The 60948-nt window shown below is 35.5% G+C and overlaps 6 protein-coding genes and 1 pseudogene across 9 annotated transcripts in view; 5 read left to right on the plus strand and 2 right to left on the minus strand.

Annotated features, from left to right (window-relative positions):
• The window catches only part of LOC137743287 (COP1-interacting protein 7-like), a 7121-nt gene extending 6220 nt beyond the window's left edge, over positions 1–901 (plus strand). For 2 of the 4 annotated variants that reach the window (XR_015953128.1, XR_011069449.2), the window contains exon 10: positions 175–901. The gene's annotated coding sequence lies outside the window, so the exon portion shown is untranslated. The other 2 variants (XM_088679259.1, XM_068483155.2) reach the window with 1 other exon arrangement.
• Positions 902–4708: 3807 nt separating this feature from the next.
• On the plus strand, positions 4709–7029 carry LOC137743533 (uncharacterized). Its single transcript, XM_068483447.2, has 3 exons — positions 4709–4965; positions 6116–6321; positions 6526–7029. Exons 1-3 carry the CDS (start codon positions 4876–4878, stop codon positions 6782–6784), a joined length of 555 nt encoding a protein of 184 aa, XP_068339548.2. The 5' UTR covers positions 4709–4875; the 3' UTR covers positions 6785–7029.
• Positions 7030–29138: 22109 nt separating this feature from the next.
• On the plus strand, positions 29139–35971 carry LOC137742099 (uncharacterized). The gene is made up of 7 exons (XM_068481846.2): positions 29139–31176; positions 33271–33361; positions 33826–33983; positions 34068–34119; positions 34226–34308; positions 34495–34588; positions 35014–35971. Exons 1-7 carry the CDS (start codon positions 29608–29610, stop codon positions 35589–35591), a joined length of 2625 nt encoding a protein of 874 aa, XP_068337947.2. The 5' UTR covers positions 29139–29607; the 3' UTR covers positions 35592–35971.
• A 3439-nt stretch (positions 35972–39410) lies between these two features.
• LOC137741620 (protochlorophyllide reductase, chloroplastic) lies at positions 39411–41584 on the plus strand. Its single transcript, XM_068481315.2, has 5 exons — positions 39411–39672; positions 39802–39900; positions 40214–40733; positions 40819–41177; positions 41265–41584. The coding sequence occupies exons 1-5, from the start codon at positions 39619–39621 to the stop codon at positions 41418–41420; spliced, it is 1188 nt and encodes a 395-aa protein (XP_068337416.2). The 5' UTR covers positions 39411–39618; the 3' UTR covers positions 41421–41584.
• LOC137742835 (lanC-like protein GCR2 pseudogene) lies at positions 41571–43521 on the minus strand (annotated as a pseudogene).
• Positions 43343–47029, plus strand: LOC137741610 (Ribosomal RNA processing Brix domain protein). The gene is made up of 9 exons (XM_068481308.2): positions 43343–43480; positions 43586–43794; positions 44170–44311; positions 44626–44704; positions 44817–44941; positions 45092–45193; positions 46179–46247; positions 46329–46427; positions 46722–47029. Exons 2-9 carry the CDS (start codon positions 43595–43597, stop codon positions 46851–46853), a joined length of 948 nt encoding a protein of 315 aa, XP_068337409.2. The 5' UTR covers positions 43343–43480; positions 43586–43594; the 3' UTR covers positions 46854–47029.
• Positions 47030–48250: 1221 nt separating this feature from the next.
• Positions 48251–50415, minus strand: LOC137741611 (aluminum induced protein with YGL and LRDR motifs). Its single transcript, XM_068481309.2, has 4 exons — positions 50011–50415; positions 49575–49815; positions 49208–49328; positions 48251–48613 (listed from the first exon to the last, which is right to left on the minus strand). Exons 1-4 carry the CDS (start codon positions 50223–50225, stop codon positions 48423–48425), a joined length of 768 nt encoding a protein of 255 aa, XP_068337410.2. The 5' UTR covers positions 50226–50415; the 3' UTR covers positions 48251–48422.
• Positions 50416–60948: the final 10533 nt, after the last annotated feature.

A 60948-nucleotide genomic window follows, 5' to 3' on the forward strand; every position in this document is an offset into this window, starting at 1 on the left:
CCATTTGTTTATCCGATATAGCTTGTGAATTTGAATTGATAGACAATACGAGTTATATTCTGCATCTCCTGTAATATTATTTCATGTCATCTGTTTGTTTGTGTAAGAACAGACATCTTTGCACCTTTGTTAATTAGCAAGTATATAATGTTTGTATGTCACTGATCCACACAGGCTCAACTTGCCGATCTACTAGTTCAAAATGGCCCGTCAATTGGTCTTGGAATAAGAATTCGTAAGATGTATCTGCAGTGACATGATTCAACATCGTAGATATGGTCGGATTTCTCTTCTTTTTTGGTTAGATTTGTCATGGAGGCCTTGACAGTTCTGACCCATTTGTTGAAACTAAACCAATTAGAATTCTCCTGTCTGTAGAAGTAAAATGTGCATAGAAGAATGAGTAGTTGGAATCCTAAGAGTTTAAGCAAGAATCATTCCCCTTAAACAAATCATAAACCCCATTGCTGCATCCTCCTCAAATCGTCGGAAAACTGAAAAGTTATTACGATGCCTATACTCTGCCGTGAGCCAGGAGACGTTCCCTGCGGCATTTTATGTCCATCAACCGAACCAGCGAAAGAATGGCAACTCTTCACCAGCATCTTGGAGCGATCTTTGTTCACAGCATCCCCGTTTGTACATTTTCTAGGTAAAGTAGTCATGGCAGGTGTCCTAGGGTTTGTATTTCTATCCTATGAGTCAATATCTTGAACTGCATGTATCTTGGTTTTTGGTTGAGCCAACCGAACCAGCAGTGCTATTTGAGCCATTTTGAGAATGCGTTGGCGTGGCCAGTGACAGCTTACCGTTCGACAGCAAACAACGTATCCCAGGACTCTTCTTCTCTGTCTCCGAATTTCTGAATTTGTTATTGAATCCCATCAGCTTTCTGCTCATACTTGATATCTTTGTCTGCAAAGCTATCATTCTGTGCCATGCATCAGGAAAAGCACTTTTAGGAAGTTCATCAAATTTACATTACATTAGGTTCAAACCACAAGTAGGGCTCAATTTTATTGTGCAAGGTTTAAACTTCTGATGTGAGGTTCTGTTAACAATGTCGTCAATAATGTGATCAGTAAATGTAAATGTGAGACAAATAGCATCAGCGTGCACTTGGCGTGTTGTGCCTTGGCTATCCTGAAGCGCCAGCTGAACATTAGTATCTTCATTATATCACCTATGAAATCTTGTTTCACATTAGTGTGCCATGGCTACCCTGATGCATAGTTTCTCCATCAACTGAAAATTCACACGATTCCCAGGACGTAGACGCCGATAATGTCGAGTTCCCGTCCGCATTGCTCTTTGAACAGGCCACCCAGCAGAATTAGCTCTGGCAGTTCATATCTTGAGGCAGCAAATATCAAACTTGCAACTGCTTCTCCAACAGCAGTAGGCAAGTCCTGCACTGTCCCGCAGAATTTAACGGTTTGTTAAATTTTTATATTTGTATAAGCGATACGGGGAGCGAGGAATTGAATTCGGAACTTTTTAAGTACTGAATGTTTTAACCAACTTAACTACAAAGCCCTCCTACTTACCTATTACGTAATGCAGTTGCAGAAATGATTAATTTGATCATATGCAGCTAATAGGCATTGGTCCTTGTGGAGTTTCTCTCAAAGCAGGAGTTTTCATTTCGAGAGACTTCAAATCAAATTTAAAAGTTTTTTTTTTTTTTAATTTCTACAGTGTAACCAGGAATATATCGCTTTGTATTTAGATTTATCGATGGAAATACCAAATGATATATCCCAGTTTGTACACAAGGATTCTCCTATTCTGATGATCAAAAACCAAGTGGCCAAAATTGGTTTAGTACATGGGTAGATGGGAATTTCGAGGGTTTCTCGTTGCTCATTTCGTAATTCAGTTGTTGAATCTATTTCTTACTTTTTTTTTTTTTTAGGAATGTTCTTGGACTGTGGGTCTTTGACTCTTTGATCTTGGTTGTTGGAGTTTTTTCATACAATTTTTTTTTTTTTTTTTTGAAACTTTTCTTACAACTTTTTATGGTTCTACTCAAAAACTTTGAATTATAGTGGCTTGTACTTTTATATTGGGCTTTCGCAATCAAATTTGGTTTGAGGGCAATTTTGGTTTCCTAGATTATGTGAAGTGCTGACTAGCAGCTCGGTTTTGTGACTCGACTCTAGAGTGTTTTTCGAGTGGTAGCTCCTCTTCAATATTGCCTATTTTCTCAATCTTGGGTATCTCGTCACTTTCTATTGTGGCTCCATCTTTTATTCCATTCATATAAAGGTTGTCAATGGCCAAGTGGCTCAAGGTTAACATTGATAGGTCTTGTGCCAATGAACGTGCTAGATTTGCCGGGTTTTGTTGCTCATCGGAGGGTGGGCCACTTGGTGCTTATGCATCAAACACAAAATTTGTAAGTTCAGTTGCTGCAGAAATTCTTGCTTTCATTGAGGTCGTGCTAATAGCTTGGGTTGGGTATTGAAAATATTTATGGACTGAAACAGACTCCATGTTGGTTATTCACTATCTTTTTAATTAAGGCTCCTAATGAGGTCCTGTGGTTCTGATGGTGGAATGGAAGAATTGTCTCTGATGACTTAGTTAAATGCAATTTATGTTTACACATATCTATAGAAGGAAACCAGGTTGCTGATGTTTTAGCTTCATTTGGGACATATAGTTATGTTTATTATTGATGGTCTACAATTCCAAATTTTGTAGCATCTGCTCGTGCTTGTGACATTTCGTTGTCTTTACTATTGTTTTCGTTGATAGATTTGTCTTTGTGGATCTTGGCATAGTCCCTCCGCATGTATCTTTTTCGTTTACTTTCATTTATTATCAATAAATTTGGTGGAGAAGGGATCAGCAAGGGTTTCTAGGTGTAATGGTCTCGACTCTTTTGGGGAAGAGTAGGTGCCTCGCAAACGACCATTGCCAAAAAACTAATCTCGCCTAATCTTTCTCCATTTGAGATTAAAAGAAGATGGTTTGTAAAGCTTCATTATTCTCTACAAACTATGATTCCTTTCTACTGCATCCTACCACTTGTGTTAAGGTTTGCAAATTTTTTGTTAGTTCTCTCTCTAATGGGTTTAATAATTCTTCTTATACTATAGATGATACCATGCAACAGTTACAAAATATAAAAACTCGTTGAGGATAATTATGGTTATTGTGAATGGATCATATTATTGAAGCAGATGTTAATCTTAAGTTTTGATTACATTGGAATTTGGATATATGTTATGATGTTTTGAGTTGGTAATTTTATAAATAGTTCTGCATTGATAAGAGGCCTCTCTTCACACGAACTCTTGACTCCGCCGTTGTCGATTATTTAACGCCCAATCTCACCATGTTCGTGTTTCTTGTTAACCACCAAATCTATCGAACCGGATAAGGTGAGGACACAGTGAATAAAGCACAGGTTGTAGAGTAGGGTGTAAGTCCAGAAAGGAGACGGTGAAAGACGAGCAAACACTGAAAGCGAGGTTCTAATCTTCTTTCTTTCGTGCACTTCACGCGTCCCAAAAATACCGCAACATCAGCCGTTGGATCTGATCTATCTTGCAGATGAAAAAGCCTGCTGGCCTTTATACGCTTAAGAAGCATCCATTGATTCTCTTTCTCTCTCTCTCCTCCCCTCTTTTTATATATTTTTCAATATGATCGGTACACTGAATGGTATATTACATGTTACTATAAAAATAGTAAGATATATGTGCTAAAACGTTAATAACTTAAAAAATAAAATTTTTCACTTTTATTAAAACATATAATGTATCACTTATATTCCTATCACAATTAAAATTTTCTCTTCTCTCTCCCTGTCAACAACTACTACACAAAGAACCCCTCACCGACAATATTGATTACATCATTATTTATATGAGACGCTTTCTGGTGTGGTATGGATCCTTTAAATCCATCGTATGCCAAATGTACCCCTCCACCAATAAAAGGCCAAGCTTTTCTTGGCTTCTTTGAGACATAATTAAGAAAAATATGTTAAATATAAAAAGTGATTATTTGGGATGTCCAACTGTGACATGAAAGTCTTGTTGCATGTGCACATTGTGTTTATATATCATTTTCCAGCATTAATTGATGATGGAGCCTTTTTTATTGAAAACTGGTAAGTAACGTGAGGAATTCGAATTAACATACTGTCATTGAGATTCAAATGACAACCATCGTTTTAATTTATTCATTTAAAAAAAAATCAATTATCCAAAATTACTGGCATTCTAGCTTTTCACTTTACATGTGATAAAAACTCTACAAAATTTATAGAGTGAGAAAATGGATGGCAGAATTTCAAATTAAAACCAATAGCTAATTGATTATATAAATTAAACCTTGAAGTCGTTTTTTGTTAGACAACACTAATATGCTATTCAGTATGAGCTCAAACAACATGTTTTCATTTTGTTTGTATCCTCCACTACTTTCATCGAACACACATAACTTTATTAGTTTTTTTTAACACAATATCAATAAGAAGTATGCAGCTTAAATGATTAAGTTTGAAATCCTAAATCTGATTCTGTCTTTCACCGTTTTTCCTGATATAAAATAGAATACATAAGAGAAATTTAACTCCCAATATTCCCTTGACCAACAATGGCTATTTTGGTAATTTAACCAGGTGATAAACCCATTTTCATGTCACTCAACTGGTGGCATATAGCTTTCTGATGGTAATAAATCTATTCACTATTTTATTATTTCCTTTTCTTTTTTTTTTCCTAAATATTTCTTCACTTATTCAATACATTTCAGAGTTGGATTTTGTATTTAGAGGAAGAAACAGATAGACAAAGGGTACAAAGTGTGGACTAGAGAGAGAGAGAGATCTGGGAAGTAAGTGAGTGAGTTCTTGAAGCCATGGCATCCAAGCTGTTACTGATTACGGTCTGCATCCTCAATGTCATTGCTTTTGGGCTTGCTGTTGCAGCTGAGCAGAGAAGAAGCTCTGTAAGTTCTCTCTTTCCCCTTTTTCTTAAGCTATGAAAATTGTCTTTTAATGGATCTGTTTGTAGACAATTGAATTTTGATTCTGGGTTTGTGCAATATCTGTCCTTTTGCTGATATATTATGTTTGGTTGCTGAGAAAATGCAAGAAAATGCTGGAAACTCGATGCATTCTGTTTTAATTCTTGGGGATTAAAGAAAATAAAAGCAACCCATTTGGTATTTGATTGGCCTAATACTTTTAGATTTTAATTTTGTTATTCTGATCACATCGGGCCCCAAAAATATGGGTTCAATCAGAAATGCGATAGGCAATAAAATTGTGTTCTTGCTGATACAAATAATTTGACTCCATGGCCAGATCTACTGATATTGATTGTTTTCTTGTAGTGTTGTTCTTCTGTTCATGTATATGATTTTCTTGGAGAATTTGTTGGAGCAAATTGTAATGATTGCTGAAACATATTCAGGCAAATGTAATTGAATAAATTGGTGTTCTTGAATGAAAAAACTTATTTTGGGAGATTTTCGAGCCAAATAAGAGAGTTTATTTACAAAGAACTTCAAAAGTCGCCCTCTTTCGTTCAGAATTGTTGGTTGAGCATGAGAGTTGTGATTAATTGCAATGGGGTTTGTAGGTCGGTTGGTTAAGAGCATGCACCCTAGCAACCGAGGTTCTTAGTTCAATTCCCCGTCCCCCCAGTATTGCTTGTATCACACACAAAAAATAAAAGAGCTGTGATTAATTTTGTATCCGAAAAACTTCCTTCTTATAATTTGTTGTTGATTTAGCCCCGTACCTCAGTCAGCATAGGAAGTAAGATTCCACAGAGCTTTCCCTTCCCCACCATAAATTGAATAACTGAAATCTTGACATGAGCCAAATAATACAGTACGTAATACATATTTACTTCTCTCAAAAGTTAATGTTTGTTTGCTATTGTCATAGCTTCGCACTACGCAATTATATATTTTACTCAACCCCTTGAGTAATCGAACCGAGACCTTAAAGTAAACCGGTTTTACATTCATCATATTCACATCTAAACTGGTTTATTCATCCTCAACATAATAGCATAAAAGAAGTGCATTCGTATCTGATGTACGAGGTAGTCCTTGCTAACTAACAGTCTATCTGTGTTGTTACTGGCAGGCAAAGGTCGTTCAAGATACTGAGGTGAATTACAACTACTGTGTCTATGAGTCAGACATAGCAACTGGCTACGGGGTTGGTGCATTTTTGTTCTTCTTGGTAGGTCAGGTCATTATAATGGTGGCAAGCCGATGCTTCTGTTGCGGGAAGCCATTGAGGCCTGGAGGGTCAAGAGCCTGGGCAGTTATCCTTTTCATAATCTGCTGGTAAGATTTATAGCATACTGAAAAAACTGTTGCCAAATGGATTGAGTATAATTTGTCGATTTAAGTAGATCAACACATTTGTTTCTTATAAATGCATACTAAGTTTAGATTTTAAGTTTGACACCAAAATTTAAGGTTCACATCTTGCAATGGATTGTCATATAGATATGATGTACTTACACTTCTTGATGTTACTCTTACCAGGGTATTTTTCGTAATCGCTGAGGTGTGCTTGTTGGCGGGTTCGGTGAGGAATGCATACCACACCAAGTACAGGACCATTTTCAGCGAAAGCCCTCCGGATTGCCAGCAACTAAGAAGGGGAGTTTTCGGTGCAGGGGCAGCCTTCATTTTCCTCACCACAATTGTTTCTGAGTTCTACTATGTTTGCTATTCCAGAGCCAGGGAAAGCTTCCAGCCATACGGGGGAGAGGCTGCTGTTGGTCTCGGAACCTTCAAATGATTTCATCGTCATCAGAATCAACGCAATAGATGGACATAATCGTCATTATATTGTATTAGATCATTTGACCATGTCTGGACTCCCACATTTCATGTTTTTAGTTTCAAAATGATGTATTGAAGGGTTTGGTTCAGTTGAGTTTGTATTTAGTGTGTATTAATACTTTATATTTTTTACACTACCGTTGAATTTTTTTCTCTGGTTGTCAAATATGGTATTAATAATAGAAAAATCATTGCTTGTAATCTGATGAGAGTGTGAATCGGGGAATTAAGGGACGTTGAGTGTGCTTATAAGACGTTGGCTACTTCTTATTTTGCCAATTGAATTTATGATAAAACTTAAAAGGACTTTCTTTCAAGAAAGTTCATGTTTTGTCCATATGGCATCCTGGTATGTCAGAAACAAAAGTGAACTTAAACTCTATTGAACTTAAAGATTGGTGCAATGTAATTAACCCGTACATATATATTTCTTAACTATTACACGGTAATCTTTGCCTACAAATAGCAAAATCTCACTTTTGAGCAAAACTACTAACAGTTTGTACCACGAGGGTTTTAATTTTAATTCTTTTGTTACAAGACTATCTTCCGTTTACTCTATCACTGCATGGACCATTTGTGGAATATGATATTTGATTCATGTAATTTTATTGTGATTTTTTTCCAAAATTATTTACTCGCGTCCGTCGTAAAATTGAAATCCGTCAGGAGTGTTGATTCCAGTGGGGTTCAAATGGACTCAAGAGTCAGGGCTAAGGAAAAGCCCTACTCCCTACAGGCCTGTGCACAGGCTCACATCTAACACGCCTAACGCATATGATGAGATTAACGGATCTTTGATCCATAAAAGGTTAATTGTTGTAGGAATATTAAGTGTCATTGCCTTGATAAATTGACATGAATGGAACATAAAGATATGATTCATAGATCTCTATTCAATCTCCTCAAGGGTTGTTACAAGTCTCAACGATAAAGTTTTGTATGTGTCCGTGACACCACATTTAATGTTACTAATTCACATGTTATAATATAAGCGGACAACAAATTATATTATAAAGTACAGTATATTAGTTATTTTATCTCGCCGATATATGTTTTTAATTTAACAATCACGAAAGGAATGTAGATGAAACATATCATAATGTGCCAAGGGATGAAATTTGTGTTGGCTCATATAGAAAACGGCTTGATTTAAAACTTTTAAACTTCTTGAAAGGGTCGACAACTTGTAGCTTAACTGGTTAAAAATATTCATTCTAACACCCGAAATTCTGGTTGCCAATTCAACAATAAGAATCTAGTCGAAATAGAACTAGATAACACCATAAAATAAGCCAAACAAGCCCTCATGCTGTCTTGTTCCTGGTTGGTTCCTAGCCACTGGCGGATCCATATAGGGACTCAGGGGATCCCGAGACCCTTCGGAAGTCCGAAGAAACACTTTTGATCTACCTTCAAGACCCTCCAATAATTTGGGTGCAGTGGAGAGGCTAGTTGCCTCCATGGATGTGCATGCAGCAGTGCTTGTAACAAAGAAGAAGAAGAAGTTTTTAATTTTTGTTTTAAAAGACCTAACCAAAACAACATTATTAATTTTTGTTTTAAAAGACCTAACCAAAACAACAATGTTTTTTAGCCAGGTCATTATAAAAAATTTAAAAACTAAAATATCTTTGTTTTCTCTACAGAGCCTAAGAACTCCGGTATTTTCCAGTATCCCTAAATTATATTTAAGAACTTCCAGCCCCAATCGTCCCAACCCTCCAACTTTAAACCCAAGTTACCCTATTCTCCACCACCATTTGCCGTTCCACCGCCTTTAGCTGCCTAATTTTATTTCTTCCAAATTTATGTAAGTTTTTTAATCCTAGACTCTATAGTCTCAACTCCCAATTAATAAGATATATGTTACATTAACAACTTTTATCTTTGTAGAGTCACTAGTTGCGTTATGTTGGTGAGGAGAATTTGTTGGTTTTATTACCTTTGAGATTAATATTGATTTATTCAATGAACCAAATTCAGTAAAAAATAATGATATGGAACCAAATTAGTCTAATATATATATATATATATATATATATATTTTTAAGCTTTTATGCTAGAACCCCTCAATCTTGAAATCCTGGATCTGCCATTGTTTCTAGCCAATAGAATCGATCACTATCATCTCACACATACACATTGATACCTCTGAAACCTCATCTGACCTAACTACAGCAACTAATATTTAAGCCTTCGTGTGGCCTATATATCCAAAGTGTCAGTGCCAACTGATGCCCGCACGCAGCTTTGGGAAGTGTACTATTAGGCCATCGTGCTGCTTCATATCTTAACCCAAATGGTGCAATGATATGCGAAACTTGTACTTGCAATTTAGCCTGCTTGGCTCTATTTTGTGAAAGCTTTTCTGGCACCACGCCCAGATCTGAGAATCCGCCATATCTATCCCTCAAGGCCTCAAGTGATCACTAACCACGCATAAATCAGCAGAGATTGGAGGTCACTGTTGAGTCACCAAAATTTGATTCACACTGCGCTGCACGAATATCGTCTGAGCTTGAAGAAATATTATGCACCAAAATCGTTTTTGAGCCCAATGATGACATGATCGACAATGATAGCTTCTTCCAAAACCAGCATAGATTGTGGGTTAGGTTTAATCCGTGAGGGTGTTATGTTAAGAAGGAACAGAAACATGACATATGAAAGAGAAATGCTTAATTAGGGCAATGGCGTAAAAGACAAAAGCCCTGAAAAGAAAAATGCTTAATTAGAATCACATGCGTGTGAACGATTGTCAATTATTGATGTATGCCTAAACTACTGTAAAAATATAAAAATGCATCTAAAATTATCGTGAATTCTAGTGCACATAAAAAATAAAAATAAAACCAATTAGAAAAACAAAGTACGAAATGATTGATAATTTGATTCATGACAAAACAGGAGGCATGTTCATCATTTTGTTAAGCAGAAAAATTCGTGATGCTCGCTCTCCTATATAAATTGTCAAAATGCCAACCTCCAAATCATGTTTCCCCTCTTCTGTTTCTTCGTTTCAATCTTTTAATTTAATGGGTATTAGTACACACTGCACATGCAAAGCTTTTAACATGCTAGAATATGTTACATTGTCATGTCCCCCTTACATAGCATGATTGTAGCTGCCACATGCTCTCAGTTTCTTTTTTTCTCTGCAGTAGCGGCCCTTTTCTTTATTCGTGATAGTACATGCATGCATGCACGATGCATTCAGTCTACAATCAAGATTTAGTTTTAGTGGCGTCATCATTCAATTAATAGATGTTTTCTATTTGGTTAAAATGTAAATTAATTGTCCAATAAACACTTATCGCGTGATAAAATGATGATCAAAGAGTGTCTCTCCAAGTTAGGGCATATACATATATGAGGGTATTTTGATATTTTTCATGGCTACTGTGATGCAACATTGTAGTGGCCCGGGGGCTTCGATACGAACATGTCAAATCGAAACTTTTAGTCTATGAAAAGTGTGTTTGACGTATTTGATGAAATGAAGCAATGTGAAGATTTCTGCTTTCTTCAAAATGCAGCCAAAACAGACATGAAGAAAAACGTTTTCTTAGGTTGATGTATCTGCACCTTTCGCAGGAGTGATGATATGCTTTGCCATCTTCACCATCTAATAATTCACATGCATATGACTCACCAAGACATTGATCTACGGTATTATTTGTTGTTATGGTCCTGCAGGCTTGCCAGTGCCTCTCCAATCCATGTAGTCATTTGAAGTATTACAATTGGCTCCATGCAACCCAATAAGCCAATTTGTATTCCACTTAGTACCATATATACTACAACCATTGTATCCATAGAATATAATCCTCTAAAAATCAGGTTAGTCTACGGTATATATTCTTAAGAAAGAAAATGGTATTGGTACTCTTTGGTCGGACAATGTTTTTGTAACTTATTACAGTAATAATAATGTCCTCATGTGGTGTGGTCGCGCTTCGGCGATAATAATGTTTTTGTAAAGTCAGGTTGGAATAATGTAGTTTTGTTATCTCACCTAGTGAGTGTTGTGGTCGTGCTTCGGCAATGGCTAGATGTGGTTTTTGCCTATGAGCATCGAGATTTGTGGTCTCGTCTTCCAACGATGACTTTACATGGTTTAACTCTTCTACGATGACTTTATGTAGCCTCGTTATTCAACGATGATTGGTGTGGTCGCCGATGCGGATTTGTTGCGTATCGATTTTTGTGACAATTTTGTATTAGGTGACATTTGTAGTTTCATGCATGTAGTAGCCATATGGGGTCTTACTGTGGTTGTTCGTTTGTGCAAATTCACTCCAAATCAATTTCTTAGTTACTGTATCCAATGAACTCAATTATCACCTTTGTATTGGTTTGTGTTGATCAATAAAATACTAGCCCCACGATCCGCTGTCTTGTCAGCAAATAGTATAGGATCTTCTTTGTGCTCATTCTGAAGCAGTTAATTAACTTTGTAGTTTAGTTATGATTTCTGTCTTTCATCACATGAATAGATGATTGCTGAATAATTAAATTAATTAATGGCTGGCTAGTTGATCATATATATATATCTCCCGTATTATCTCCCGCATTATCATTACTGGGTGAAAACCATGACAATCTGATGAAATATAAATAAATTTAAAATTTAAAGCATATTGTACAAGATTATTTTGGTTATGGATGATTTGTCTAAAAAAAATTTGGGGCGGCAGCTTGTGGTGGCATTTTTAGGATCGTCGTGGTCGATTTCTTACTAGTTTTTGATAGGGTATTGACTATTCTAATTTTTTTTCTTTGCAGAACTTTATGTAATTATTATTGGTGTTCAATTTGCTTATTATAGGATTTGACATTATCTTAGGTTAGAATGTGATTATTCTAGTGTTATTTTCATTCTCCATTCGAATAATTTTGATCTTTCATGGGTTCTTCGCTCACAATGGTTTACTTGTTTGGCCCGCATTTACGAGATGACTTTTTGATTCTTTCACATCTTTCGAGAGGGGAATGTCATTGTGTATAGCCTTGCTAATCGGCATGTCTTCTCCTAATTTGGTTTGGCTTGATTCTCCTCCGTTGATATATCAGGGTTCTTTGTTTTCAGATTTTGCTGACTTATCTAACTTCCACTTCACAAATTACTGCATATCCTAGAATGATGTATGATTTTTTCTTTGCAGGTTTTGATTTCGTCCCCCACTTGTATATTTAATTTTTCTCTCTTTTTGTATTTAAAATTATGGAATAGGGGACATAGGTGTCGTTCTATTTGGAAGTTAGCCATTTCTAATTAATCTAAGTTGAAAAAAAGTAGCTTACTTTGTGTTTTTTTTTTTTTTTTTTGTCGAAATTTTGAATATTATTAAAGACGAATCGAAAGGTTTACATCAGACGCTAGAGTATTAAACAACCAATCTAGTTCAAAATCACCCCATGAATGAACACCCCCTACATGCGTGACATAAGATGCCATAAGATGAGTAGCCTCATTACAGGCACGAGGAGCATAAAGAAACTCAACAGCCCATAATTGTTGTTTAAGCAGAACAATATCCCATAAAATGTCATCCAAAACTGCCTCTGGCCGCAAACTCCCACGAATCATGTCAACAAGAACTTGAGAATCAGTTTCCAGCTGCACCGACTCAAAGCCACCTTCCACACATCACAGCAAAGCCACCTTCCACACACCACAGCAAAGCCAACCTCACTGCTTCCGCTTCCGCCATAACACTCGAAACACACATGATATTGCCCACACCTCCAGCCCCTTTAAAAATGCCTGCAAAATCCCTTGCAACCCATCCAAAACCACCCCTACCAGTACGGCTACACCATCCTCCATCACAATTAACTTTTATTGTTCCAAAAGGTGGCTTTAACCACCCTTGCAAACCCATCCGTCTCCCTTGGTGCCCACGGGATGATTGTTGCACCGGTTCCCCATCACACATCACCATATCTGCCCAATGTTGCTGTAATAATTGCAGAGCAACAAGAGGCTCTACCCCAGTCTTATCAAACACCAAACTATTGTGACACTTCTAGATCCTCCACAAACCACAGACTACCCATCGCATGAGGTCATTAAAGTTGATGGTTAAATCTCGGAGTCTTGGACGGTTTAAGAAAGTAAGGACCAATAACCATGCGGTCCATGCCTAATTTGTACGAGACTACAAGTTATGTATAATTAACTAATATTTTGGGACGAAATAATAGTTGTTTTATTATAAAATTAAAAATTAGAGTGAACTATCAATTTAGTCCTTGAATTATTATCTAAGTGAAAATTAGGTCCCTAAATTATTTTTTCAGAAAAATCCATTCTTCAATTATAAAAATTTGCCAATACATCTCTAATATTATATTCAAAGCTACTATATTCAATTTTTCCATCACTTTAAATCACATTACTTATATACATTAGAGGGTAGATTGGTAATTTTTCATAAAGAAATAGTGTATTAAGTTAACTTTAAAGAGTAAATTAAACATTAGATTCGCAACCTATATGAAATTTTAAGGGCTTATAGGTGAAAAAATGACGGTACACTTCAAGTAACTTAAGTTAACCAAAAATTGGATAAAATAGCTTTGAATATGATAGTAGAGATGAAATTAGCAATTTTTAATGAATTTAGGGACTTATTTTACTGAAAAAATAATTCAATGACCTAATTTTCTCTGAGGTAATAATTTATGGACCAAATCGGCACTTCATCCTAAAAATTAATGTAAATATACAAGAGAACATTTGAGATTACATTCAACTGTTCATTAATCCAAAAAAGACTTTAACATAAAATAATAGATCAACTTGGCTAAACTAATTGTCACCCTACTGTTGTATAGTTAACTAATTAATTTAACTAATGGCATTTCAATTTCACTTAATCAAGAACGTGTTTCACACATATACAGGCTGTTTAGAATCAAGCCACGTGGTGTCTTTGATTATATAATAGATGATAAATATGTCTCTAATACGTGGCGTAGTCTTTTAATAAGTATCATAATTAATCAATCTTAATTATGATTGTGGAAACCCTATAAAGCTAAGAAAATTTTGCTTAGGACTAGTTTGGTATTGCTGTGCTTTGAAAAAAAAATTGTTTCTATTGTACTGTGAGAATAAGCTCATTTTTGCTATTTCATATTTTCAGCTTTTTTTTCATCTAAAAATATGAAAATAAGTCATTTGTAAGTGTTTACCAAACACATTTTTCAGCTCAACTTTTTTTTATACAAACTTTTTATAAAATCAGCTCAGTATCAAACCAGTATTTAAACTAATGAGAAGGAGGGTTTCCTTTCGTGGTCATGATTGTATTGTAATGACAATGTGGTCGCCGCTGATCTAATTATAATTTGAATTAAAGGTAGTGGGGGCATTGTGCCGTTGGTAGACCCGCCTTGTTTGGTTTGCAAACTCTTCTAGGTCATAAGCAAACTAAAAACAAAAAATTAATTACAAATTAATATAAATCAAATCAACTACAAACTCATGCAATATTTTTCACGATATTATATATAAATAAATACAGCACAACGCAATTTTGGTATTAAATTTGATAAAATCTTAGATAGTGTTATTCAGACACACATTTTTATACTTTTTCTACACTCTTGTTAATTTTTTGTCACTGATCTTTTTGAATTCATTTGATCCGATCAATGGTGGAGCTAAAAAATTTTCACCGGATGAGTTAACTTAAAAATTTAAATCTTTATAAATAAAGAAACTTAATATTGTATTTTTCACAATATCAGCAAGCTTAAAAAAAGCCAAGAATTTTCGTTATTAAACAAATACATGTTAAAATTCAAACAAATCCAAAGTTATACAAATACGAGAAGCGATGAGAAAATGGATATAAGAAAAAAAAATGGTTTGAAAACTGCATTATATAATTTTATATAATTAAAATTAAAGAATTTAGATCAATGACTAAATATATGATGGGTTACATTCAAAAATCAATAAAAATTATATGTAAAATTTTATTTTTCACTGAAAGCTACCTCGGCTATAGCCCAGGGTAGCCCTTAATGTGGCTCCGCCAGTAGATCCGAGGGTTAAAAATTTTAAAAATATATATGTAAAAAATAAAAATAGATATATAAATAACACTATCTAATATTGACAATCTATGGGCGCAACGGATGCAATTGTGAGGCTCAGAGGCCTACTTTTAACATTGGACCTGGCTTCTGTGCCCTCCCAGTTCTCATACGCTTTCATTTCCTTCTATTTGTGCGATCACGGTTAAGCCACGTCAATATTTTATATCACTATTGCTTTTTGTCTTATTATCTCTATAAAAAAAATTAATATAAAATATTGATGTACCTTAACCGTGATCGTACAAAATAAAAGAGAATGAGAGTGTATGAAAATTGAAAGGGCAAATAAGCCGGGTCCTTTAACATTTTGGCATAATGATTATGTTTTCTAGCATAATGTGTCTCAGTTCACCAACTAACGACCAGGAAGGATGTAAATACAATTCAAGGGGTGACTGATTGGACGGCATCGATATGATAGTAAGCCACTTGTCTTGAATATATATGTTCTTTTCTTGATTAGATGCATCCTTGTTTTGAATCTAGCTGACAACCTGTTCAAGACCACTTAATTGTTATGGACAAACGAAAAGGAAACCTCTCATCAAACAGTATATGATTTCAGATTTTTCATTTGCAATCGTGGGATCATGTGGAATGATTTGCACTAAAGGAGTTCATCTTGACTTTGACGTCGTACCTTAATAATATAATATTATAAATAAGTTTTTTTTTATTTTTACATGATTGCACTATTAAAACGTTATTTGATAGTAAACATATTTCATGCAAGTTGTTCTTTACAATATAACATGTCAAACATATATTAAAGAAAAAATTCTTGTTAAAGAGTCTAAGCATATCAAATTTATAAACATAAAGACGTAATTTGGTATCTAGGATTGAGTTGGAATACATTTGCTACTATATTCAAGCCTGAAGGTAGAATGAATGATTTCTTTTATTTAGAAGGGATCATAACATAAGAAGATTAAGCATGAAAAAAACTTATTTCTTGTAAAATTACTTTTTATAAAATAAAATAAATAAGTTTTATCAATGAGTAATACACATATTCTCTTCTACCCTCAAGTTAAATTTTTTTTTTTTTTTCAAAATCTTATAAACTAAACGTAACCAAATTGTGCGAGATACATGTCTCCCCGGAATCATAGTTTTGTTCAAAAATTTTAATCAAAGAAAAGATGAGTGGATCGAGAACTAGGTTGGTGAGGATCTCTCGTCTTTTGCTTTTGCTTGGCCCTGCATGACAAAACACCAAGATCCTTTTTAGCCTATCTTTTTGACAAGTACCAAATACCAAACCCCACTTTTAGCTTTACGTGCAAGTCTTGTCCAACTGTCCGGGGGTCCGTTATATTACAGAAACATTATAATATAATAGTTTACATATTCACCATGCAGCGTCAATCATATCATCGCCTCACTTGACTTGATGCTTTGTTCTACTTTTCTTCAGCAAAACCCAACCAAGGTAACTAGCTCAAGTTGTAAAGTTTTCCGATTCGTATAAGGAACTCTGGTTTAATCAAACTCTCGTTGTAACTTAATTCTGCCCATTTTCTTTAATTTCTCTCACCGTTTAATGTTAATTTTAGTTTTATCGACTCTTAACTTAATCTAATTCTAATTATTTTTATAATTTCTCTCACCATTTGATGCTAACTCTAATTTTATCGAATTGATTGTCTTATCAAAGTTCTATGCAATAATAAGAAAATTGTTATAGTGACACTATAAGTCTATAAATCCAACACAATGTCAAACACAAATTTTTCGATGACTTTAGCATCACATTGATATGTCATATGATGTTACTGTCACGCACAATAACTTTTCTCTTCTATATTTCTTTATAGAAGTTATTGCCTCTTTGTGGCTATATGTTCCATGAACATCAACAAAGTTTTGTTAGAGATCCGAGTGCATAATAAAATCACCCGTTATAACCATATTAAACTCATCTAAATGTTTTAATAGTACAAATAAAGTCTTTGTCTCATACATTCCATAAGCACATTTGATCTGGTCTAGCTTATATTCTGAGGCAGTCTGGGCTAGCCGTCGACCCAACCCTTTTTCTTGAATGAAGATCCTCTTCAGATCCTCTTTTGTGAGGATCTTAGGGATCAATTCATCACAGTCGTTTATCATATATCGTGCGGTCAGTTTTCGTTAGGTACTGTTTGTCTTCAATTTTAAATAAAAAATTCAAAATGATTTCTGACCGTAAGATAACTGATGAATGGATAACATGAATTGATCCCTACATGATCCAAATAGAATCATGTTCCCTTTTTCTTGGTGTCTTTATCCTTTTTTAATTTAAGCGTAATAAACTATTCACACGAGCTCCCCAAAGCTTGATATGCAAGAATGAGTTGTAATGCATTTTTGGAACCAGGTCAGGTCAATGCCATATTTAGCTGGAAGATAATTTGGTCAAGTTACTTTACCATATTTTAATCTTAATAAACCATTTAGATACATGGCTTAACAAGGAAACCATCGGCATGTTTGGATGAAATGCACGGCTGTTAAGGTCCCTACTCCCTAGTTCTTAATTAGGTATTTGCCTTGCTAACCAAGTTGGAGTAAAGAAATCATATAAAGCTGCACTGCACTAGTTCTTATATCATGAAGGAATAATCCAAAGTGTCCAACACCTTGAAGGGATGGGATTTGGTTTACCATGAATTGTTGGATTCTAAATTTGCAAAAATGAACTCTTTGATTGTCTTGGTATTTTCTCTTTTTTTTTAACAAGCTGCAGTTACATCGATGATCATAGTCATTTTAGCTAAGTCGTTGATATCTAATTTTTGTTAGTTTATCTATTGAGATTTAGTTTTTAGTCATTTAGCTAATTTTCTAAATAATATAATTTCAATATTTGATTGACATGTTTTCATTGAATTTGAAATGTCAACAATTAAGATTTATAAAATATTCATTTTAACCAATTTTCCAAATTAATAATAACACGAAACAATGTTGTTTGCTTTTCAAACATAAAAATGTTTTGAAAAAATGGTCACAATAATAATTTCTCGTGTCTCAATTTTAGTATATCTTTTTCAACATAATGTCAAAATTTAATCGTTATGTCATCAATATCAGATATGTGATAATCCATCCCTAATTTTACGATTTTATTAATTTTTCAAAGAGTGAATTAACGAAAATGCCCCTACTGGCGAGATTGTTGATTTTCATTGACCGTCATTTAGTGACGTGTGTAAGTACTATTTTACTGTACTCTTGAGGTTCTCAACAAGACGATCGCATAAGCGTACCTGAATAGAAACCAGAGTTATGATAGGATTTTTACAGAACTACAAATCTGAAAAGTACTTTTGTAAAGATTACTATTTATTATTTTATATATATATATATATATATATATATATATCTCATAGTTATTATGTCACATCCTGGCCCGGGCCGCCACCACATCCCGGACTCGACTCCACTGTAGCACGATATTGTCCGCTTTGGGCCCTGACCACGTCTTCACGGTTTTGTTTTTGGGAACTTACACGAGAACTTCCCAGGGGATCACCCATCCTGGGATTGCTCTCACACGAACTCGCTTAACTTCGAAGTTCCAATGGAACCTGAAGCCAGTGAGCTCCCAAAAGGTATCGTGCTAGGCAGAGATGTGAATATACATATAAGGCTTACAGGATCCACTCCCATGGGCGATGTAGGATGTTACAATCTACCCCTTTAGGGGCCCGACGTCCTTGTTGGCACACTTCTGGCCAAGGATTGGCTCTGATACCAAATTGTCACATCCTGGCCCGGGCCCCCACCACATCTCGAGCTCGACTCCACCGTAGCACGATATTGTCCGCTTTGGGCCCCAACCACGCCCTCACGGTTTTGTTTTTGAAAACTCACATGAGAACTTCCAAGTGGGTCACCCATCCTGGGATTGCTCTCGCACGAACTCGCGTAAATTCGAAGTTCCGATGGAACCTGAAGCCAATGAGCTCCCAAAAGGCTTCGTGCTAGATAGAGATGGGAATATACATATAAGACTTACAGGATCCACTCCCCTAGGCGATGTGGGATGTTACATATTATATTATTATTTTAATATTAGTTGAGAGAAATGAAGGAAATGAGAAGGATGGACGGAAGAAAGAAAGGAGAAAAGAGAAAAAATAGGGGGCTACTGCCCAATCGGATGAGAAAAATGAGAAATGAAAGAGAGGAAGTTGGATGCCCAATCAGAAAGAATAGAATGAGAGAATGACCAACCAGAGATGAGAGAAAAGAGAGGAAAGGAAGGAATGGGGGAGCACCAGATCACCCTTGACCCAGTTCTTCCCCGCGGACCCAACCTGATTTCGAAATACCCCATGCAGATTCCGACGTTTTCCTGGCGACACGACCATCGCCACTACCCAAAACCAACTCCACGACCTTCCTTCTTCAAGTTTCACCCCAAAACCGACCATTTTTTGTCTCAGTTTCGTGGGGATAGCATCGACGGCACTATAGAGGAGATCGGCGGAAATCCACCATTTTTTAAGGTGATTCCTTTGACCACCACGTCCATTAGCCTCCTCTTGAACCCAGGAACAAGGGCCAAGCCTTGGTTGGTATGGCGGAGCACCGAAGGTGACAAATCAAAGCACACCCTTTATAGGGTTTCCGGCGGTTCGTGGTAATTTTAGGCCACTTCCTGGCCGAATTGGACTTCGGCTCATGTATAAAAGTTGTTCCTCTCATTGAGAAATTCATTTCTATGAAATTTGGTAATTTTTTTGGTTGAGACCCCACTTGACCATCTTAGGCTAATTTTATGCCCCAATTCCATAAATTGACATCCGTTTAGTGAAATCCGTCACTTGAATTTGCGATTAGCAGAGATCCAACCGTTGGATCGTAAATAAGTTTTAGTATGTTGTTTTAGAAGCATAGTGTGGACTTTGGGAAGTTACGGATCAGAAATCCATGGGCGGATGTTCCAAATTGACTTGTGTAGGGTTGTGGACCTTCCTTAGCGTATTTCGACGTGTTGATTTCAAATCCGCTGTCCGTTTTCCGAAATTAGACCGTTGTAGGATAGTTCCTTTATTAGCCATACTTTATACGAAAACTTGTAATTTCATTAACACGTTACATTTACCTAAATGGTTTTGTTTCTAGGCAAAATAGATCTCAAGGACTCTCGATGCTACGAGACAGGTTCGACTCGGTGGCATGATCTGTGAGTGGGCCTTTTCTTTATATATATATATATATATATTGGTTAGTCTCCATATATATACAAGCGTTAATAAATTCTTTATGCAATTGCCATGATTAAATTAACGTTTATAAGAAACACCTTATTGTTAGGAAATGATGAAATACTCCTACGGGATGTGCAGGTAAGTTTACTATGTTTACTAGAATTATTGAATCATTATGGCATGATTATATTTATGTAGTCTGCTCATCATTGCTGCATCCGGTGTCAGTGTTCGCCCAAGGCAAGGGTCAGGGCCAATCTTTCACGTGTATGTTCACATCCGCACCGTACGCTCACCTTAGATCCAAGTAGGTGCCAGTCTTGTTGTACAGGTTGCAATAGGCAACTCCAACTCGTATGTGACTGCAATTAGCGCCAATCTTCATATGATTGTAGCACTAGAGCGTATATATACATATATATATATATATATATATATATATATTACACCCAATCATGTTCATGTCAGAATACCTCTGCATGAACTCGTGTGTCAGCATGTGTCGATGAGCATCTGGTATGATATGTTGCTTATGTGAGATTCTGTGATTATGGATGTCATGCCCTTATTTATGAGATATTGTGCCGTAATGATTTCTTGGGATGTTGTAGACTACAGTAAGTATTTTCTTACTATTCGTAGTATGTATATTTTAGAAATTATACTTGTTTTACAGCGAAGGGTTACTATGTTTTTGAAAAGGTTTTTCCAAAGATTTGTTTCTAGGCCTACTCACCCTTGTTTTTCGCCCCTCCAGGTTTTATTGCTGAACTTACATGTCGATGAGGATTCTTAGCAAATCTTGGTGTAGACGATTACCTTCGATGATATAATTCTCACCATATCTTACTGTACTGTACTTATGCTCTGAATCACGTGTGAAATGAGTTCATTCCTGCTCACAACACACTCTTATATTTAGGCACTTTTAGGTTTAAATTTATTCACATTTTCCACTACACTACACTTTATGGCTTCATCACCTTCCAGGTGTCGACTAGCACAGGTCAATTCGGAGTCCAAATGGACATTTTGGATCGGGGTGTGTCAAGATCACTACATTGGTAATAATTTATTTTTCTCAATACAACATTTATAATTTAATTTCTAATCATTTAACCCATTTCCCATAAAATTCCACTATTATCAAAATTAGCATGTTTTTGTGCAATCACCTTTTCGTGAAAGCTTTAAATATGCATACCAAAATAATGTTTTTTTTTTTTAAAAAAAAAATTACCAGTTAGTGGCTTGACTACATCAATTCACCTTTTCAAAGATTCAAAAAACTCACATAAGCATTTTAACATCTCCTTAATTACCATCATGTGAGTCACTATCATGTATAAAACCATCCTCATTTATGGTATTTGAGAATGGGATATATGCATTGTCTTAGACAAACCACAAACCCACCTCTCTATAAAATACATATAGTATTATATTTCTAGGGTTGTTTAGGGCACTCACTCTAAAAAGTTGTAAATACCTGCAACCAAACACGTGATTGAAGGTGGGTGATGATAAATCTTTAGGACGATTTTAATAAGACATAAAAAATGGGAACAATTTCTTTGACTTTTTTCCCTTTTGTGATAGTTGACAAATTAATCTTCTTCAACCTACTCCATATATATAGGCTTAGTCTTGCTTACCCTATTTTGATTCTGCCCTAAGACCTAAACACTGCCATATCAAATTTTAGCATATGCTATTTTCCATAGCTGTGTGTATCTTTCTTGTTATTGAGGTATAATTGAAACCTCCCTCACCACTTATTTTCTACCAAAAGTCAAAAGGGATGAGATGTCCTATAAGTAATGATTTATTTTGTATAGTATATAGGTCCATGTCCCTATTAAGGTGTGAGAACTTTGGATTTGTCTTAAGATTTTGGAGTGTGACCTCAAATTTTTATATGGTATCAATTACAGCTATTAGGACATTTGTTTGGGGGTTTATTTAGTGAGGTTTACAAAACCAATAAAATTATTTCAATTATTTATTTTTATTTTTTACAGATTATGTTGGTGATCATGTTGGAACTAAATTTATGCACCACCCTAGATACAAGAGTGCAAGAACGGCCACTTGTAAAAGAAGAAGATTAACCGTGAATCCCTTAAGCACCAGTGTGGTGTACCGACCAAAGGTTTTCCGATGGTTAAGTTCGTATAAAGATCGTAGAACTCAAACAATAGGCAAGGAAGTGACTGAGAGCAAATTACGCGTTGCCATGTTGAATCCTAGAGGGGTGTATTTATAGTAGTCGGGAGAGAGTCCTCTTAAGATAGTGATGTCCGTATTAAATCGGAAAAATCCTAGCGGATATCTAGCATTAGATATTCTTTACTTTTAGGATTGTGATTACTTAAGGCATAAGTCAATCCTTAGATTGTATGAATCTCCGATATTATAGGAAACTAGCTTGTCGGAACAAGCCTTCGTATCTTCTGGAGCAAGCATACGAGACCTATTGGCCTTGCCTACCATTCCAGAGCCCAACAAAGTGTGGTGGCATCATTTGTTCGTTTGTACAACCCCATCTAATCGAAGCCGTTTAGTTCATGACTGGACTTGAAAGACGTTTATATTTTGATCCACCTTACTCCTGCCTTGAAAAATGCATCGTGTCATATATGACATCTCCTATAAAATAGATACGATAGCTTATGAAAAAGGTGATCAGCAACATTATCTAAGATAGATATAGAAGGGAATACATAAGCTCGAAAATACAATACCCAAAATTTTGCATATATATATACTTGCAAAATGAGATGCACGTTAGGTTACAAGAACATACGTTTTGTGGTTGTATAAGGTGTTTTTTGTTGGAATTAATTTTTCGGTTAGGAATTGGTTGGCCACCCAATAACAAGTAACAATGGTAGATATTATTCAATGAAAGACCTTCTCTATGTATCTCTCTCATCTCATAAGAGAGATAAGAAAAATAAAGGTATACTCTTAATGAATATCGTTCTCATAGTTACCTGGTGATCAATGATTGGTGGTTATTCATCATCAAATTTGATATCATGAGTGGAAATAAAAAAAACAAAAAAAAAACTCATTCATTCATTCTTCACACTCGATATTGAATCCAACGATGAGTAATCATGAAATTTAATCCCAACCATCGATGTGTTTCTTGGGATGTAGGATAGAATGCTCTATAAAACCCACCTACCAACAAGCTTAAAGAGAAAGCCATTTGTATATATATATGGGGAGATACACATTACACAATACACACACAGAATTGTTAAATATTAAAATGGCAGGCAGACATTAATATAATGAATGGTCCCTATTGTCTAAACAAATATAATTTATTAATAATAAATGGGAATTATTATTAGCACTCCTAAAATCTCATTTAGCACTCCAAATTTTCTATAATTAGAAAGTAAAATACACTTGTGTGGAATGTAAAATAAGATTTTTGAAATGCTAATAACAGTTCTCTAATTAATTGGTCCCAAAAGCAGTTGAAGCAAGTAAGAAGAAAAGCACTTAACAGTAATGGGCTGGACAGCATGTGATAGGTAAGGTGAATGGAAAGTGGTTGGCCACAAATACACAGGCAGGCTGTATAATCTAACTACTTTGCTGCTACTACTAGTCTGCTGCTGCTGCTGCTGCTGCCGCTGCCGCTGTATGCACTCAGCATTGAATTTGTACACAGTATTTGAATTTTACTGGGCTTGCAGTTTTAGGCCCAGATTAAAGTAAAGCCCGTGACTAGAGGTGAACTCTTTTTGGAAACTTTTTGGGTAGCATCACCATCACGTTCCCACTTTTTACCTTTCCTCCCATCTCCATCTATATGTAGAGGACCATCTTGATTTATAGATCTTGGCTTTAAAAGTGATGAATGTAACTAAACTACTTATTGCAAACCGCTTGTAACTTTTAACTAACTTGTAAGCCAGTTAAACTTTTTTTTAGTACAAGTACGACGATATATTTTACATTAAGTGGATGGAGAGAGTTAGGTTAAGCCACACAATAAGCAATCTAATTCAGTAATTTGGTATCGAATTCGTCATCTACGAGATTCGAATAGAAAAACATTTATCTCTTCACCCCGAGGTCCTAGGTTTGTTACCTCTTCTCCCACTATCTCTTTTATAAAATAAAATAAAAACTGGTTAATTTCAAAAAATAAAAATTAGAGAGGAATATCAAACAAACATAAAAATCTAAATGTCAATTGCAGAGTTGTAATAACAACCATAAATTTTCTTTTCCTCTTTATTTCTGATCTTCGAATTTAATAAATCAAATGGAAACAATAGAAATAATTAAATGGGAGTGTATAGAAAAGAGATACCGTGTCTGTTATCGTTTCCCTAATTGCTTTGCACAAAAAATAGATTACAATTTTAGAATCAACATTCTTCTATATTTATTAATGAGAAACTGTCATTGATGACATTTGAACTTTAAACCTCTTCCAACAAATAGGTGATTGAGTGCCACAATCCAATGGTCATTGATACATTATATCTTAGTTTATAAATTAAAAAAAATCAAATCATTGGAATAGCGATGTTAAGTTCAAAAGTGAAAGATGTCATTTAGTACTATGGTATAATTGTATTTCTCTTTACTTGTAAATGACAGGTCTTAGGTTCAATTATCGACAAAGGAGAATTCGAACAAAACTATTATGACTAACTCATTGTAAGGTTTAGCCCACCTCCTCACTCCTTAGTGTAAATAATATCTAGAGCCATCTCTGAAATTTCGAGGGCGATGTGCGAAGTTAATAAAAGGGCCTCTATAGTCTTCCAATAAAATTACGTTAATGTATTGAGCTAGAAAGTAATAACTTAAATCAAAACAACTATTCACATTGATTATAAGTTTACAAATACTATTAAATAATAAGTAAAAAGAGTTCCAAATATACCCTTCACTAAAAATTAAAAAACCGTTCAATCTTAAACAACCAAATAAAAAAAACTTCAAAAACTCTAAAATTAAAGTTGTACTTGAATATATAGCATTATTATATATATAATTGGAAAATCATTTTATTAAAGTGTTGTTATTAGCACTCCAAATATATAATAGTGCATTCCAATTTTTTAAGTTTTTTTTTAATGCATATGATATTATTTACACTGAGGGGGAAAGTGTGTTAAGCCTCATAATATGCTAGCAGAAAAGAAAAAAAAAAGATTTGAATTCTCTTTTGACGAGAATCAATCCTAAAACATCTCACATGTAAGTGAAGATGAATACTAGTAAACCGTAATATTAAATGGCCCAAATTTTTATATCTAGAAAGAAAAAATTTATAGCTATAAGGAGTGCGAAATGAGATTTTATAATGCCAATAAAATTATATTTTTTAAAGACCTACGATATTATTTATGCTAAAAAATAGGAGAATGTTAAGCCTGACATTATTATTATGAATATTAAATAGCAATTTTTTTGTGGAGACCCTTTAAGCGAATATATTAAAAAGAAATGCTACAAATTAAAGAGGAAAATATTAACTCGAATATACGTTGCACTTGATACTTTAGTTTTCTATTGATTTGTAATCTTTTCCAATTTGCCAGTGATGGGAACCGAAAGAGGGTGCTCAACATGCGTCCATGTGCTGCCGATATTCTCAGCTTAAGTGATATTGGTTAAAAAACCAAAAGAAGCCACCTTAATTTTAGGATAATGCTTGTGTCTTCTGTAGGACGGAATTATTTGTCCTCTACCTACTATTAATGAATTTTTACAGTCTGAACATCATAATTAGAACTGTTCATTCTTTTTATTATCATCTAAAAATCATATCTGTAAAAAAAAAATCATTCAATTTGAAAATCATTTAGTCATTCATATATGTTAAACCAATCAATGGTTTTGGTATTAAGTAGTATCCCTATGATGGATCGTCAATTTGTTTTATGCACATGAATGTTTAAAACTTAAAAGATCTCTAAATTTAATATTTTTTCGCAGAAATGATTTTTTGATAATGATAAAGAGAATAAAGAGTTCCGATTATGATGTTCAGATAATAAAAATTCTATTAACCATAAATAGAATAACAGAGGAGATACAAGCATTATCTTAATTTTTATTACATTTTCCATGGCTATCCATTACTCATATAAATTAAGGTGAAGAATCAATGGCATGTAAAAAGCCAATTAAAATGATTGTTAGTTGTTAATTCATGAGTCTTTCATCGTAAATCTCCACAACAACCTTCTTGTGATCATGACAAAATGGGCTTCTAATGCTTTGGGATAAAACTAGAAGATGAAGCAACCCCTTTGGTTTTTCCTTAAGAGTTTCAAACCATTCAAATAAATTTAAATTAAAAACAGTTATATATTTTTTTTGGGAATTGTTATTGGCACTCCAAAAATCTCATTCTACACTTCAAAACTTTCTATATTTGGAAAGAAAAATATACTTGTGAGGAGTGTAAAATGAGATTTTTGGAGTGCCAATAACATTTCCTTTTTTTTAATGCAATGATATATTTATACCACTAGTTGGGAAATTGGGTTTAGCCACACAAAGTGTCTGCACAATAATTAACTAGCATATGGGCACACACAAAGTGTGTGAGAAATTTTTTTTATTTTTGTTTTTGAAATAGAAGGAGAGAGGAAGGAAGTGATAGAGAATGTGGGAGTGAGAATTTTTTTTTATTTTTTAATTAGAGATATGTTAGGATGACATGTAGGTGAGATTTTGAAAAAAAAAAAAAAGCAAAATTTGGTGATGTGAAATTATATTTCTGCCTCATATTTTATTCATGTTTTGTTTTAATTAGAGGGTTAAACTAGTAATTTTATAGGATTTTGGTTAACAATGAGTGTTTTATTAATTAGTAGAGATAATGAACTCATCATCCATAGGAGTTGAACCGAATAACTCTTACTCACAAGTGGAGAGAAATATTAGTAGATATACTAAGTGCAAAAATTCCACAAGTATTAATTATGTTCAAAATTCTTAAAAAAAATGTTCAAATAAACTAGTTTCCAATAAAAAAAAAGAAGAGTGCATGTCTAGTTCGACCTAAAGTATAGATGATTCCGATCATTGCACTACATCACATGATAAATCAAGTAAAAGTTAATTCGCGCCCAAATTACTCACACTAGCTACCTTTCTTCCTCGTCTATGTAATAAATGTTAAATTATAACAGTTGTCTCTCAATTATTTTGTATTTTGGTCCATGAATTTGGTTATCCGAATTTTCAATAGTTAATATATCACACATGACATTTTAGTCTTTTTCTCATCATTTTTGTCAAAGTTTTTGCCCATTTGACAAAATTGAGTGATTGTGATTTAGTTGTTATCTATATTAATTGAATATTAATCGATTTTTAATTCAATGATTAGGACTAAATTTGTAGTATATTAAGTGATTAAGGCTCAGTTTGGAGTATATAATTAACCCCACTAATTTATGCAACCAATGGTGGTGATTTCATATAAATGTGACCTAAATTGACCCATTTACCTCTCATATTGCATAAGTGATGGAGAAGAACTAATAATACCACGCATAAGAGTGTATTCCCTCGCATCTCATCACACCCCTCCCACATACTGCGCTCCGCCCTTTCCCTGCCTCGTCTCCTCCTCCCCCTCCTTGTCTCTAAACAACTCTCACCATTCCGTGCTCCGCCCTCAATCGTCTCCTTCAACTGCCGGTTTGAGAGTTGGCATGTGTTCTCGACGTGTTCTCGACGTTCTTCGCCGCTTTTCCGACATTTATCGTCAGTTTTAGTTGCCTTAATTGTCTTAGTTTTCCACCCTTCTCATCTTCTCATCGTCCTTTTCAAACCCAAACTTCCATCCTTCCCATCTCTTTCCTCTACACTCCCCCAACTGGCATGTTAACTTTCCCTCGAGGCCAAACATTCTGTAGCTTCAGCCAAAGCAAGAGTATTTCATACACCCCCTCACCCATTTCCATATGTTACTGTTTTTGTATATAATTTGCAAGGGCTGGTGAAGGTGTTTGGGATCTGATGTCTATCTCTTGGTTCGGCGTTTCTGGTGACAATGGTGGTGGCAACAGATGTTCTATGCATTTTGAATAATAGGAATAAGGGTTACCTTTATTTTTGTCCTATCGCTTATTGGGCTAGACCTTTATGTAATCCGTTGTAACTTTTGTTTCTGCTTATAAATGTTACTTTTTGACAAAAAAAAGAAAAGAAGAGGAGAGTGTTAAGGACTAAATAATTATATAAAAAAAAAAAGTTAAGAACCAATGTAAATTAGAGTATAATCAAAGCTATTATAAGCCCCATACAAAAATGTATATTCAAACACCTATATTCTTAAACTCCCAACTCAAATCCAATTTTGAAATTGGGTGTTTAACAGTTTGAGATTGCGATGGCCATGAAATGATTAATTCATGTATTGTAAATGCTACTTAATTAGACATGTATTCTAACGTGGTGCATAACAACAATAATGTGACTCTATAGTGGTCACACCATGTAATTTCTACCATTGAGAAGTGTCATGGCCATGTCCAATGCCTCCAGTTGAGATAAACCATAAACAGGTGTATCGGTGTTCAAAAGCAATACTCTAATACCTCTGGACAGGTGTTATTATGATCAGAATATTTTTTTAATCTTTTTGTAAATTTTTAGTAATCATGATGAGTATTTGTTTTTTTTTTCTTCGGAAACAATGGGTAGTTTTTTTTTTTTTTTCCAAGGGTAGTTTTTTTAGTTGTAAGAAAATTAGAAGAGTTTACTTATTTGAAACTTTTAAAACTAAAATTTGTTTTTATGTTAAACACATAAATAGAAAATTACCTAAAGCCCGTTAAGACAAACCGAATCCAACAATTATCCCCTAATTACCCCCAAATTTATTTCCAATCCCATCCATCCCGTACAAAATTAAAATCCAAAGTCTCAATCCAAACGTTTCCTTTCCCACTCCTCACACATTTTCCTTTTTATTAGAAAAAAAACAAACAAACAAACAAGAAAATCCCTCTCTCTCTCTCTCTCTCTCTCTCTCCCCCCCTCCTCCCTCTCTCCTCCTTCATCCCTCCCTCTCTCCCTCTCTCCCTCTACTCTGATACACGCACAACAACATCAACAACTGCTCAAGCCCCAACCCAAACCAACCTAGCAGCATAGGGCTTCGTTCCTCCACGCTCTCTCTCCTCCATCTCCTCTCTCTCTCTCTCTCTCTCTCTCTCTCTCCCGTAACCGGATCTGATTCACAACCCGAAAGACGCACACTTCCACAGCCGTCTCTTCTGCGATCCCATCAAATTCCCACCCCGCTCTCTCCGAACCCAACAAACGAATCGGCCGATTCGAACCGAGCACACTACAAAACGCCGCCGTTTCTGCCGCACCCGCGTCGGATCTGATCCGCGCTGGTGAAATTTCTCGGGCATTTTCATTACCCAATGGGAATGCCCAGTAAACGATGAGCAGAGCCGGACAGGAAGAAGACGAAGACAACGAGTGCTTCTACGAGTCCCTCGATCGCATTGTCTCCTCCTCTTGTTCTTGTTCCACTTCGAACTCCGACTCCGACCCCGACCCCGACCCGAATCCGAAGTATGCCGTACCCAAATTCCCAATGGGCGCCTCCACCAAGTACGACGTTTGGATCTCCGAGCCTTCTTCCGTCTCTGAACGCCGGTCCAAACTCCTCACTGAAATGGGTCTCACCGGCGACCCAGTTCTGACCCGGGCCAAACCCCAACCGGGTTTTTCCGGCGAGTTCGGGCGGTCTGTCTCGTCGGATTATTTGATCACTCAGGTAAATTCCGGCGGTGGAGGCGTTAATAGCATCGTCCGCTCCAAATCTGACGGCGGCGATCAGTGTAATAACGCTTGTTCTACTTCATCTGTTTCTTCTCCCCCAATTCTTTCGATTCGTGGTGCCGGTGAGGCCGAGACCGAGCCTGAACCCGAAACCAGTTCATTTGTAAATAAAAATACAAAATCTTTGGCTTGTAAATCTTCAAGCGGTAAAAGCAACTCATCCCCGCCGCCGAATAAGCCGCCTTCTGGCAAGAATTCGAGGAGGGTAGACGAGATTCGAAGCGATTCGAAGGCGGAGGAGTTGGATTGCAATGACATTGGTAAGGTTGGTGAAAGTGATGCTAATACTAATGCCCAAGTGTGTACTATTAGGAACCTTGATAATGGTAAAGAGTTTGTTGTGAATGAGATTAGGGAAGATGGAATGTGGAACAAGCTTAAGGAAGTGGGTACAGGGAAGCAGTTGACCATGGAGGAGTTTGAGATGAGCGTCGGGCATTCACCGATTGTTCAAGAACTGATGAGGAGGCAGAATGTGGAGGAGGGTCATAAAGATGGTTCCGAGTCCAATGCCAATGGGAGCAATGACGGGGTTTCAAAGTTGAAGAAGAAAGGGGGTTGGTTGAAGAGCATCAAGAGTGTTGCGATCACCATGACAGGTCACAAGGATAGGCGGAGTAGCGATGACAGGGACACATCGTCGGAAAAGGGAGGTCGGAGGTCAAGCTCTGGCACAGATGATAGCCAGGATGTGTCGTTTCATGGGCCGAAGAGGGTGAGGGTGAGGCAGTATGGGAAGTCATGTAAGGAGGTCACTGCATTGTTCAAGAGTCAGGAGATTCAGGCGCATACCGGGTCAATTTGGAGCATTAAATTTAGTTTGGATGGAAAATATTTGGCTAGTGCCGGTGAGGATTGCGTGATTCATATTTGGCAGGTGATGCAGAGTGAGAGGAAGGGTGACCTGTTGATGGAGAAGTCAGAAGATAGCAATTTAAACATGCTGTTATTTGCCAATGGGTCGCCGGAACCATGTTCAGTCTCACCAAATGTGGACAACCATGTGGAAAAAAAGAGGAGAGGAAGGTCGTCTATCAGTCGAAAATCTGTTAGTTTGGACCATTATGTGATTCCAGAGACTGTGTTTGCACTTTCAGAGAAACCCTTTTCTTCATTCCAAGGGCATCTGGATGATGTGCTTGACCTTTCTTGGTCCAAGTCGCAGGTTAGTTACTGTTCTGGTATTCTGTTTGGATTTATTTTTTGCCAACTTCTAATCTCCGCAGGTTACATTATTTGCGTATCTGTTGTTTCTTGATACCAAAATGTTGGGTGAATTTGAACGGATGTTGTTTTATTGTCATGTGATCCGAGGACACTATTTGGTATTTGTCTGCCAAGTGATTTTACTGACACTTACCTACCACTTTTTTTGCCTAGTGTTATGTTTCTTTTTTGTTTTGGTTTCATTACATTCACATGGAGAGGGATATATGAATCAAGTCATATGAAAGGTCCCAGAGGATAGGTTAACAGACTGTACACGTTTTGTAGTGATGAAATTCAAATACTCCGGACAATTTTCTTTATTAGTTATAAGTTGAAATTTAATTGAGAGGAACTTCGAAAAATGTAAGGCTTTGTTTCTTAACTGTACCTGTTAGGTTCTTCAGTCTATGCACCTTGGATATGGTCAAGCTGCTTTGTTAAGTTTCAAGGAAGAGAAAGAAAATAAATCACGGATACTTTTGACAAAATTGGATAAGTCAATGGGGCTCTGATTAAAAGTCGCAGTAGAAACTTCGGTAATGATTGCTGATCTGGTTCTGGAAGTTTCGTGTGCTAGGTTTAACCATACTCTAGTCCATATGCTGTTTGTCTAAGTATAGGCTTGCAGGATGAGTGCGCTATTGTATATTGGTTTACTCAAGTAGATATCTGATAAATGAATGAAACGTTTGACTATACCACTCAACTGCTGTGTCAATGAAGAAATCTATTATCCCTGGCTGCTCCCATAGTATAAGAATTTGTCACCTCCTTTCTCTTTCTATCTGTATCTGAACTTACACTGTTGTTTTCTTGACCTTTTAGAACTGCATGTTTTAGCAGAAAGTTATAGTTTTACTATGGAAAGTTTAAAATTTCTTAAGCGGATAAGAAAAACAATTTTGGAATAGTCCTGATTATATTTCAATGGAATGATGGACATCATAGTAGTGAAGGCTAGGTTCTGTTTTGGAAATAGACGGTCACATAGAAGAGTGTGTAATGCTTATCTATGATAGCAATTTCTGTAAGTTAGTCTTAGATATGCCAATTGGCATTGATCGTTGAGATTCTGCAAGTTAAAGGTTTTGTTAAAGAAGGCACTCAAGGCTAGGGAAGTCTGAAATAAGCCAAATTAAAATTCAAAGTGGAAGGGAGCTAAAATGGTTGATAATGAGGAAAGATGTTTCAAATTCCTCATGTCATCAGCTTCTTCTGGCTCAAGCGAGATTACCGTAAATCAAGAACTTGATTGACAATAAAATAAGAGATAGAATCTTCTCAAGGAAATCAAGGCTTCTGGGTTTTATTTATTTATTTATTTTTGGTCGATTCAGGTGGGGGGATGAGGGTTTTTTTTAGTGCACTGACAAGTTTATAATTTTAAGGCTTATAAGTGCCTTTTCCTTGGAGTGGATTCCAGTTGGTCATTTTCTGAGCATGACAGGTTTGTGAAATGTGAAAGAGGGGAGGAATGATGCTTTTATTATTATTTTATTATTTTGAGGCATGTGTGGAAATTAAATCAGTGCAATTTCTGCTCACTGCCTTTTGGTAAGGGTTATCTAGTGGATCCAAAGGTGGGCAGAGGGAATTGGCTGTAACCGTGCATTGTAAATTGTTTTGCAGAAAATGATGCCTGTCGACCATATATCAGTTTTCTGATAAAGTAGCATAGTATTCAGATGTCAGTATTCCAATATGTTTTGTTCTCTATCTTTTGATTATTTTGGGATTCACTAAAAGTTTTTAACTGTTACCCTGAAAGTTTCCTAGAGGCCAAAAAAACTCTCAAAATCTTATTGACTTCTTGTGTTTATATTGTCCTCTCTTTTTCTAGTTATCTAATGTAAATTTCTTTATGTTATATTTTGCAATCAAGTCTTTCTTCGTAGTTTGTGTGGAAAGAGGCAGATTGATTTAAATGGTGGTGCGATCGTAAAATAAGCTTTATACATGGCAAATGGCAATAATGTGGACTTTTTTCCTTTTCAGTTATTTCTTGTTGCATAATCTCTAAATAAGGTTCCTTTTTTGTTCCTTTTTTCAGCACCTGCTCTCATCTTCAATGGACAAAACTGTGCGCCTTTGGCACTTGTCGAGCAAGACTTGTCTGAAGATATTTTCACATAGTGACTATGGTAAGTATATGTGGTCTGTATTTCAACTTTGCTCTACAATTTTGGTTGGCCTCTACTTGGAACAACTGTTGTATAAAAAGGAGCTAATTCGCACACATCTTACTTCACGGTTTATAAAGTGCTGAAAAATCAAGTACATACCTTTGATATCAAGGAAAAGTACTTTGTTTATGAATCTTAAAACAGTAAGATCTAAATGAGTCGAGTTTGACTATATGATTTTTGGCTCTGGTGTAAGGGATTGGAAGGGGGATTTGTTAGATCCTAGGTTCAGATCATGCCAAGCAATTTTTATTTTTAAATATATATATTTTTTTTAAAGTTCATCATCTGAATTCTTATAATCTGATACTTTTAACGTCTTTTCTGAAAGATGTTATAAATGTGCAAGTGATATATGGATATTTTCCCCATCGCCTATCATTTGTTTCTAATAACTTTATTTTGCATGAACATTGATGCAGTAACTTGCATCCAGTTCAACCCTGTTGATGATAGGTACTTCATTAGTGGATCACTTGATGCTAAGGTTCGCATATGGAGCATCCCTGATCATCAAGTGGTTGATTGGAATGATCTGCACGAGATGGTGACTGCTGCTTGCTACACTCCTGATGGTCAGGTTGGGCTCTAGCTTTTATTCTTGTCTTTATGTATTGTATTAGTATCGTTCGTAGCTCAATAAACTTTTGGTTGATATCTGAAGGGCGCCCTAGTTGGTTCATACAAAGGCAGCTGCCGTTTATACAATACATCTGGTACAACTCTCTCTCTCTCTCTCTCTCTCTCTCTCCCTCTCTCCCTCCCTCTCTCCCTCCATGTATATGTGTGCATGCAGCTAATAAATTTTTCCACATTTTTCAGAGAACAAGTTGCAACAGAAAAGCGAAATTAATCTGCAGAACAAGAAAAAGAAATCACATCATAAGAAAATTACAGGTTTTCAGGTAATAAATTGCCTTGATTTGCTTTGCTTCTGTATGGATGATTTTAGCCTTGAAATTGGGAGACCCTTATTCCATTTTACCATTATGACTCGGGCCGTTTTCCCATCTTGTATTTTTTGTTCTTTGATTACTTTGAGCTGCAAGATTGTTGGTTTGATACTGTTGCTGATTAGTTTTGCTTGGCAGTTTGCACCAGGAAGTTCATCAGAAGTACTGATTACATCTGCAGATTCACGAATTAGAGTTGTTGACGGTATTGATCTGGTTCACAAGTACAAGGGTAAGCACATGATGTTCTATGATTTTCTTTATATGTTATTTTAACGATTTCAAATTCAATTCATGAATTTTTCCATCTAAGTTCAACATAGTAGATCAAGATGATGGTAGTACCATATGTTTGAACATTTGTGAAATTGTTAGCTGTCAAGCTTATAATAGTTTCATTCTAGCTTAATTCATTCCGGCACGTTTGATATTATCATAAGATTGCAAAACATAAGCCCTTAGATAGACCATTGATATTTCATTTTTCTAGAACATAAATTTGGTACCCAAGTTTAGATTAGCACAAAGATGTGTTTTCTGGGCAATAATTTAATGATAATGCTGTCTTTTAGATCTGTGAACATGTCATTTCGAATGTTAGCACATGCATTAGAATGTTCCCCTTTCCATAGGTGAATTGGTCTGTTTTTTTGATAGGATTTCGGAACGCAAATAGCCAAATCTCAGCCACCCTCACGGCAAATGGTAAATATGTGGTATCTGCTAGTGAGGATTCTCATGTATATATATGGAAACATGAAACTGATTCCCGTCCTAGCAGAAGCAAAAGTGTCACCGTCACGCGCTCATATGAGCATTTCCATTGTCAAGATGTATCAGCAGCCATCCCTTGGCCTGGAATGGCTGATTTATGGGGATTACAAGATTCAGAACGTAATGGGCTTGACGAGGTCTGCACAGCAAATCACCCGCCTACACCAGTTGAGGCGGCTAATGCCAACGAGGGTTCAAGAGCAGCATCTGGTTCCACCAATAGCCCTCTCCACGGAATCATTTCGAGTGCATCCAACAATTACTTCTTTGATAGAATTTCAGCAACATGGCCGGAGGAAAAACTTCTTCTAGCTACTAGGAACCGAAGCCCACGTGGAAGTTTTGATTTTACGAATGGTTTAAGCCAAAACATGTCAGCCTGGGGTGTTGTGATTGTAACTGCTGGGCTTCGAGGTGAAATTAGAACTTTCCAAAATTTTGGGTTGCCTGTTCGGATTTAGGGGGGGGGCCAAATAAGTGGAACCCTTGATCATGGGGGGAAGATGAGTTGATAATTCTGCAAGGAGCCAGTCCATTTTTCCCCATTGGCAAAATGTGTACAGAGAGAGAGAGAGAGAGAGAGAGAGAGAGAGAGAGAGAGAGAGAGATTTGTAATATTAAAGCGTTCCATGTGTTTCCTTGTGCTTGTGCCCGTCGGACGTGGAGTTCAGTTGGAGAGCCGGTCCGTCGGGCCAACAAGAAAGAAAAGTAGATTTGTTGAAAAAAGAGGAGGAAAAAAAAAAAAAAACTACACTGATGAATGTCTGTAGTCGGAAAATTGTAGAGTTATGAGATGGGAAAAGCTTATTGAATTTAGAAATGAAAATTCTTTTACAATTTATGTGCACAGGTCTTGATTTCTTTTTCTGCCTAATATTGGTAGTTGTAGGTGTGTAGGCCATTTAGACAAGTAACATTCTTAGCTTCCAAGTAAACAAAAACCTTTTAATCTCTGTAAAGATGGTTTGTTATAGGGTATCGGAGATGGATTTTGTCTTGAACTCTAATCTCGAATATCTCCTAATTTTAATTCTTCAAACCAAGTGATGGACCGTTATATTATATATATATATGTATGTATGTATGTATGTATGTATGTATTTTTTCTTAAATTTTTATTTTTTATTTTTAAAGGAGACAACTGATGCTAAGTTATGGTTATCCACCTCTTTCGGGGGCTGGAAGACTCACAGAGGTATTTCAGCTTTCCTCTGGCCACAAGTTTGGCTTCCACACCAGAAGCGGGTTTCAGACCGAAGACCTCTAGTTTTAGTTTGAAGGAAGTCTCGCAATCCGTCATTTACCATTGAATCACCAGCTCGTGGTTCGTTATATTATATGTTGACTAGACTAGTTGGTGAAGATAGCGGAAACATTTCACCAAAGTACAAATTTCTAATGTTCTAGAAAAATAAGGGTAAATAAGAAGAGAGAGACAACTTTATATGTTTTGTTAATGAATATTTTTATTTTATTATTGAATATTTTAAATTGAATAGATGATTTTATAAATAATTTTATAATAGTTTTTTACTTATTTAACTGTAATTGGATCCTTGATTGGCTAACGAATATAAACACGATGATTAAATTGCCAAATTGACAATTTAAAGTTAAATTGACCAACGCGCCAAAACGCGGGGACTATTTTGACATTTAAGCAAAAAAATAATAATTGCCCAAACCCTTTATTTTTGTAAGCTAAGTAGGACATGGATCTCCCATTGATAGGGCGGTAAGTTTCCGCATCATTTATCGTCATAGCACTTGCGATGGTGGTGCTTGTGATGGGCTGTTTTTTCTCCTCGTCGTCTAATTTGGCATATCCATTATTCGGATCCTCGAAGGAAATCATATCACCCGCACCTTTGGCATGAACCGCGTTCTCCTACTCCTCTCTGGCTATTTCCTTTTACTCCTGCCTCTCTCTGGCCGTTGCGACTCCTCCGATAATCAACGATTCCATGTTCTCATCCATCGCCACGGTGGTCTCTGGAATCGTGCCGCCGTTGTCGCCGGTTTCCCGAATCATCAACGATGCACCGTCCAAACGAAAGACATGGATGACGTTGGGAGCTCGACCGCTCCAACCTCGGAGGAAATATGTCAGTCATAATTTTTTTCTGACCGAAGTTTTAATTTTGGATGTGGATGTTTCATGGTTACTTGATTTGATAGGTTTTATTTATTTTTTCTTTCCAATCACATTTGTTTAGATGTTGCTTGACATCATGTGATCAAAAGGTTTTTTTCAGAACACAAATTTTTTTATTGGTGAAATAGATAAACCAGTTAATCGATTGAAAATTTGTTGCAGTGAGATGGTTACGAGGAATAACCGATGATTAATTATACATATGGATGATTTTCACGGTTATAAAGATGTATATGAGACATTTTTCTCTGATTAAAACCATTCCCTTTCCATAATCAATTAAAAGTATTTTTTTTTTGGGAATTGTTATTGGCATTCCAAAAATCTCATTCTATATTTCAAATTTTTTATATTTAGAAAGAAAAACACACTTGTGAGGAGTGTAGAATGAGATTTTTGAAGTGCCAATAACACTTTCCTTTTTTCTTTATCTTTATTGTTCAACTAGACTAAAAGTATTTATAAAAAAATAAAAAAAAATAAAAATCTAAAATGCAAGTAAGAATGGATTTGGATCTTCTCCTGAGCCCAAGGAGAGGATCCTCTTGACCAATCAATGTGGGCTGTTGAATTTTTATCCAACGACTACAAATAGAAGGGTTCCTTTAAGTTATATTAATTATAGCCGTTGGATTTTCATCCAACGGCCCACACTTCTTAGTCAGGAGGATCCTCTCATTGGGCTCAGGAGAGGATCCAAATCCGTAAGAATGTTCAACATCCTATGTTTTCGGGGATCATTTTCTTGAGGATTTTGGGGATCCCGTGATCGAAACCTTTCATCGCATATCGTGCGGTCAGAAAACATTTCAAAATTTAAAATTAAATATAATAGTACCTAAAGAAACTTGATCGCATGATGTACAATGAACTGTCACGATCACGGAATTCTCAGGATCTCTATGAAAAGGATCTGAGATGTTTTCATCGAATCTTACCTCATGAAGCTGATGAAGATTTCCATAATCTTTATGAGATGCATTTGCTCATGTACCCCACTTGACTCCCACATAATCTTTACGAGATGCATTTCCAAAATCAATCAATCGTGTTGATGTTGATGGTGCATTGTTTGCAGATGAAAATTAATTCCATAATCTTTATGCACGAGATCATTACCAAACTCCAAGACTCCAAGGGCTGCTTTATTAATTCAGATTAATCTTTGATATCTAGTCCAAGAAAATTCGGTGCAACAAACACATTTTTAATGATCATTCATGTGTTTGGTCGAACAATATTCTTCTAGCTTTATTTCCGGACTAACCTTTGATATATATCATTTTAGATCTGTCGCGAATCCACATTGTAATTTTATTTTAATCAATCTAAAAAATGTCCATTGTAATGCTATTGCTTTGCTTGAGTTTTCCATCAAGAAAACAAAAACTACTGAACAAGTTACCTAGCTCCACTTCTTGGGCCATTTTTATACTTGGGTCAGACCCGAACTATATGCAAAATAGGCCCAAATCCTAAGGTTTGCCAAGACAAGGCTTCGACCAACCTTGAGGCCCACATTGTGTCTGCCAAAAGTCCCCACAAAAAGTGGGCCTACAGTCCTCCAACTTGCCATAATATCCAAAACAAAATCCAGAAAATGAAAATTCACCCAGATTCCAGAGCAAAACTTGCCAAAAATCTGGCTCTAATCCAAAAACCTCCTCCCACAACTCCCTGTCCTTTTACAACAACAATTTTCTAATTTCTCTCTGCAGGCACAGCCCATAACACAAAAGAATGGGAACACTCTGCTGAAAAATATCTTATCCTATAATCCTATGTTCTAAAAAGCAAGAGGGAAAAGGAGTAATTTCTTGGTGCATTCGTAACATGGATACGTGTTGTTACTATTTCACTAGCTTCATAACATGTGAATTTGTTTTAACGTTAATATATCGGAGATTGATGCCTATTAGTTTTATCGTACATCCTTATTATAACACTAAAAATAATATTCCATACGATTTGTGTTTCCGATACGTGTAAAACTTTTTGAAAAAGAAGATAGAAAACAAATATCAAAAGGAAATCCAGTCCTCACAACCTCATTGGCCGCTTGAAATTTGATGTGGCAGACTTACATGCTGCCAATTATCTTATCCTCTCTGCCAACTCATATCCCATAAAATAATGCTATTTTAGTCTCTCATGAGCCTCAAATCTGCCCACCAAAACGACCGTGTATAAATACAAACTGGTGGTTTCTTTTTCAAAGCACTTGAGCTCAAGCTTCCACTTTGGCCACTCCCACCACCTCTCACTCTCTCTTCCTCACTCACTTGTGAAAAGATCAGAAAAAAACCCAGTTAAAAAAAAAAAACAGAGAATTAATGGCTCTTCAGGCTGCTTCTGTGGTTTCTTCTGCATTTTCTGTTCCCAAAGAGGTTTGTTTCGAGCTAATATCGCCTAATCCTCTATTTATTCCAAGAAACGTTTCTTCTCGTTTTGATCGACCAAGAAGCTAATGGGGTTTGATTTGATTTATTTTCTTGGAATTGTACTTTTTTTTTCAGGGAAAGACGAGTGCTTCTTTCAAGGATTCAAGTCTGTTTGGAGTCTCTTTCTCGGACAATCTCAAGGCTGAGTTCAGTTCTGTTGCATTAAGCTGCAAGGTATCTACTCTGCAAATACACAATGCGTTTCCTCTTGTTGCAAAAACAAAACAAAAAGCACTTCTGCTCATAAACGTTTTTAATGGAAGCGCATCAGAATTTTTGATATAAACCGATAATCACTTTTAGATTGTTTCTGTCAAAAGATGCTTTAACTTTTTGGTTATCTGAAAATGCTTTTATTCAAAAGCGCTTCCGCACAGGCCATTTTGGTGGTATCTTGTAGTAGTTGCTGAATTTGGAGTTGTATTGCATGTATGTTGAATTTTTACCAAATTTGTGTGTAAAAAAAACACAATGGCTGTGACTACAGAGGGAATTCAAGCCAGTCAGAGCCCAGACAACAGCTACAGCAAGCCCAGCAATTAACAGGGGAACATCAGAGGGAAAGAAAACTCTAAGAAAGGGCAGTGTGATTGTCACCGGCGCCTCTTCCGGACTCGGTCTAGCCACAGCCAAGTCTTTGGCCGAATCCGGAAAATGGCATGTAATTATGGCCTGCAGGGATTTCCTCAAGACTGAAAGAGCTGCCAAGTCAGCTGGCATGCCCAAAGAAAACTACACCATTATGCATCTTGACCTTGCTTCCCTCGACAGTGTGCGCCAATTTGTCGACAACTTCAGGCGATCTGAGAGGCCGCTGGATGTGCTTGTGTGTAATGCTGCTGTTTATCAGCCAACTGCTAAGGAACCTTCATTCACTGCTGAGGGATTCGAACTCAGTGTTGGGACTAACCACCTCGGGCACTTCCTTCTTTCGCGGTTGCTTATGGAAGATTTGAACAAATCCGACTACCCATCAAGGAGACTCATCATTGTTGGCTCAATTACAGGTACTTGATTCAAATGAAGAAGATGATTCTACAATATGCACTCTTCTTTCTAGAATGTGTGATAAAAAATGGAATTGCTTTTCAGGGAACACGAATACCTTAGCCGGAAATGTACCTCCAAAGGCCAACCTTGGGGACCTGAGGGGACTTGCAGGAGGCTTAAACGGTCTAAACAGCTCGGCCATGATCGATGGTGGAGAATTTGACGGTGCCAAGGCCTACAAGGACAGCAAAGTCTGCAACATGCTCACAATGCAAGAGTTCCACAGGCGCTACCATGAGGAAACCGGGATAACATTTACTTCCCTTTACCCCGGCTGCATTGCCACCACTGGTTTGTTCAGGGAGCACATTCCCTTGTTCAGGCTTCTATTCCCTCCATTCCAAAAGTACATTACCAAGGGCTACGTCTCAGAAGAAGAAGCCGGAAAGAGACTTGCTCAGGTAAGAACTTAAGCTTGTAACCGGTGCATTATGTTTTTCGATCTCTCTTGTGCATGAACTCATTTCCTTGCTGTTGATCACTCTCAGGTTGTAAGCGACCCAAGCTTGACAAAGTCGGGAGTCTACTGGAGCTGGAACAAGGATTCGGCTTCCTTCGAGAACCAACTGTCCCAAGAAGCTAGTGACGCGGAGAAGGCTCGCAAGGTGTGGGAGGTCAGTGAGAAGCTTGTGGGTTTGGCCTAAGTATAGAAACTTGATGTTTTGCCTTCGAGGCGGAGGATGTCACCCGAGATCAGGTCCATTTGTAGACTGCAGATTTTGAAATCAAATGCTGTACTGTCCTCGAGTGGATGACTAGTGTTAGTAACAAATGAGAATAAAATCACTCACCTCTGTTGCGAAATGCAGATCATATTTCTTGTTACAAGTTAACCTTTTACTCTTATTTACTTTAAATATATCGTAAAGAAGTAAACGTCAATCATTTAAAGCTCATAACCAGGAAACCGCGCTTCAGGCGGCTCAGTCATGTCCAAAAGGAGAAGAGCCATTCCACCAACACCTTCAAGTAGAGAATAGGGCCGATCGCCTCCATGCATCATCCCCTCTGATATGAGTCTTTGGGCTCTATCATTTAGAAAGCAAGCAAATGCTTTGGCCCTGTACAAGTATTCCACCTTACCCGTTAATCGATAGAGTGAAAGAAAGACATAAGCGCAAGAGCAACTCCAGGAGCACCATGGCACCAGTGCACAATACAGTCTGATTCACTTCCTTCACTGGAAGGAAAGTTTCTGCTGGGAAAACGATTCTTAATCATGCAACATAAAGTGCCCTTAACATCCTCCACCTCATCAGGTTTCAGTTGCATGCTCATCAAAACAAGCATAATCCCTGCCAGTCCATGGGCAGCACCCCAGTATTTCTTTCCACGCCACTCGTACATCAACGCGCTTCGTCCCTTCTTGGCCAATTGTCTACCAGCCTTGATAATTTCATCCACAACCGATCTCTACACAAATTGATTGTGCATTAAATGGATAATCAATTTAGTCCATTTAAAACCAATGTGAAGAAAGGTTCAAGCATAAATTATCTTACCATGGAAGCAGTAGAAATTGTCCCATTTCCAATATGATTGTTCAGGAATGAACAGGCCCATAAGAAGCCAGCTCTCCCGTACAATAATTCATTTGGAAGATCACTAGACGGCTTGATCTGCTCGTAGGAAACAAGTGATACTATCAACCACCTCTTTAAATTTTGACAAGTAGCGGTCAAGTAGCATTGCATCACCAGTATGCTTTGCAACGACAGCACCAAGGGCACAGACACCAGCCTGCCGGCATATGAATGACACATGCCTGCAAGCCCATGCAGTACATACAAACAACAACAACAAAGCCTTTTCCCACTAAGTGGAGTTGGCTATATGAATCCTAGAACGTCATTGCGCTCGGTTCTGTGTCTCATGCAGTACATAACAAAGTTAAATTACTAATCCCCCAAGGTGAAGCCAGAACTAAAACAACATCAACTAATTGTAGAAAGTACACAACTACTACTCATGGTTGGTAAGCTATGTTAAACTGCAATTAGAAGAATTGCTTTCAATATGTTTCATAAACTCTAAAACAGATCCGAATTCAGATATGGTAAAAAGTGTTCTTTCTATCAAGAGTCCGTGTACAAATTCGTTTTATGTTTTAAATTTGTTTTTTGTGAAAATTGATTCTAAAACCTTTTATTTATAAATAAAGAGAAATACTGCTAGAATGTAATACTAAGTGTCTTAACACAACTGAGTTAGAGCGTTAATTTCTGCACCTGAGACTCTATGTTTGAGTTCTTTACCAAAAAAAACTGGAGAAATTTTTAGTTGTGACGGGAACACAAGTGGGACACCACGTGTTTTAATAGGAGTGGTGGAAAATTTTATTTTCAAAGTTATTAACTTTTTAGCACAAATATTTCACCATTTTCATAATGATACGTCGTGTACCGATCACATTGAAAAATCTCTCAAAAAATTGATAGGAAAACATTTATCAATGCAAGAAGCTAGGCTTGGGCCAATGCCAAACAAAATGAGCAGAAAAAACTTGGGCCAGGCCACAAAATATAGGTGAACCGAAGTTTGTTGATCAGAAAAGACAATCCAAGCCCAAAACGCAAAACTTTACTTACCCGCCCGCACGCCGTTGCTTCTCTCCACTGGGTCGTCACTATCGTTGTAAACCCTAAACCCTAGCCCTCTCATTTGCAGAAGCCTCCCGTCCCGAGAGCCCCCAAATATCTCTCTGGTAATAAATCGCTCAACCAAAATCCTAATTAGGGTTTCCATTTTCACATGCTTGCTTATATTTACGATTAACTATAATTTTTACATTGAATATGGGAATTTTCAGCAAAAAATAATGGGGAAGAAGAGAAAGCAGAGCGAGGCCGCGGTGCTAGAAAAGAAGGAGGAGGAGGTTGCTCCGGAGAGGCCGAAGCGAACGCTTTCGGGTTGGAAGGAGAAAAAGGACGATGATGAAGTGAAACCGAGTGAATCGACGGCAGTGTTTAGGAACAAAGAGAAGGTCTTGGTTACTTGCTCTCGTCGCATTAGTTACAGGTAAAGTTAATCAATTACCAATTTTTTCTATGCTTCGAGCGCTCGGTGTTGTTTTATTCGAAACTCGAAGGATTTGTTGAAACTAATTGTGAACCGATTGGAAGTTGATTGAAAAAGTAGTGGGGTAGCGTATGATGAGTGTACTATGTTTCTATCTGTTATCAAATTTTGAAATGGTTGGGGGATATTGAAAAGGTCATGCGCGTTTGGAACCAACGAGGGTTTCCCTGTAATAATTGTAAATATGTGACCTTTAGATGAATTAATATGATAATAGTTTTGGTTTATATGATATATTGGTCTATATAATTTTTTTGTGTATATATACTTGGGTGTGTGTGTGTTTGTATATGATTGTATGTAATATATACGCAGGTATCGACATCTGATGTTGAATGTGGTGGACCTGATGCCTCACTGTAAGAAGGACAATAAGGTGGATTCTAAATCAAGTAACGGGGCAACCCTTAACGAGCTGGTCGAGCTAAAGAATTGTTCTTCCTGTATGTTTTTTGAGGTTAGTTTTCTTATTGTTTCTTTCTGACCTTGTTTAGCATTCATCATTTGATATTAGTTTTATACTATGTTTCATTTTAATTGGTGAATTGATATTTGAGTTTAATCTGACACGTTTATATATCTGTGTATATTTGCTACCAATGGTTAAGTCTGTTGCTATTAAAGTTAATTGCGTGATGTTTTAATTGAGTGGGATTATTATGACATCTTGGGTGTTTGAGATAGGGATACAAATAGCAAATTGAGGTTACTGTTTTTCTTCGGTTTTCTGTGTGCTAACTTGTACTTTGTTTGGGGGTCTCTAAATTACAGTGCAGGAAGGGGAAAGATCTGTATCTGTGGATGTCAAAGTGTCCCAATGGGCCATCTGTGAAATTCTTAGTCAATGCTGGTAATGTTTCTGTTTTATTTAGTTGATTATCATGAAAGATTTGCTCATCTCATTTGGGGTTAAAGTTTTTTGGAAAAGTTCTGATCAAAGAAAGTTGCTTTGTGATTTACAGTGCACACGATGGAGGAATTGAAGCTTACAGGAAATCATCTAAAAGGGTCACGGCCTATTTTGACTTTTTCATCCGACTTTGATAAAGATGCCCACTGGAAGCTTCTGAAGGAGATGATCACTCAGGCATGTTGAATTTGTTTCCTCCTTGTGTAGTTATAAACATTCTCCTGATCATGCCCTGCTTAGTTGCTTGTGATCGGTTTGCGTTGTTGATTTTGATCATGCCTGCTTACAGCATATCTTATTCTCTTTCTTATTGAACTTTCTTCTCAGATATTTGGCATTCCCAAGGAGCACAGAAAATCTAAACCCTATCATGATCACGTCTTTGTATTCTCTATCATTGATGACCACATTTGGTTCCGAAACTATCAGGTATTAATTTCTTACACATCACCAATAAAATTGGTTTACTTCAATTCTTACGGAATATATGTCATTAGTCTCAATGAGTAGTCAACAGAGTTAATAAGTGGAGGGGTGAGGAAGGAATTATTATGAAAGTTTATGTGATTTACCAGATGTATTTTTCATAAAAGCACTGTCGTACCATTGGCATCCCCAATTGTAATCAACACCCCCACCAATTACCACATTATTCAGCCGATCCCCCTCATTCCCATACTACTCCTAAAGCCTTTCCTAATTTTTTAGTCTACTCTCCATTGATTACTCCATGGGTTGAGTACTACCGCAATTTTCTTTCGCGGCTTGTCACATGCCTTACTTGGGAACCCTTGGAGCTGGAGGCCAAATCTTCATTATGCAAGTTATGAACTCAAGGTAGAGGGATTGCCTGATTCACCAGCCCTTCCTTGCTGAAGGCACGGCTTCCATTTATCTTTTGGCACTCTTAAGATTTTATTTTCTGAGAGTATATAGTTGGTAGTTAGTTTACTAAAACGTGGTTGGGAAGTGCATGATGAGTGCTGACAATAGTGCCAACCTAAGTTTCATGTAAACACTGATGATGCTTTTTGTGCTAATGGTTTTAACTATTATAAGCTCAGCTAAAGTATATATAATAATGTCACATGAATATTTTAAATGACCACCCTAGTTTTCGGGAGGAGGCATAATGCATATCAAAATAGGTAGTGCAGATTCTGCAATAGAAAAAGGCTTATAAAAGAACACGTATCAAACCATACGTGCTCTAGAAACAATGTGGTAGTATTGTCAAATAACTTCTGAGTTAAGATTTGCTTAATATCGTACATGTATGATTTTCCTAATACCATATTATGTTTGAGTCTACTCAGACGACTGTTTGTTTTATAATTCTTTTTAAAAATGACAATTTGTTGCTTTAGATGTCGCTGCTTTTTTGTCTTGACCTTTGTCGCTTCTTAAATTGCAGATATCTGTTCCTCATAACGAATCGGATAAAATAGCTCGAGGAGGCTTAGATAAAATGACCCTTGTTGAGGTTCGTAGTGATGCTTTTCTCTGGTCTATATATTACAGTATCTTTGATGACGTTTTAACTCGGAGAACTGGTTGTATATAGGTTGGACCACGATTTTGTTTGAATCCGATCAAGATATTTGGTGGCAGCTTTGGAGGTCCAACATTATATGAGAATCCGTTTTACATATCACCCAATCAGGTGAGATGTGTTGATTTTGTTCATGAATGAATATTGATCCTAATACTTAACAGTTAATATGAGAAAGTCTGTCTTTACGTATGATTTTACTTGCAAGTTTATGATTCTGTCCTACTAAATTTATTAATCCGTTTTATGAAAGGATGAAATCAAGCCAATAAATTCGGCACTAGATTTTACTTGCATGAAATTGTACTTTTGAAACTTTTGTTTTGAGGTTGTTCGAAAATCTCGCCATGTGCTCGTAACACCGTTTACTGTTCGTAATGGAAATTTTTTTTCAAATGGGTTCAGATTCGAGCATTGGAGAAAAAGAAGAAGGCTGGGACCTTTGTCAAGAAAGTCAAAGCAAAGACGAGGAGAAAAATGCATGAGCTTGAAAATCCACTGGAGGCTGATGAGTTTTCTGAGATGTGGAAGGAATGAAAACTTTCATCTTCCTCTGAGAAATCACAATTATAAATTTATGTCATACGTTGTATCGTTTAATCGAAAAGGAAGATTTTGGTTAGAACTGCCCATTCTTTTTCAAATATTGGTTCTCTCTAAACTGCAGTAGCTTATATATGTAAGTTGGCTTTGATGGTTGCACTTTGTGGAAATTGGATTTTTTTTTCTTTCTTTTTTATCTAACCATTAACCAATATTTGTGCAATTCAGCTATACTAGAGTTAAGTTGGGTCAAATGTCTTAAGATTGGATTTTTCAATCCTCAAGGCTCTCTAAAATTTATAGGCTTTTTAGCTAAAATGGTCTCTTAGATTTGCACAACTCTTCACTTTGGTTCTTGAGATTTCAAATCAATAGAAGTAGTCATTGAGATTGTCCACCATCTATCATTTTGGTTCTTCCGTTAAGTGTCATAGAGCTCTTGGTCTGAAGTTTGGGCAATTTTCAAAGCTTCATAACTCAATCGTTTCTTAATCAAATTCGACCCATAATATATCAAAATGAAGATAGGAAAATGTAGAATAAGATTATACCTATTTGGAAGCCTTGCTGGAGATGGTCGTAAAATAACCTCAAAGTTGGCTAGTCCGAGGAAAAACTGGAAAATTCGTCGGAAATTAGGCAAAATAAATGTTCATAACTTCTTCAATACTCAACAAAATCAAGTGATTCAAAAATGAAAATCGTACTCTCGACGAGACAAAGAGAATGGTACCGTTTTCAATGACTAACTCATCGTGGTTTAGCTGGAAAATGGTTGTCTTGGTCTCAAGTTAGCCACTTTCGAGCCGTTTTCCAACCAAACTACAACAATTTAGCCGCTGAAAAAGATACCATTCTCTTCTTCTCGTCGAGAAGTATGATTTTCGTTTTTGAATCACTTGATTTTGTTGAGTATTGAAGAAGATATGAACGTTTAAAGTTTGCCCAGTGTCCGGTGAGTTTTCCAGTTTTCCCTCGGACTAGTCAACTTTGAGACTATTTTCCGACCATTTTTGGCAACCATTGGACTTCCAAATAGGTATAATCTTATTTACACTTTTCTATCTTCATTTTGATATATTTATTGATCAAATTTGGTTAAGAAACGATTGAGTTACGAAGCTTTGAAAATTGCCTAAATTTCAGGCCAAGAGCTTCGGGACACTTACAATCTCAAAGACCACTTCTATTGATTTGAAACCTTAGGGACCAAAGTGAAGAGTTATGCAAATCTCAGAAACTATTTTGACTAAAAAACCAAATTGATATGGTCACCCATTAGGAAGTAAAGAAAATTAATGAAAATAGCTTAAAAAATTTTAATTTTAATAAAAAATCATGTTACAAGTTTTTTAATGAGTTTTTTTTATTAAAAGCAGTGCTTCTTCAACTGAAAAAAAATACTTATATAAGCAAAGTGAAAACTACGAGTTATTTACATCTTTGTTCGGAGGTAAAAACTAGAAGAAGCTGATATGGTACAAAATTAGAAAGAGACGAAGGACGATCAAAGTTATTATTTGAGGCATGGTAAGAGCGAGTGACAAAGCAAAGCAGCAATGACTAATGGGAGGCCCACTCAGTCCAGTCGGTCTGACTTCCGACACGTGGAATACTGTTGATCCTTGTATATTTATCGACTTTGAAGTTGGCCCCGCACATTGCCCCCTCACTATCTACCCTTGGCATGGCTTTCATCTTGTTCATTGGATGCTCAAAGCTCATCAATCCTCCCTCACTATGAAACATGCATCCTGCACAACAATTTATCAATAACAAGTTAATTACCAATCCGGATCCTAAGCAGATCTTTTTTGTGAGGATTCTAGAATAATCGTATCCGTTAATCGTACATCGTATGATTATAAATTTTTTTAAATATTTTTTTTAAAATTAACCAGTACTTGACAAAAACTAACCGCACGATATACAATAAACGGACACGATTCACGAATTCCCATGATCTCACCAAAAGAATCCGAGGAGTTAATTACAACTTACGACAATTGATTTGATTACTCCAATTTCTAGGATCTTTCTCTAATGCGGCTACTCCCTTTGAAATGTAAACATGTCACCTAATTATTGATATTCACTTCGTTATACTTCAATTGTACTTGATGTATAAGCGACCTGAATTTTGACATATCAAATGTATGTTTTTTAATTGGTAGTTAACTATATTGGATAAATTACGTTTTTTTTTTCTTTTTCTTGTCAATAAGCAAGACACACGATTTAAACTCAGGACCTCAAGTGCAGAATAAAAACTTTATAAACAATTTGTAACAAATCCCTTGTAGACATGAACATAGTAAATAAAAACAAAAGCTTATAACATAAGGTACCTTTTGGGAAAGGGGCAAATGATTTAGCACAACCCTCTTTTATGACCTCCAATTCATCAGAAATAACCACAGATCCATCGGCTGCAATGCCCCAATACAGTTGTTCTCCACCATCAGAACCCTAAAATCACAACATAAAAAATTATGAAGCTCATAAGATCCTTAACAGAATGATGATCTATTTAATTTTGGTCCAAATTTAAAATTATGCAATTTCTCGCAAATAAAAATTAAGGTAATTTTTCTTATTCTGCTCACCCTTGTTAATTTTTTTTTTCAATAACCTTTATGTAATTTATCAAATTAAAGTGGAAAAAGGATGTGCGAAAATTATTTCCCTAAACAAGATGAGTGTACGAGTACATACCAGTGCGGCAAAGACATTGCCACCCTTGCTGTCATAGACAACAAAAGCAAAGCTTCCTTCAAGATCTTTGACAACCTGATCAGCTGGGTACGGACCACGATCTCGAAGGGTTCTATAAGCTTCAATCACAAACATGGCCTCATTGGAGCATTTTGTTAGACCATACTGCTTATTCAGTAAACACAGATTGTTCAAGCTCCCCAAAAACAAGCAGTATATGTCATCAAACCCACAGAACAACCTGATATTTCACCAAACCCTAAAACATGTTAATTGCTTTGAAATTAAAAAAAAAAAACAAAAAAACAATTTATTTGATGGGAATATTTGTTACCACTTCAAAATCGTCATCCTGCACTTGACAACTGTGAGAAGTACTGCAGTATGACGGTTTTGGAGTGACAATAACAGCGATGATTAGGTTAGTAGGGTTTACGTCTGGTGTTTGGAGTAGGAGCCTTGATCTGGCTTGACGTAAGCAAGGACAGCAGCATCGCCAAATCCCATGGAGAGGGAGTTGTGAGGATGGTGGGAGAGGAAGTCTCTGAGAGTCTCTTCTGGGTGCTTAGGTTTCTTGCTTCCTTTGTAAGACGACGGACTGTTCAGCTCCTCCGGCGGATGAGCAAAAGCTTTGTGAAAAATGGCCAACATTATTTCCGATCAAAACTATATGCTCATAGACAGTTTCTGAGCTTAATATTTTGTATATTTGTTACTGGGGCTAGTGGCGGTATTATATGGCTGTTACGGGGGCGTGGATCTTTTGTGTGATGGATAAGATTCTCTTTCTTCAAGGTGTTCTTATCCTTTTGTTGAATTTTTCAGGTCGGGCTGAGGGTCCATTCTAATAACATCGAAATGTCTCTACTTTACTATCTGTCCAATTCATTAGATCTGATGTTTTATCACAAAAAATTTCGATGTTAGTTAAAGTGGGGTAATTCTATTTAAATTGTTGTTCTCTTTTCCCTCTGACCGATGTGGGATAATGGGATTCCAACACGTCCCCACACGTGAGACCCCATTTTGTGAGTCACACGTTGAGATCCACACACGACAACTACATGGAGCCAAGTTGGGGCTCACCCAACACGCGGGGCCAAACGGGGAGCCACCCAATCACGTGGCAACTTTCGGATACATGGAACCATGTCGGGACTCACCCATTGCGCAAGGCCAAAGGGAACCCACCCAATCACATGGCAGTTCCCTGGCTCTGATATCATGTTGAATTTTTTAGGTCGACAGGCTGAGTGCCCACTCTAATAACACCGATATTGTAACAGTCCCTTGGCTTTGATATCATGTTGAATTTTTCAGGTCGACAGGCTAAGGGCCCACTCCAACAACACCGATATTGTCCTCACTTTATCACCTGCACAATTCGTTAGGTGCGAGATTTTATCATAAAAAATCTCAATGTTAATTAGAGTAGGATAATTCTATTTAAATTAATGTTCTCTTTTCCCTCTAGCCAATGTAGGATAATGGGATTAATACCTTTTCTGTACTTTGTGACAAACAACTTTATTATATAATTTGTTTTTTCTTCTTTTTTTTTTTTTTTTTTGGAAACTATTATATAATTTGTTTAAAAATGATGATTTTGCAATCTTATTACACATAGAACTTTATATTGACAAGCATAATAAGACAGTTTACTAGAAATGACAATTTTTCATACGATCGGTTAACAAAATACATAAATGAGATGAAAATAACAGGTTTTGGATCAACACGATAACTAATTGGGTTGTTATTGAGTCACACAATAAAAATCCGTTAATAACGAGTCCATAACAAATTTACATGAGGGTGATATGCGGATAATCCATTTCAACATGTTAAGAAAAAAAATTTTTGATGATATTAATTTTTTAAACTACTAAAAAAGCTTAATATATGTATATATTGTATATAAATATGTATTACTGTATTATTATTTTATATAAATTTAAAAACTTTAAATTTTATTTATTTATTTATTTTTATGTATACTATAGGCAAATAGTGAAATTACAAAGTTATAAGTAATTTAAAAATACCAAACACGTTTTAAAAATTATAATCATTAATTTACAAATGTGAAAAAAATAATATAAACTCTCGTAATCGCATCCTCTACGCTTTAAGGATGGATACACCGTCATTTGAATTTTTAAAACCATACAAACCATCATCAATATTAATTTTTTTTGGGAGCTCAAAACAAATAAAATTCATAATCATTAATGTACAAGTCTAAAAAATGTGAAAGACAAATGTTTTTATTTTATTTTTATATTTTGAAGTAATATTTATTTAATGTGGTATGCTTATACTAATTCAGTATTATGTTTTTCATTTTTTTTTGGTCAAATTATGTCTTTCGTTTTCATTATTTATTAATATAAAGTATATTTTCTCAACGGTTTAGTGGGTCGGATCATATTACCTGATAATATTAACTGGTCAATTTTTGGGTTGGGTTATATTACCCGTTTACTTTAAATGGTATTATACGACACAACCCATTAAGATATTAGGTATATCACGAACACATAAAATACGACACAAATGTCATATCTACCTTTTACAACGCATCAACTTTGTTACAATAATGACAATATTATTGTGTTAAATGAAAACATGAATGTCAGTTTGCATATTTTTTGTAAGTGATGGTAGAAAATTTGAGCAAAGAAAATTTATTCCTGTTAATTACCACAAAATAGTAGGACTAAGAAGAACAATTTTTCTTCGCAACTTTCTCCATGTTCTATCTTTGCTAGAAAAATATGCAAGTTAACATTCATATTTCTGTCAAATATTCCTTAAATCTAGTGTTGTCTAAGTCGTGCTAATCTTAAATATCAAACAAGTCCTAAAATTATTATGTACCATTAATTGTAGACTTACACCCTAACTATATATATTTTTTATAATTAATATATTGAATAATAAGTAATTTCATAACGCACTAAATAATTATTTTATTTTAGAAAAGTAACACAGAATTTCCATGTATAAAGCTGTTTTGGTCCTGTAAATTGGAATACCATGGGAGCAATAGCTGCCTAACTTGACTTATTGCAGAAACGAAGATATTTTGGACTATCCTTGGAATTTAATAAGTTTTTGAGATAATATCTTCAGATTTTTCTTTTGTCGTTCGTAAGGAATTGAGTTGCGTGAGAGCTTGGTAATCCTCAGAAATATCTGTTCCATCAACTCTCACAATTTTATAGCTGGAGTTATTCAGCTACATTATACTTATATACTTTCCTTATTATATTTGAGATTAACCGACATAGTTAGATTACATAATAAGGTGCTTAAACAAGTTTAGAAGGAAACAATTTAGAGCAATTAGCTGCTGCCATTCCTTTTTTGATGCTCATATGTCAGCTTTTTATTTTTTTTCCTTTAAAAAAAAAAATTTAAAAATAAAAAATAAAAAATAAAAAAAAAAAGCCCTAAAGTGTCAGTTTGAGATTATGGTGTTTTGATAAAAAAAATAAAAATAAAAATAGAGATATAGTTTGATGGTGATGGGGTGTTTTAGAGTTATCCAAAGCAGGTAAGAGTGACAGGGATAAGAGTCAGCTACCCCACCTGCATTCACATGTAAGCAACACCAACTCTATTATAAAAAATAGTAATTTTCATATAATATATGATACACGGTTACCGTGATATTTTATATTTATAATACAATATTACTGGGAAAAAAATTACAAATAACGTTACAATAATGGTATGCACTTCACTACAAGGAGCAGATGCTGCAGTGTCAAGATTTAGAAGTTAGAGTCCGTGGTTTATTGTTAATTACATCGTTTTAACTTAAACAACTGCATAATTCAATAAACATTAAAATTTTATCATAAAATTCTTAATAACAGAACTGTTTATTTGTAAATATTAGTATATTTCATCAAGTTTTCGATTCGAAATTGCAATCTTCGACAAGATAATTGTAACAAAGACCCACTCTCATGATTCAACCCACTCACCAAGCAAAAAGCATTAGTCAATTATAAAAGATAACATTATCTAATAGAAATAAAACGATGGGCTAGCCAGCCCCTGGTGTTGGTGAGTGTGCCATGTAAAATTGGAAAGGGATGTGCTATTTTACTTCTCACACATTCGTTGATAATTTTTATCCGTTGATTTTCTTCAATTCATCCAATCCAAAGGCCTAAAATTAAAAAGATGTGTGAGAAGTAAAATGAGATTTGTGGATATCACACCCCAATTGGAAAATGATGGATACAATTGAATGATTATTTGGTCTAGTAGCGCTAAGTCTTTATTTTATTTGAGATGTCTATTAATTCAAATCTTATAAACGACACTTGTTCAATGGACCATTGAAACAAACTCCGTACATGCTTAAAATTACAGCAGAGGTGCACTTGGCATTACCTTTGAGCAATTCGAGTTAAATCACACAATGAACGGATCATAATAAGTTGGTATCGAACTCATCATCTATGAGAGTAAAAACTTGACATTCCACTTTTAAATGAAAAGAAATAACATAGACCTTAGTACTAAGGGGTGCACTTGACGTTATTAAAAACGTTATTCCCCTAACAAACTAGAAGTTCTAAATAAATACTGCATTGCCAATCTTGAATCTTGTTTTAGTATGAGTTGGGTTGAGAACTTGAGTTGGAGGGAATGGGATGGGTTGGGCTGTAGGTTAATTTTTAATAGTGTTAGGGTATCTGTTGCGGAAAAACTTCAATGGGCCCGACCAGCCCTCCAAGTTCAGGCCCCAAAACACTTGGAAAGAAAATATGGGCCTTATATGTTGGGGTACATTGAGAAATCAATGATAACTGGATTGTTCATATTAATTCACATTGTTAATTCCTTATTATGGCTTTCATCATTAGGTTGGTATTGTGGTGTCATCCTACGGTGGGGTAACAATGTCGGCTTAGTGTCAGCCAACACATTACGACCTCTTAGCTTGCTAGTTATTTGGTCGGAGTGTGTCAATTTGGCACAGAGAGAGAGTCATGCACATGAGCACGATCCATATGCGCAAGAGAGAAAGACGTGCAGTGGCATGTTGGAATCAACCCTTTTAGGTGTCTAGTTTTATCCATAAGGCTACACATCCAACACCATTAATTATTCATACATAAGGGAACGGAGCCAAAATTCCAACATTCTACCGCTTTTTTTTTTTTTTTTTTTTTTTTAAAAAAAGACCAACTGGTGGCTTTGCCACGGCAACCCACTCTTTGGAGTGTCAGGAAGACTTACATAGACATTTTAAATTCCCCCTGGCCACCATCCTGTGATTCACCAGATCCAGGAATCGAACCCAGGACATGCCGTGTGAATTACGAGCCTGAAATTCATTCTCAACCACTAGGCCATCCGATGGTTGTTTACCACTTTTTTTTCTTCTTTAAAGATCGATAAATAAACAACATAAAAGATGATTGAGGCCCAAGATAATCGTTGTCACCATGACCCAAATATTTGAAGCCCAAAATTTATTTAGTCTTACTTACCACGTACAAGTTCTTTTGTCTCCTGCATTATTACATGCATGTTTGTATTGTCACCATCAGAATCAAATGAAAAATATTCATCCCCTCAAGCCAGGGAAAAGTACTACCTCTGATTTTGTATTGTCATGGAGCGTTGATGGTTAACAATCTAAATATTTATCGTAATTAGTTTTAAAAAGCACGACATCACTTTTTGAAAGTCGAAAGAGGAACGTCTATCGTAGGCAGTCATTTACACTTACTCTTACTCTACAAAAAAGATTGTTTTTACTACTCGAATATGTGACCTTACAATCACAAAAAAGCAACATTTCTGTTGAGCCAAGATTCAAACACATCATAATAGTTTTAAACCTAATGAAATTAACAATACATTACCAACTTGATTGAGCCATCTGAAATTACATACGTCTAATCAAATTCACGTTATTGCCTGAAAAACAATAAAATTCATGTCAAACTATAAAACCAAAACTTTGCACTTCTCATAAAAAAATCTACACCTATAGCATTTAAGGGAAAAGGATCCTCGCCAGATCCTTTCCTGAGGATCTTAGGGATCATGTAATCGTGATCGTTCATCGTACATTATGCGGTTATTTTTCGTTAGGTACTATTTATATTTAATTTTACATTTTAAATTTTGAAATGATTTATGACCACACGATATACTATGAATTGTCACAATCACGAAATCCTTAGGATCTTCAAGAAAAGGATCCGGCAAGGATCCCTTTCAGCATTTAAGTACCTATAGTCTTATAACCACAAAAAATGATTGTGACTTTAATAATACATAATATTTAATACTACGAGTATTTTAACAGTTAAATTTATTATTCACTTTTTCTGCAACTTAATACAACGTGCGATTGTTGCAAGAAAATGAAAATGAAAGGGTTGCAACTTTTCCAAACGAGGACAAATTAATGCAGAGGACACATAAAATAAACACAGACGAAATATTTGAACCATACCTTGTTCAAATCCAACACATCAAATTAGTACAACCTGTGATCCACACCCTAACAAAATCAAATTAAAATATTAAGATAATGATAGTTAGCTATATATATAAGGGAAGAGATCCGGTCCTCATAAAAGATATAAAATTAAGTGATTTGAGTCATTAAAATTTAATATAACGATTATAAACAAAGATTTCATCTAAAAATTATAGTAATTGTAATTGCTGAATTAAATTTCAACAGTTCACATTATTTAATCATGAGCTTTTGACGAAAGAGACCCAGACCGGATCTCTTCCCTATATACATAATGTAAGAGCAGCCGTACTTTCGTTTTAGTTGCATTATTGATAACACGTACACCCATGTGCGATTGTGAAGGCGACGACAAAACAACTACGGCAGTCAGATAAGCCACCTCTCTTTTCACCTGTCGCTTTTGCCATATTACAAGCTGTCAAGCACTCAACTCCACAAGCCGTATGGTACGGATGTACAGTACATAACGTTATCAATAATTAGAAATGCAAGAGGTTTCTCTCTCTTTCTAATTTTTCTCTTTTTTTTTTCTTGATTACAGCAAAATTATTTTAATAGTTTATAACGATTTTTTTTTATAATGACAGTAAGATGAAAATTAAAATGTGAGAAGAGAATAGAGAAGAGGATGAAAATAAGATGAGAGAAATTCTTGTGACATCTCACAATTTAATTAAAATTTTTGTGCTAATATTATAAAAGGAAATTGATATTGGCATTTTAAAAATCTTATTCTACATTCCAAGTTTTCTATATTTAGAAAGAAAAATATATTTCTGATGAGTGTAGCATGAGATTTTTGAAGTGCCAATAACACTTCCTATTATAAAATATTATAACGAAAACATGAAGTGACAAAATATTTTATAAAAACTCATATTTTTAAGAAAATCTCCTTAATATTTCTCTTTATATTATTTACTGACGCTATTGTAATGGAAAACACCCGAATCTCTTTTCTTTTTTTTCTTTCTTTTTTTAATTTTTGTCTTTTAATTTTTTTTTTTTTTTTGTGTACTTATCTGTCACATGCAATAGGTACGGTCTAATGACAGCTCATGTCTCACTATTTTTGGAATCTTTCTGCTTTATGGTAAAACTTTAGAGCAAAGCTTGGCTAGCTGCTGATATTAATAGCAAATTCTTTTAAAAAATTAATGTGACGCTTTGGTTTGACATTTTTTAAGTTTTTTTTCTTTTCTAACAAACTAACCAATAGTAGAAATACCCCATGTAATAGACTATAATACTCTTTTTTACATACAAGCTGTGCATGTGTGTAAAATTTTTACGTCTTTTCTTTTCTTCAAAGATGCCGACGCTGATCAGCTTTTCTTTCGTTCTATTACTCTCTATAGATAAAAGTTAACTCCTTTATTTTTTCTAGAGTCATGGACGCTATTTAATCTTCCCACCTCATACGTTAGGTATGCACCAATGTTAATTTTTATTTTTGGCATATTATTTGATAAATTCTTGGTATTAAGCGAGAGTAATTTTTTTACAGAGTAATCAAGGACTGAAAGAGATTAGTAGGTGAGGGCATTCTAGTCTTTTACGGGATACTTTTCAAACTGAATAATTCTTTGGAATAAAAAAATAAAACTAGACATTTGTCAAACCAAAAAGCAGCTACATTTGTTTTATAGCAGAACCTCTAGCTAATTGTTCAACCAAGCTTTGTTCAAATCTTTATCGAGACCCCTTTTAGTTCCGAAAAGGCAACAATATTGTTGTTTCCTTTTGTTAGGGGCCATGAACTGGTGTTCGAGCCCTACCTCACTCTCCTTGAAGTATGCATGTCTTCCGGCCTATGAGGATTATAAAGCTGAATCCATTTCTTGTCGTTTCACAAATAAAATGAAATGTGTTATTAGTCTTCAGGACCACAAATAATTGAAAGATGACATCAACATGTCCTCATTTCTCCATTTGGTGTTTTAATCCGAATCCGGATTCTCGCCAGATCATTTTTGTGAGGATCTCGGGAATTCATTAATCTTGTTTATTCATTGTATATTGTACAGTCAGAAATGATTTTAAATATTTTTATTTAAAATTAAACACAAATAGTGCTTGACAAAAAATGACTGTATGATATACGATGAACGGACACAAGTCATAGATCCCGAGGATCCTCACCAAAAGGATCTGGAAAAGATCTTGTTGGTTTTAATCCATTACCTCAACAAGTGGGTCGTCTTTGTTTGCCTCTTCGTAAAGAATACTAACATCTGGGCACACACAAAGTGTGTGAGAAAATTTTTTATTTTTGTTTTTGAAATAGAAGGAGAGAGGAAGAGAGTGACAGAGAGTGTGGGAGTAGAAAATTTGGTTATATGAAATTACATTTCTGCCATATTTCTTATTCATGTTCTGTTTTAATTATAGGGTTAAACTGCTAATTTCATAAGATTTTGGTTGAAAATGAGTGTTTTATTAATTAGTAGAGATAAACACTAAATATTAACACGAATAAATCAAATTTATTTATTTAAGATTAATTAATATTGAGTAGGGCTGATTGATCGTTGCAAGTGATTATCACCCAACAACCACGACTTTATATGCAAGTTAATTGATTGAAGGTTGACATAATTTCTGAGATTTAAAATTAATAGAATTGGTCATTGAGTTTATGTACCATCAATCATTTTAGCTTTTCTATAAAAAAATATCTTTGTAAAATTTTAAGAAAATGACAAAATATCCTTAATTGTTGTCAAATCAATTTGGCTCATTATTTATTAAATTGAAGTTATGTTTTTTGTCATTCTGATCCTTATTTAACAAAGATTTGTCGTGGAAAGACCAAAATGATTGACGGTTGACAAACTTAGAAAATACTTTTATCGATTTTAAATTTTAGGAACTAAAATAGGAGTTAGGCCAATTTCAATTACCAGTTTGGTTAACATGCCTGTAATTGAATATGCTTCGAATGTAGCATGCAGGAAACATATACACTGCTAATCCATGTAGCATTTGAATATTTATTACATTAATTCCAAATTAATTAAGCTTGATTATATTTATTTAATCAGTTGATTAATAGAGGATATATTGTTATGATCTGTGACACCATATAAATAAAAAGACCGTATCATCAACTAATGAGAAAATAAATCAAATGAATGTGAAATGTGAAGTGATAAGCTATATGCATGTTTTGTTCATCTTATTGGACAAATATATGCTGTTGAAAAGGACAAGGAGATCAATATTAACGGCATATTGCCACAGATCTAGATTTTTTTGGTTTAGCCGCCAGATGTTTGTTAAAATATATAGAAATTTGATGTTATATGTGTATTTAATACAATCACCATCTTGACAGTTATATTGTAATTGTCAAAACATGTATTTATATAAATTATATTTGAACATCAGATGATAGGTGGTAATATGTCTTTTAAGTTATCATTCAATATTTCATTTTTTGTTTTCTCCAAGTTTAATGGGAGAAGAGGCTACTTTATTCCAAAACCATGACATACTACAAAGTACAAACCTCTTTGAGAAGATCCAACATTCCATTCTCGAATCAAGCAATTAGCATCTTAGCAATTTCACACTCAATACAAGAATGTAGAGAGGTTTTTTTTCCCGTCTCTCTGAATTGTTCCTTTTGAAGCATGAACCAATTTCTCATTGAAAACTACAACCTATATTTTAAGGCTTTAAGCATCAAAAGGCAAGGATAAAATACCTTTTTTTCTTCTTGTGGTTGGCAAACCACTGGTTTGGATTTTTTGTTTGGGTTTTAGTTATAATTATGTACGTTAAGCATATATGTATATGTATATTAATAAAAACAACCATGTTTCATCAGCACTTGATATTAAACGGAGTAGTTTATAACAATTATTAATATTTATATAAATTATATTTGATGGGCAAGACGAGCCATTAGGTGCTAATTTCATATTTGTATAAATAATGTAATATTTGACTCATATATACTTGAGTATTTTATAACAATTAATTAATATTGGAAGTGGGAATATTTGGTATAGAGTATGATTTAAAACATGTGATATATTCCTAATCAAAGACTTGTACGAGTGACATATTGGGCTGTTGAATCGTAGAGCGTATGCAGTTGAAATTGTTCATTAATTTGTTTATTTGGAGTTGTAAGATCGTAGAAACTGGTCGTTGAATCAATCATCCGGAAAGTATACTGTCTACCACAAAAGAGATAGCATGACTTGTTTCTGAGAAACTCTAATCTATAGCATATATTTTATCCTCTTTTTATAATTGACCACCTTAATCTCAATTAATATCACAACTGAATGTCATCAGTGTTAATCTCGCGTATTATATTGTTTACCTCATCATTCACCATCTTCATTACATGTGCATGTTTTTCTTCTAAGAATATTCTCGGAGGATAATAACAAGAGCTTTTATCCAAAGGGTTTCCCTTTTTTTGTAAAAATGAGGACTAGATGTGAGTGCCAGTCCATATTGAATTTCAACGATCCGAACAATCTATTTTTTGAGTCATCATTCATGGATTATCCTTGCAAAGAAAACAATTCAATCCGAAACCATTTACATATTTGATTGTCATAATGAAATTCAATGTTTTTTTTTTAGAAGATTGTGTTTATCAATTTCTTAAACTCAATTAAAACCCTTAAACATTTACGATTTGAGCAATATTTGGCAGAAATAATCTTGAAGTGCAACTTGAAAAATAAACAATTTGGATTATTGAAATTCAAGATGGAGTGTTTACAACAGCTAGTCCTAATTTTTACGAGAAAAAAAAAATGAAAATCCATTTGGATAAAGGATCAGGTAGCATATATATGTGGGGTGGTGCTATTTATTTTTACTTCA

This window comes from Pyrus communis, chromosome 11, assembly GCF_041283825.1.
Source record: "Pyrus communis isolate YQ-2024b chromosome 11, ASM4128382v1, whole genome shotgun sequence".
Taxonomy (NCBI): Eukaryota; Viridiplantae; Streptophyta; class Magnoliopsida; order Rosales; family Rosaceae; genus Pyrus; species Pyrus communis.

Excerpts from the sequence above, each read along its gene's own strand:
- LOC137743533 (XM_068483447.2), top strand. The coding sequence starts at position 4,876 with ATGGCATCCAAGCTGTTACTGATTACGGTCTGCATCCTCAATGTCATT. Across the intron at positions 4,966-6,115 it reads CTGAGCAGAGAAGAAGCTCT|GCAAAGGTCGTTCAAGATAC; the intron begins GTAAGTTCTCTC and ends TGTTACTGGCAG. Across the intron at positions 6,322-6,525 it reads ATCCTTTTCATAATCTGCTG|GGTATTTTTCGTAATCGCTG; the intron begins GTAAGATTTATA and ends TACTCTTACCAG.
- LOC137742099 (XM_068481846.2), top strand. The coding sequence starts at position 29,608 with ATGAGCAGAGCCGGACAGGAAGAAGACGAAGACAACGAGTGCTTCTAC. Across the intron at positions 33,984-34,067 it reads GCTACACTCCTGATGGTCAG|GGCGCCCTAGTTGGTTCATA; the intron begins GTTGGGCTCTAG and ends TGATATCTGAAG. Across the intron at positions 34,120-34,225 it reads CCGTTTATACAATACATCTG|AGAACAAGTTGCAACAGAAA; the intron begins GTACAACTCTCT and ends CACATTTTTCAG.
- LOC137741620 (XM_068481315.2), top strand. The coding sequence starts at position 39,619 with ATGGCTCTTCAGGCTGCTTCTGTGGTTTCTTCTGCATTTTCTGTTCCC. Across the intron at positions 39,901-40,213 it reads CTGTTGCATTAAGCTGCAAG|AGGGAATTCAAGCCAGTCAG; the intron begins GTATCTACTCTG and ends CTGTGACTACAG. Across the intron at positions 40,734-40,818 it reads CATTGTTGGCTCAATTACAG|GGAACACGAATACCTTAGCC; the intron begins GTACTTGATTCA and ends ATTGCTTTTCAG.
- LOC137741610 (XM_068481308.2), top strand. The coding sequence starts at position 43,595 with ATGGGGAAGAAGAGAAAGCAGAGCGAGGCCGCGGTGCTAGAAAAGAAG. Across the intron at positions 44,312-44,625 it reads CTTCCTGTATGTTTTTTGAG|TGCAGGAAGGGGAAAGATCT; the intron begins GTTAGTTTTCTT and ends TCTAAATTACAG. Across the intron at positions 45,194-46,178 it reads TTTGGTTCCGAAACTATCAG|ATATCTGTTCCTCATAACGA; the intron begins GTATTAATTTCT and ends CTTAAATTGCAG.
- LOC137741611 (XM_068481309.2), bottom strand. The coding sequence starts at position 50,225 with ATGTTGGCCATTTTTCACAAAGCTTTTGCTCATCCGCCGGAGGAGCTG. Across the intron at positions 49,329-49,574 it reads GCAATGTCTTTGCCGCACTG|GGTTCTGATGGTGGAGAACA; the intron begins GTATGTACTCGT and ends TTGTGATTTTAG. Across the intron at positions 48,614-49,207 it reads ATTTGCCCCTTTCCCAAAAG|GATGCATGTTTCATAGTGAG; the intron begins GTACCTTATGTT and ends ATTGTTGTGCAG.